The sequence below is a fragment of the Stegostoma tigrinum genome, chromosome 9 (genome assembly GCF_030684315.1).
Source record: "Stegostoma tigrinum isolate sSteTig4 chromosome 9, sSteTig4.hap1, whole genome shotgun sequence".
In the NCBI taxonomy this organism is placed as follows: Eukaryota; Metazoa; Chordata; class Chondrichthyes; order Orectolobiformes; family Stegostomatidae; genus Stegostoma; species Stegostoma tigrinum.
In genome coordinates, this window is record NC_081362.1 from 55,045,774 (window position 1) to 55,117,862 (window position 72,089).

At 40.4% G+C, this 72,089-nt stretch overlaps 1 protein-coding gene across 1 annotated transcript; it reads left to right on the plus strand.

Moving 5' to 3' along the window:
* Positions 1-21,501: 21,501 nt before the first annotated feature.
* On the plus strand, positions 21,502-45,075 carry atf3 (activating transcription factor 3). The gene is made up of 4 exons (XM_048536410.2): positions 21,502-21,647; positions 41,229-41,467; positions 41,637-41,744; positions 44,254-45,075. The coding sequence occupies exons 2-4, from the start codon at positions 41,237-41,239 to the stop codon at positions 44,449-44,451; spliced, it is 537 nt and encodes a 178-aa protein (XP_048392367.1). The 5' UTR covers positions 21,502-21,647; positions 41,229-41,236; the 3' UTR covers positions 44,452-45,075.
* The last annotated feature ends 27,014 nt before the right edge of the window (positions 45,076-72,089 follow it).

Here is a 72,089-nt window from a genome sequence, read left to right on the forward strand (position 1 = left end):
CGGGTCGACAGAGCCAGTCTGCCTCCAAAGTGTGTACAGAACTCCTAAAGTAGGTCCACTCCTATCTCTTTCCCAATAGTACTTTGGTCAGTAAAAGACGTAGGTATTGAGTTGGGCTTGGGCTGTGAGTAAAAGCGCAGCTTGGACAGGACTGGTCACATAATGGCCTTGGTAGTCAAAAGGCGGCAGACTGTCCAATGCTTCTAACAACTCAGGTAAAATAAGAGACAGGTCAGACTGGGTGGTAAGCAGTGGAAGGCCAAGAGCTACATTTCACGAGCCCCTGCCTTCAGCCCTACTGGTGGGGAAGCTGTATCATTCTACCCATGATTAATTAGATTTTCCTTTGCCCATCACAGGGCAACATTAATAAAAATATTGTGGCTTCCCAGTAGGGCTAATAAGTTTTCCAGTAAGTTACAGAGATGCATGGAATAAGAAGATTCAAGTTTCCATCTTTGTTTTGAGGTAGATGACCAGCTCTTTGGTAGGTACACTGCAATTGTCTTCGATAGGTGCACTGTCTCAGTAGCCCTGAATAATGTAGTTCAAAAGTTGGTTAGGAATTCCTTGCCTGGGGATGTTTTCTGCAATTTATTTATATGTATACAAGGTGGGTAAGTTGGTTCTTGTATTCCAAACAGTCATGTTGGTCACACAGACATTATGGTCATGGTTCAGAAATAATTCTACACTTGGGATAAACTTGAGGTAAGTGTGAAAAAGTTGCCAATAGTATCTGAACAATGGACTACTTTCAAACAGAAGATGGTTTGGGCACTGCAGAGGTATATTTCTTCACAATGCAAAGTTGGGACAAACAGATCCAGAGCTCCCTGGATGACAAAGGCATTTGAAATTAAGTTAAAGAAGAAAAAGTGTACTTAGAACAACTATCAGGTAGTAACGTTGTTGAGAATCATGCTTAATGTGAAGTTTCGGAAGGGAAGTGAATAAGTAAATATGAGAAGCAAAGAAAGATTATGACAAAAGACTGGCAGCCAACATAAAAGGAAATCCCAAAGTGTCTGAAATGCACATTAACAGTAAAAGAGCTTTTTAAAAGGCTGATTGGGGCCAATTAGGAACCAAAAAGGGAATTTATACTTAGAAGCAACAGTAATGGTTCAGGAGTTGAATGAATGCTTCACATCTGTCCTTAACCTTGACACTGAGGTTACCCAAGCCATGGTGACAGAGGAGAGACCTCAGTCACTCAAAGGGCTTAAAATTGAAAAGGAGAAGGTATTGGATAAGCTGTTGGTACTTAAAGTTGTCCAACTCCAGAACAGAATGAGATGCATCTGGGATATTAAAGGAAGTGAGAGTGGAAATTGTGGAGGCACTGACAATTATCTTTCAATCTTCCCCAGACATGGAGGTGCTGCCAGGGGACTGGAGAATTGCAAAACTACACCCTTTTTCAAGAAAAAGATTGTAAAGGTGAGCCCGCCAATTACAGACCAGCCATTTAACTGCAATAGTGGAGTGAGCAAACGTCTGGAAACAATTATTCAGAATTGAATTAATAGTCACATAGAAAAATATAGAAGAGTCAGCATGGATTTGTTAAAGGAAAATTGTGTCTAGCTAATTTGCTAGATATTTTCATGAGGTAACAGAAAGGATTAATGAGGGGAAAGCTCATTTGGACTTTCAAGAAGCATTCAATACAGTGTCATACAACTGATTTGTGAGGAAGATTATGTCGTAGATCAAGAGGAAGGGATCATCATGGACACAATATTAGCTGAGAGATAGGAAGCGCAGAATAATTTTTAATGGGTAATCTTTGGGATGGAGGAACGTTGGAAATGGAGTTGCTGCAGAGGTCAGAATTGGAACCCTTACTTTTCCTCTAATATAGAAATGATTTAGATCTTGGTGTGCAGGGGACATTTTCAAGGTTGGCAAATGACACAAAACCTGAGAGAATTATAAGCTGTAAGGAGGACAGTGTATAACTTCAAAAGAACATTGACAAGTTGCTGGATTGGGCATATTGGTGGCAAATGGGGCTCAATTCGGAGATGTGTGAGGTAATGTACTTTGGTGCAAAGAACACAGACAGAATAAACTAAATGGTGTTATTCTACAGGGTGTGCAGGAGCAGAAGAAACTGGGTGCATGTGAACGTAAGTCACATAAGGTAACAGGACAGATGGAGAGAGCTATTAATAAAACAAATAGGATTCTAAGTTTCACAAATAGGGCTATAGAATACAAGAGCAGGGAGTTTATGATGAACATATATAAGGCACTGTTTATGGCTCAGGTGGAATATTGGGGACACTTCTGGGAAATACATTATGGTCAGGATGTGAATGCATTGGGCAGAGTGCTAAAAAGGTTTACAAGTATAGTTCCAAGGATGGAAAAAGTATTTATGAGGAAATATTGGACAAGTTGGGATGGTTTACCTTGGAGAGAAAAAGGCGAAGAAGAAATTTGAAAGAAGTTCTTAAAATTATGAGAGGACCATACAGAGCAGATAGGGAGAAATTGTTCCCACGCATATACAGATCCAAAGACACAGGGCACAGTTTTAAAATGTTTTTTTCAAAAGAAGCAAACAGCGGGGGGCAAGAAAAATCCTTATTGCACAACAACTGGTTAGAGCCTGGAATACACTACCCAGAAGTATAAGAGGCAGCTTCAACTGAGGCATTCAAGAAGGCATTGAATGATTATTTGAATAGAAACAATGTATGGGGTTGTGGAGAAAATGCAGGAAATTGGCACTAAAGTTGAAATGCTGAGAGCCCAAGTGCAGATATGATGGGCTGAATGGCCTCATTTTGCACATAATAAATTTGCAAATATTTATATTTTGATTTGCTTTAAGTTAGTGCCTTCCCACAAAGTTCAGAACTGAGCATCCTGTTCCCAATGTAATGCCAATTTTCCTTCTCTCATGACAGAGTTAATAACCCGCAGTCCAGATAACTGCTCTTAACTTTTTCCTTCTTCATCAAACCCTTTAGTCATTAAATACATTTTACAGTGGAAGACTTTGTGTGGTGTCTTCGAGAAGTCATTGTACACCTTGTTGAACAAAGGCATTAAAAAGCCAGTTGCTATGAAGTATCAGCTTTAAATTATCTTTTCAGTTAGCCGAAATATCTTTCATGTGTGAGTCTCATTTGCACCAACTGTTGATGTCTTTATGAGTGATGATAGCCAAGAGTGTTGATGTGGTAAACACATGAATCAGCACCAAGGTTTCGGATCGTGCCCACCACTTTGTCCTTCAATCATCATTTTGGACTCTTCAAATAGCAAAGCCCACAAACCACATCTGCAAAATTCACAATTCACTGCACTCCCCAACCCCCACTACCAATCACCCTCTCCTCATCAACTGATTCATCTGGAAGGACTTGATTTTCTTTTAAAAGCGCAGATGAATTTTCTCTTGGTGACTCATTCTCCGAAGTGTCCTGCTTTTGTTAAATGAGGGGAAAGTGGTTGGCAAATGCTTCCTCTTAACAAACTTAATGAAAAGTCATTACTTTTAATTTTTTTATCCCAAAAATTGGATTCCTGCATTTGTTCCAATCCCTATGCTCAATTTAGTACTTGTAGCATAGTTACATAATTATCTCATAGCTAGCAGCACTATCCGAATCAGCAAAAAAACCGACTGTGTGGTTTTTCTGGGTGACTGCTGAAGCTTTCGCAACTGAACAGGAGAACCCTGAGGGCATTCCATCATTCCATAAGTGCCTGTTCATATATCTTTGCGGTCAATGCTAGCAATGAACATGAAGTTCAAGCTCGCCAATGACTCAACGTAAACTAGGCTAAGTCTTGAATTGTCCTGGTTTAACTCAGTTTTAGCACAAACATTTTTGGCTTCAGTGATTCCAGGTTATTGAAGAGAACGTTGGACAAGATTTCCGCACTTGACCATGATCAATGACTAGAAAATCTATATGTCTAGCTGTTGATTGAGTTCAGATATGCTTCAATTGTGGTACATCCTCTGCAGTCCATTAACTTGTTATAACTCATTTGTTAGCACTCACACAGGAGTCCATTTGGGAGAAATACCAGAACTCAATGAACATGTACTTGTAACCTAGCAAGAGATCACCAGCTTCAGGAACAAAGAACAGGAGTAAATCAATTTTTTTTACATTGAATCATCAGAGTGTGGAAACAGGCCATTCAGCCCAACAAGTCCCACAGACTTTCTGAAGAGCATCCCACTCAGACCAATTCCTCTAACCTATCCCTGCAATTCCCATGGCTAATGCACATAACCTACGCGGGTACGGGTACCCTATGAACACAGTCCGCTGATTTCTCAGCAACAAACCCAAACAGACAAAACGTGCCCAGAAACCATAACCGCTCTCCCCTACATCAAAGACATTTCAGAAATGACTGCCCGACTACTCAGACCTCTTGGCATCAGGGTAGCCCACAAACCCACCAACATACTAAAACAGCAGCTAATGAACTTAAAAGACCCTGTGCATACAACAAGCAAAATGAATGTCATCTACAAAATATTTTGCAAGAATTGTGACAAATACTACATTGGACACATCAGGCAGATAGCTAGCCACCAGGATACATGAACATCAACTAGCCACAAAACGACATGACCCACTATCACTAGTATCCTTACATACAGATGAGGAAGGACACCACTTTGATTGGGACAACACATCCATCCTAGGACAAGCCAAACAGAGACACGCACGAGAATTCCTAGAAGCATTGCATTCCAACCGGAACTCCATCAACACAAACATTGATTTGGAGCTCATCTACCATCCTCTGAGAAAAAGAACAGGAAATGACATCACCAACACAGGAAATGACTAGCCAACCCAAGGAAACCTAAACAGATAAATAGAAAGTGGGACACTACACCAGCGCTTCACAGGAGGCTCACTGATGATGTTACCTAGAATGGTGACGAAACGTCTGAAAACGAACCTTCCAGCTCAGCGAGCAAACTTACATCCATAACCTACACATGCCTGGACACTATGGCCATGGGCAATCCACTAACTTGCACATCTTTGAATTGTGGGAGGAAACCAGAGCACCTGGCAGAAACCCACACAAACGTGGGGAGAGCATGCAAACTCCATACAGTCAGCTGAGGCTGGAATTAAACCTGGATCCCTGCCACTGTGAAGCAGCAGTGCCAACCAATGAGCCACCCTTCCGCCCCTAATTCCAGAACAGGAGATCAATAGCTTGTTCCTGATGTAACTTGTTGAACAGAACCTGCAAGCTAACATATTATGGAGATAAAAGTAATCTTGACAGGAGCTCAGAACCATCATTAGTAAATTGTCAGTCTGTTTTCCAACCTGCCCAATTTTCTTTCCCATACTCTACTGTCAATATTTTTAATGCATTCATTGTCTAGGCTAGTATTTATTGCCCATCCCTAATTGCCCAGAGGGCAATTAAGAGTCAGTCACATTGCTGTGGTTCTGGCATCACACATAGGCCAGACCAAGTAGGAATGGCAGCTCCCTTCCCGAAAGAGAAAAAGAAGATGGGTTTTTCCAAATAATCAGCAACGTATTCATGGTCATCTGTAGCCTCTTAATTCCAGATTTTTATTGAATCCACATTCCACCATCTACCTGGCAGGTCCCCAAAACATTGTGGGTTTCTGTCCAGTGATATCATTGGAATTAGAATATCCTTTATTATCACATGAGTGTAGTCAAAAGTTTGTAATGTTGTCTCTGGGCACCATATTAGGTACTGACTACTTAGGTATAGATACTTTAAGTGTTGTTACAGAGTAAAAGAAAAGGTAAGGTTGGGAATAGAGTTTAAAAAGTACAGAATGATAATATCACTGGCCAACCCCAACCCTACATACATTGTGCTTCCTAATTTGCTCTTTATGGTTTTTGGTCATTCAGATGAGTGATGGCAATGTGGGGTGAAAGAACATCTATAGACCAAAACTGGACAACTCTGAATTATAGTACCCAATCTTGCACTTATTGCTTCTGATGCATGGAGCACACAAACTTTGTGCTAGTGACTTACTCTAATAATTGCATATCTCAGCTGGGGGCAACAGGTTTGCTGCAATATTGGTACCTCTTAAACTTAATCTGCTCGGTCTAATGCCAAACTGATCTTCTAAAGGGAAGTAGTTGTCCTCTATCAGATTGATATCGATCATCATCACCACCATTACTAGTGACCTTGTTGTTGCCTGCCAGCCAGCAAGAGCTCAGAGTTACTTGAGGGCATTGGGCAGGTCATCTGCAGTCTCTGCATTGAAACAGCAGCCATGCTACAATCATTGTTTATGAGCACAATGACAAGCAAAAACATCTGCGGGACAGCTATCTGGACTTTACATATATTGTAGTAATAAATTCTCTCTGTATAATGATCCCAGTGGAGGTATACAATGACTTCTTAATTTGTTTGTGGGATCTGAGTGTCATCAGCAAGGCTGACATTTATTGTCCATCCCTAATTGCTTTTGAGAAGGTAAGCTGCCTTCAGGAAGGCATGTGGCTTGGATGGGAAATTGCAGGTTGTAGTGATTCAATGTGTCTGCGTCCCTTGCCTTTTAGATTTTAACGGTGCTGTCGAGGGAACGTGGTTCAGTTGCTGTAGTGCAACTGGCATACCATACTCACTACTGCCACTGTGTGCCAGACGTAGACTGCGTGAATAGAAAACATGGTGGCTGAGATGATGGTCAGGTGGACTGCTTTTACCTGGACAGTGTAAAGTTTCATATGTTAGTAGGATCACAGTCACGCCGACAAGTGAAAAGTACCCCATCATTATCATGTTTTATGCCTTTAAGACAGGGGAAAGACTTTGTAAGTGTCAGGAGGTGACCACAGAATTCCCAGCCTCTGACCTGCTCTTGTAGTCATTGTATTTATGTGGGTAATCCAGTCCAGTTTCTGGCCAATGATAACATTTCTACACAGTTTTTCACAAAAGGTTATCAATCCATAATATTAGGCTCTTTGGATATGATTATACACCGGTATCATTTCCAGTCCCAATTCCGTGCTGACTGTATCGATGTTCACCTTGGATATCTTCCTGGAATTGAAAAATTAAGAGACCACATCCAAGTTTGTTGTCCAATTAAAGATGGTGGGTTAGGTCCTGACATGGCAGGCCTACAACTTTGGAAGGACAGCAACTGCAGTGCCAAAGTGAGAAATGCTACTGCAAGATGGGGACTGCAAGGATGCTTCCAGTTTGACATATTTACTTTGATAAACTAAATGGTGTCCAGAGATTCCACAGATTTGCTGATGTTTGTGCCTCTGATAGGGATAATTTGCCTTCATTGGAGGCTTGGCCTCTTGGCAGTTTTCCCTGCTCTGCCCACAATGGATAGTTACTTATGCAGCAAAAGTGGGAAGTGTCAGAGAAACTCAACAGGTCTGGAAACAAATGTGGAGAAACCAAATTCTCCCTTTGATTCTGGTATGTCTCTCCTTCAGAACAGCTCAATATGCAGATTTCGTATTCACTACTGCGAGGTGGATAGCCTCTGATGGTGGTGGTTTGCGTTTGGGAAGATCACCCACAGAAAGAAACAGCTCAGCCACTGGTCCAATGCTAATATTTCTCATTTCTCTCCCAATCCTACTTTCAAGCTCATCCTAGCAGGAACAGGAAGATTTTGCTCACTAACAGGGTTCATCTCTTGGTAGGTGGTGGCCAACCTGTTGGGTATTTTCAGCCATTTCTGTTTTTGCAACCAATTTCCAGAATTGACAATGTTTTTGTTCTTGTCTCACAATACAGTCCTTTAGAAGGGAGGATTTCTATAGTTGTGTTGATTTATGTTTGGAGTGTTTTGCAGTTGTGTAAGAATCAGAGTTCCAAGGCAGCCTTTTTTTCCTTCCATGTCACTGATTCTTTTTTGAATTACATAATTAATACTTTGCTAGTCACGCTACTACTATTAGTTTTTAATACTTCTGCCACAAATGATTGTATTGTTCTCTATCAGATATCTTATGACTGTTTCCAGCATCAAATATAATGCAAATAGAAATATCCTTCAATTGCAGTTTTTAAATTAAATGGTTATATTTTTACAGAATTCTTCACAGAATGCCAGAAGTGAAATGGCATGACATGTACGCACACTTCCTGTCTCGGGAACCTTCAGGCAATGATACTGTCTGGAACTCTCTCGTATGGAGAAGTTGCAATGAGAAATTAACCATATTTGCTAAACACAGGTTTGACTAGTGTGAGTTGAATTGTATTAAGTCTCTGATTTCTTTGTTGTTACCTCAGTACTAATTCTCCATGTCTCTCTGTGGTCTCCGCAAATGTCAAATTAGAGAAGTATTTCTTCAATTTATAACTGCCTGCAGCCATGCCCATTTTGCTCCTCTGAAGCCTAAAGGTTTATGTGAAAGCAACTTGAAGTTGAGATTTTGGTTCCCCAATTGATCAGGTGTGACACTGAAAAGGCCAAACTAACATCAAATTATTCTATGTAATAAACACTAATGAAACAGGAAATGACACAAATCTGGTGGCTATACATACAATATTAATGTACGAACTGAAATACTGAGCAATCCCTTTATTTTAGAAAAAGAGGTTTGCTGGGTCAGTGACTCACATAAGCAGGCTGAGCATTTCACTTTAATTCACCTTCTCTAATGTTGACTTGTGCAGTAGTGAAACCTGGGGTTGTAATCATGTAACCTGCAAAAGATTTGGATCAGATTTCTTTTGCATTCCTCTGAAAGTGGACCAACACAACATTGAATCAATCAGTCAAGATTTGATTCATGTCATTTATCTGCTTCAGACCACATTGAGGCAAATAAATAAATAAATAAGCAACAACAAAAACAGAAAGTGCTGGAGAAGTTCAGAAGGTCTGACAGCATCTGTTGGAGAAAAACGGAATTAACATTTGAGTCCAGTAACCCTTTGTGCCTTGTGTCCTCACTTTCCACTCCACTAACCTCTGTATCTGAAGGGTTATAAGCTGTTATTTCCACCACCTCCATCAAGATGCCACAACCAGACACATATACCCCCTCCTCTCCCCTCTCTTGTCAGCATGCCATAAAGATCCTTTCCTCTGGCACATCCCACACCTCTTCACACAGACACAGCACCTTCTCATGCAATTACAGAAGATGCAACACTTGCCCACTTACCTCCTCCCTCCTCACTATCCAAGGCCCCAGGCACACCTTCCAGGTGAAGCAGCAATTTACCTGCACTTCACACAATCTACTTATTGTACTCACTGCGTCTCTTCTACACTGGGGAGACAAAATGCAGACTGGGTGATCGCTTTGTCTATCACTTACACTCTGTCCAAAAAGTGCCCCAAGCTTTCAGTTACTTGCTACCTTATCAAATCACCATATTCTCATGTCAATATTTCTGTCTCAGGCCTGCTGTAGTGCTCCAGCAAGTGTTCAATCCAAGCTGGAGGAACAACATCTCGTCTTGTGCCTTGCTATCTTATAGTCTATAGGACTCAACATTGAGTTTCACAATTTCAGAGCATGAACAGCCTCCACTTCGTTCGTTACCCTCCACCACCCCCTAGGCCCTGTGTTGTATGGGTTTCTCCCTGCGCAGCCATAACAATTTCAAACATTTACACTTCTTGTTAGCACCCAGGCCAGTGTTTATGTCTCTTGGCTTATTATTAGTTCTCTCCTTGTTTGTCTATTTCTTTCTCTTCTCCGTCTGTTTCTCTCTCTCTTTCTCTCTCTTCTGCAATCACCATCTGCATGTACTCTGCTCATCTATGCCAACCCATCAGCAGCATAAATACCATCATTTCCTGACTATTTTCAATTCTTACAAAGCATCAATGGATTCAAAACGTTCACTCTGATCTTCTATCTGTAGATGCTGCCATGCTGAGTTTCTCCAGCAATTTCTATACTTGTTTCAGATTTCTGGCATCTGCTGTACTTTGCTTTCATTTTAGTGAATAATTTGTCAAATTAATGTAATTAAAATCAAACAGCTTCAAGTGATCACATGAAATTAATAAAAGTGCTGCACCATACCGCCGTAGTTGCCTGATCTTACTGAGTTTAAATGAATATTCTTTCTCTACCCCAAAGCAGAACTTCCCCTGCAGTTTCCTGCCTTTTCTTTCATTGACTGCATTTTCAGATGTTCTCTTGCAAAAGTTTCTCTTTGCCAAAATATCTGTCTCAATTACTCATGTTGTGAGTGAACAAATTCCCTTGGGTTTAGACTTGTGGCAAAATAACCTCTGATTAGTTTATTCACGAGGTTTAATTTGACTGCTAATTTGGATAGCGTGATTTGATCCTCATAAACAAACCAACAAGAATATATGTTTATGAGGCACCCTTAAAGAAGCATCCCAGTATTCTTCATAGCAAATCATAAAAGGAAGACCAAATATTTGGTCAAAAGGCTGTGTCACAAGCAATTTCTTAAAGGAGGAAAACATAGTAGTGAGGTGGAGAAGGATAGGGACAGAGGACCAAAGCTTGTGGCCAAGGCAGCTGAAGTCACAGCCACTAATCATGGAAGAATTAAAACTATAGATGCACAAAAGGCACAGAATTAAAGTGCTGCAGGAGTATCAGGAAATCGTGGAAATGGAGGAGATTATGGGGGGTGGTGCGGGGGGTAGCGGTGGTGGTGGCGTGAGGTCATGGAAGGATTTCAAATCAAGGGTGAGAATCTTAAAATAAATTTGTTGCTTTACCAAGAGCTAACATTAGTCAGCAAGCAAAAGGGTGAAAGGAAATTGAAACTTGCAAGTTAAGGCCTGCACCAGAGAATTTTGGATGATCTCAGGTTTATAGAGAGTAGAACATGGGAAACCACCTTGGAATCATTTGAATGAGCAATACTATAACTGTTATATTTTACATACCTTTATATTGTAATACTTGGGGGAGATAATGATGTGTTAGTAATTCAGGCCCCTCCACAACAATTCTAGGGACGTGGGTTCAAATTGAACTATGCCAGGTGGTGAAGTTTTAGTTCAGTAGTAGAAAACCATCTAGTTCATTAACGTCTTTGAGAGAAAGAAATCTGTCATCCTTACCTGGTCTGGCTTATATGTAACCCTTAACTGCCCTCTGGGAAATTAGGGTTGGATCATAAATGCTGGCTTTGCCAGAGATGCCCTCATTGCATGAACAAAAAAAACTGATAACATAATTACAGTATTGGGTCTGGGTTTGGGTCTGGTGAGACCTGGTTAGGAGGTGCTGGTTCTGGCAGAAGGACTTGTGTGTGGATCTGACTAGGATGGACGATTTGGGGTTTAGTGTTGAGAGGAGGTGTAAGTTTAATAGCTACCCACAAATTAGAGCAGTTTTAATTCCTCTAAGCTTTTCTGAAGAATTCAATCAGAACTCTCTGACTCTGACTCAGAGTTGGGAACGTTTTTGTGGAGGGTTCCAGGTAATTGTCTATCAGAAGCTTTCAAGGTAATACTTGGGAAGTCAACTGTGTCTAGACTTCAGCATTGTCCCAACATGCAATTCTTGTCTCTGCTACTGCACTAATTATTTTTCTATTGGAAGATCTGAGTCAAACATTATTCTCTAAAATTAATGTAGCTATTCATTTACAAGCTTTAAATGATGTGCAGTAAGAAAGAAGGAAGGCAAATGGAATTTGTTTGCTGTGTAAAAGGAGTAGAGTGCAAAAGTAGGCAAGTGTTGCTGTAATTATACAAGGAATTTGTGAGAACACACCTGTAGTATTGTGCGCATTTTGGTCTCCTTACTTGAGGAGGGATGTAGTTGTACTGGGGTCAGTTTAGAAAAATGTTCACTAGATTGGTTCCAGAGATGAGGGGCTTGTCATCTGAACAGAGATTGAGTAGTTTAGGCCAACGCTCTTTGACATTTAGAAGGATGAGAGGATATCTAATTGAAATGTATAAGATGTGAAAGGGGATTGACAAAGAAGACATAGAAAGAATGTTTTCTCATGTGGGACAATCTAGAATGAGAGGCCATAGTCTTAGGATAAAGGATAGCAGATTTAAACAGAGATGACGAAAAATTACTTCTCTCAAAGGTTTGTGAATCTGTGGAATCCACAACCCCAGAATGTGGTGCATACTGGGACATTGAGTAAATTTAAGGAGGAATAATTAGTAACGGGTTGAAAGGTTATGGAGAGCAGGCAGGAAAGTGGAGTTGAGGCCAAGATGAGATCAATGATGATTATATCAAATGGCAGAGGAGACTCAAGAGGCTGAATTATCTACTCTTGTTCCTTGTTCTTATATTCTTATGTTATGTGCTTATGATTGATATTGGAAGCTTTTTTGAGCATTCTTGATGATACAGGTAACCTTTACAACATAGATGGAGGATGTAACAAGTACAGTTGATAAAGGGGAGCCGGTGGATGTGTTACTTGGACTTTCGGAAGCTATTGATAAGGTGCTACATGAAAGATTAGTGTATAATATTAAGGCACATGAGATTAGCGGCAGTGTTGACATGGATAGACAATTTTTTGACAGATGGGAAACAAAGAAATAGGAATAAAAGGGTCTTTTCCAAATAGTAGGTAGTGACTAGTGGGGTACCACAGGGATCAGTACCAGCTGTTTTTCGTATATATTGATGATTTAGATGAGGCAAATGAATGTAATATCTGCATGTTTGCAGAAGACACAAATTTGGGTGGGAGGGTGAACTGTGAGGAGGATGCAGAGGTGCGGATTGGACAAGTTGAATGAGTGGACAAATGTAGAATGGTAGATGAAGTATGACTAGATTAATGTGAAATTTTTCACTTTGGCAGCAAAATCAGTAAGGCAGATTACTTTCTGAAAAGCATTTGATTGGGAAAGGTGAAGGTGCAACTAATTGTCCCAGGATAGCGATGCTTCAGGCGGGATAGAGAGGGAGGTAAAAGGGGTGGAGGAGTTGCAGTAATGGTCAAAGACGATATCACAGCTGCACTGAAGGAGGGGCCCATGGAGGACTCAAGCAGTGAGGCAATATGGCTAGAACTCAGAAATAGGAAGGATGCAGTAACAATGTTGGGGCTGTACTACAGGCCTCCCAACAGCGAGCGTGAGATAGAGGTACAAATATGTAAACAGATAATGGAAAGGTATAGGAGAAACAGGGTGGTGGTGATGGGAGATTTTAATTTTCCCAACATTGACTGGGATTCACTCAGTGTTAGGGGTCAAGATGGAGCAGAATTTGTAAGATGTGTCCAGGAGGGTTTTCTAGAGCAGTATGTATGTAGTCCAACTCGGGAAGTGGCTATACTGGACCTGGCGTTGGGGAATGAACCCGGCCAGGTGGTTGATATTACAATAGGGCACTACTTTGGAAATAGTGACCACAATTCCATAAGTTTTACAATACTCATGGACCAGGATGGGAGTGGTCCTAAAGGAAGAGTGCTTAACTGGGGTAAGGCCGACTATACCAAGATTCGGCAGGATCTGAGGAATGTAGATTGGGAGAAACTGTTTGAAGGTAAATCCACATTTGATATGTAGGAGGCTTTTAAGGAGAGGTTGATTAGCGTGCAGGAGAGACATGTTCCTGTGAAAATGAGGAATAGAAAAGGCAAGATTGGGGAGCCATGGATGACAGGTGAAATTGTGTGACTAGCCAAGAGGAAAAAGGAAGCATACATGAGGTCTAGGCGACTGAAGACAGACAAAGCTTTGCAGGAATATCGGGAATGTAGAGCGAATCTGAAATGAGGGATTAAGAGGGCTAAGAGAGGACATGAGATATTGCTGGCAAACGTGGTTAAGGAAAATCCAAAGCCTTTTATTCATATATAAAGAGCAAGAGGGTAACTAGAGAAAGGATTGGCCCACTTAAGGACAAAGAAGGAAAGTTATGCGCTGAGTCAGAGAAAATGGGTGACATTCTTAACAAGTACTTTGCATCGGTATTCACCAAGGAGAGGGACATGACAGATGTTGAGGTTAGGGATAGATATTTGCTTACTCTAGGTCAAGTTGACATAAGGAAAGAGGAAGTGTTGGGTATCCTAAAAGGCATTAAGGTGGACAAGTCCCCAGGTCCGGATAGGATCTATCCCAGGTTACTGAGGGACGCGAGAGAGGAAATGGCCCGGGCCTTAACAGATATCTTTGCAGCATCCTTAGACACGGGTGAGGTCCCGGAGGACTGGGGACTTGCTAATGTTGTCCCCTTGTTTAACAAGAGCAGCAAGGATAATCCAGGTAATTATCGACTGGTGAGCCTGATGTCAGTGATAGGGAAGCTGCTGGAGAAAATACTGAGGGATAGGATTTAATCCCATTTGGAAGAAAATGGGCTTATCAGTAATAGGAAACATGGTTTTGTGTAGGGAAGGTCATGTCTTACCAACTTAATAGAATTCTTTGAGGACGTGACAAAGTTGATTGATGAGGGAAAGGCTGTAGATGTCATATACATGGACTTCAGTAAGGCGTTTGATAAGGTTCCCCATGGCAGGCTGATGGAGAAAGTGAAGTCACATGGGTCCAGGGTGTGCTAGCTAGATGGACAAAAAAACTGGCTAGGCAACAGGAGACAGAGAGTAGTAGTAGAAGGGAGTTTCTCAAATTGGAGACCTGTGACCAGTGGTGTTCCACAGGGATCTGTGGTGGGACCACTGTTGTTTGTGATATATGTAAATGATTTGGAGGATGGTGTGGGTGGTCTGATCAGCAAGTTTGCAGATGACACTAAGATTGGTGGAGTAACAGATAGTGAAGAGGACTGTCAGAGATTACAGCAGAATATAGATAGACTGGAGAGTTGGGCAGATAAATGGCAGATGGAGTTCATTCCAGGCAAATGTGAAGTGATGCATTTTGGAATATCAAATTCAAGGGTGAACTAAACAGTAAATGGAAAAGTCCTAGGCAAAATTGATGAACAGAGAGATCTGGGTGTTCAGGTCCATTGTTCCCTGAAGGTGACAACGCAGGTCAATAGGGTGGTCAAGAAGGCATATGGCATGCTTTCCTTCATTGGACAGGGTATTGAGTACAAGAGTTGGCAGGTCATGTTGCAGTTGTGTAGGACTTTGGTTCAGCCACATTTGGAGTACTGTGTACAGTTCTGGTCACCACATTACCAAAAGGATGTGGATGCTTTGGAGATGGTGCAGAGGAGGTTCACCAGGATGTTGTCTGGTGTGGAGGGTGGTAGCTATGAAGAGAGGTTGAGTAGATTAGGATTATTTTCATTAGGAAGATGGAGATTGAGGGGGGACCTGATTGAGGTCTACAAAATCATGAGGGGTATAGACCGGATGGATAGCAAAACGCTTTTTCCCAGAGTGGGGGACTCAATTACTAGGGATCATGAGTTCAAAGTGAGGAGGAAAGTTCAAGGGAGACATGCGTGGAAAGTTCTTTACACAGAGGGTGGTGGGTGCCTGGAACACATTGCCAGCGGAGGTGGTAGACACAGACACGTTAGCGTCTTTTATTATATATTTGGACAGGTACACGGATGGGCAGGGAGCAATGGACACAGACCCTTGGAAGATAGATGACAGGTTAGACAGAGGATCTTGATCGGTGCAGGCTTGGAGGGCCGAAGGGCCTGTTTCTGTGCTGTAATTTTCTTTGTTCTTTGTTCGTTGTAAGACCTGGGTATCCTTGAAGACCATTGCTGAAGGCACATGTGCAGGTGTAACCCCAACCTTTCAGGCTAAACCCTGGCAGTGAAGAAGGCAAATGTGAGTTGACCTTCAAAGTAACAGGATTCAAGCAAAGGAGCAACAATGTCTTGCTGCAGTTGTGCAAGGCATTAGGGAGGCACACCTGGAGTACTGTGTGTAATTTTGTTCTCCTTATCGAAGGTAGGATGTTCTGGCTTAGGAGGCAGTGTAACAAAAGTTTACCAGATTAATTCCAGCGATCGCAGGACTGAAACACAAACAGAGTTTTGATTGGTTGGGAGTTTAGGAGAATAAGGGGCAGTTCTCATAGTAACCTATAAAATTCTAACAGGACTAGACAGGGTAAACACAGGAAGGATATTCCTAATGACTAGGGAGTCCAGAACTAGAGGTCACAGACTAAGGATATGTGATGACATTTAGGACTGAGAAGGGAGAAGTTTTGTCACCCAGACAGTGGAGGCTATCAAATTGTCTGCCACAGAAAGTCATTGAGGCCAAAACATTGAATGTTTTTGTTGAGGAGTTAGATATAGTTATTGGTCTAAGGGATCAAAAGGTATGAGAATGCAGGTACAGGGTACTGAGTTGGATGATCAGCCATGATCATGTTGAATAGCAGAGTAGACTCAAAGGACCAAATGGCGTGCTCCTGCTCCTATTTCCTATGTTTCTGTTATTTATATCAGTCTCTGTTCACGATGTATTACTGCACTGGAGGAAGTTTTGTCATTTTATTTAGCCAAATCTATTCATAGTTAATCAAATTGATAGCCTGACCATATTTTACCTACAGTAAAACAAATACGTACTGTTGGAAAGTCCCTCCCTCACTGACCATTGAATGCTCATGGAACTTTTTTGAAAAATCCCATGGGAAATTTTACTATAGAAATAATATTACAATCTCTGCTGCATCATTAGTTCTAATACATTAGAAAGTATGCAAAACTAAATGCACGCTTTGGGAAAGCTTAGGCATTTCAGGGGAGTGAGTATCAAATAATTAATCTTAATTAATGGAATGAGTTAGTACACTACTCATTCAGTTTGGAACCAGAGATTAAGACTAAGTTATTGGATTGAAAGACTTCTTTATTCATTTATGGAACTGATTCAGTAGAAGATCAATCAGATTTGTAAGCTAGAAATCTTAGTAATGTGAGGATAGGTCCTTTTTCTAAGATGTCTGCTTCTCAAAATTCAAGAATGATTTAAGCTTTTCCAGAACGTCTGTCCTGTAGTTTAAAATGGCCAGTTTTCCCATACTTGTATTCATCACGTCTTCATATGTGAAGTGCTTTCACAGCTTTCCAGACTACCGGGGCTGTAGGCTTCATGCTTTTAATATAGAGAAAGTAGAAAGACTTCCGGCTCCCACCACACAGCAGGTAGATATATGTACGACTGTGGACATCTTTGGAAAATTTGCCTTTATAAAATTTTGACCAGGAAAGTCAGAAGAATAGATGATGAATGAAGTAAAAACTTCACATTCATACAAGTATATCATGGCTTCAGTGTAGGAGCAGAAAAAGATATATCACCTATCTTTAACACTTCTTGGAAAGCTGTGGCAAACATGTCCACAGTTTTATGATAAAAGTGCAATAGGTTACACAGTGGTAGGGTAATTTGCTACTTCTTGGAAAGCTGTGGCAAACATGTCCACGGTTTTATGATAAAAGTGCAATAGGTTACACAGTGGTAGGGTAATTTGCTGAGGTGAGGACACAGAAAATCTAGCCTGTGGGCTCAGCATGGCCCACCCCGCCCCCACCCCACTGCCACACCCCACCAAATCTCTGCACTCTCTTTCTAATGTCTTCACATCTTCGGTAAAGTGTGGTTCTAAGATTAGCAGCAATATTCCAATTGAGGCCAAACCAACATTTTATACAGGTTTATCATAAATTCTTTGCTTCTGAACTCTTTAGCCCTATTTGTAAAGCCGAGGGTCTCATGTATTTTGTAAACTGCTCTCTCAACCTGCTCCATTTGCTTAAATGATTTATACTCAGACACACAGCTCCCTCTGGTCCTGCACCCTCTTCAAAATTATAGCCTTTACTTTATGCTGTTTATTACACAAGCATTTTCAGAGGGAACAGGCTGTTCATAATAGATTCACACTTGCTCTGATGGTTTGAATCCTTCATTCCAAATATCTCCTGGGAAGTGAAGTCTGTGTTGGATAATCCCCAATCAGCAAAAAATCAAGACTGTCATAGCATAATTAAAGTCAGACAAAGCCCATGGAATAGATGGCATTCCAGCAGAGCTCCATAGACAAGGACATAAATCCTTGATACATTTACAGATATGTTTACAGCACGGTTTGGGGAAAGGATGTTGCCTCTTAACCTTGGAGATGCGGTGATTGTCTCCCTCTCCAATGACAAGTGAAACAAAGCTGATCGTTCAATTTACACAGGCATCAGCTTACTGTCCTTTTCAGATAGCTGATCCAAAAGGAATTGCTAAGCATGACCCTCTATATTGTTCAGTTGCTTTCAGCAGGGGAGTTCTTGATAAATCTTCAATAGTGAAAATAGTAATTAGCGGTATTAATGTAACAGCACCCAGAGTACCTTATAGAACACCAGTACTTTTAGAAGAATTGTTAGCTTGTGATGAATCTAAACCTGGACCTCAGATCAAAGGTGCACAAAGGTAACATGATTTCTATGGTTGTTAATGTCTCATTTATTGAAAAAACTACTCAAGGCCACTTTGAATGGTTTGGCTTTAACACGTCTATTCTTGCTTCAATAAATATAATATTATAAAGTAAAAGATATTCCATCACATTGCATCAACAGTTTACCATAAGCAATTGTCCTTTAGTGAACGTGATCTCTCCACAAAATAACATAAAACTTCAAAATGCATAATAATTATTACTTTAAAGTTCTGATAATGTCAGGATAAGGAATTCTATGGATAAATAAAGTAAAATAAATAAAAGTGGGCTCTTTAAACACACCCTGATTGATAATCTATGGACAACTGAAGAATTTTTATAATACTCAACAATCGAGGACTATCAGTCTCATTTCTGGAAGGGGCTTCCCAATAGATGGTACTTAACGATTTAATTTTTGGAGTCATCATGAAATTCTGTCACAACAACATACAATGTGAATACTCTAAAACAACCATATATATTTCTGTAGTGGAAGTCACATATGGAACTTTTTAGAACTGCTTGCACTGGGAATATTGAGAAATTTACAGTCACTAAGATAGATTTTAAAGAGAGGTTCGAAGGCAGAGAGAAATCAAAATAAAGTCTTTTGGGAAGTAATGTTTGAGGAGATGTCAATGTTTTGGCTGAACGTTTGCACTCAAATGGAAAGTAGAAAACGTAGGAAACATAAAATAGAGTCAGAAGAATAGTTGACTATTGCTTGAGAAACCTAACTGATCATTGTGGTAGGCTTTGAAAATTGTGGTGAATACCAAATTATTTTTGAGGGGCAATGACAAGACTGCAAAAGGGGAACAGGACGAGAATTGTACGTGCGCAGCCGTTTGCCTCAAAGAGCATTCAGCACTGAACTCTTAACTGAAACATTCGAAAGGTAGAGATGGGAAGTTACTTGCGTTGCAAAATCTTCTAACTTATATTCCACAAAAATGTCCTAAATGTGTGTTCCCCTTTTTGTTATTATAATTAAAGTTGTGACAACGTTCACTTGATATCTACGTCAAAAGACCTCTATAGCTTGAAAGCAGGGCAACTGTATCTTAATGGATGCAAGGTGCACTCAACAGCAGACTCCCGAATCCAATCTGTTATATATGCTTAGGGGTTGTAGTTTACACTGATTAGAAAACCAACAATGAACTTCTCCAACCCTATATGCAACTGGTTGACAATCAACGAAGAACTTAGCATTCAATAATCGGAGTGCAAATATAAAACAGAAAGTCCAAGTATTCAAAAGTCAGTAAAATAATAATTTAGGATATTGTGTCAAACAAGCAAACAGGAAGATAACAACATTTTACTGTTAGGAAGCACTATTGAGAATATGGTTAATACCTGAGTCTTATATGCTGTGCGTTATTGTTTCTAGTGTTGTCGCTCTGTGTAAAGTTAAACCTCTATTTATAACTATGCTATTTAACGTCAACTTTACACCACGAAATTTGGAACCGCTAGTAAGCAAGGAAAACACTAACAAAAATGTATATCAATAAAGAAGTCCTTAAAATGTCAGAATTGTCGATTACAGATTGAACTGTGAACTGGTACTAAACGTTTGAAGAAGTGAACGTGCAATAGTTCCAAAAGATGAACGTTTCGACTTCCGTTTTTTCCCCAAGCATTCCTTTCGCAACTGCAAGAAGTTAATGACTGGTTTCATCATTTTCGGGTAAATTCCTCAAAAGCTGACATTCAACTAGAGATAATTAAACATTACCTACCTCCGTAAAAGAATCCAGGACATCCAATTCCCTTTTCAAACTTTGTTGATTAGTACAGAAGAGTTGAGTTCTCCTTAGTCCTAAATCAGAGTCTGGTGAATTTATTGTGGGTGTCAGGTCTATTCACTGAATAAATGCGCTAATAAAGAGCAGTGATTGAGGGGATAACGCCGCGGAAACAAATTCCACTAACCATAGTCATAAAAAAAAGTCAATTCAGTGATCACATAATATATTACAGACCATCAGATGCCAGCAATATACAGTCAGTCATCAGTTTTAACATGCGTTTGCATGTTTTTAAGGTATGAATAAGCGGATGGGGAGGTTCGAATCACCGTTAAGGTCAAAACCAGCGGCACTCAGCGATCATCGTTAATTACAGAGTTTGCGAAGTCTAAGTTTCTCCACGAAACACCTAGAAACAGATCCACGTTTACGCTGTTTCAAATGAATTTTATGTTGGAGTCCTAATTATGTACTGAGTTAGTACTGAATTTTATATTGGAGTCCTAATTATGTACTGAGTTAGTACTGAATTTTATATTGGAGTACTAATTATGTACTGAGTTAGTACTGAATTTTATATTGGAGTCCTGATTATTTCAAGTTGGCTGTTTGAAAAGTAATCGAAACAACTTTTCAGATCTCCTGGTCAAAGCTATGTTTTTGTCTGTGTGGTCAAGAATCCGTACTATCTCGACGGGCGCTACACTAATATAAGGGTTTGTTCCAGTGATGTTATAATTATTGTTACGTTTTGTTCGGCTGTTTTTTTGTTCCTCAATTTCAGTTAGAGGTCGTAACTTCTCGAGAATAGATACCAAGGTTACATATCCGGGACCTTTAGCGTTATAAACTAACTTAATTATGTTCGATAACAAAGTGTGAAGCTGGATGAATTATTGTTGAGTTGGTTTCTCCCAATTTGCCAGAGCTTTCAATTCGAGGAAGTGAAATAAAAACTGTGTGCCTTGAATTCCTATTTCTGAAGTGGATCGTCAGGTTTCGATTTTCCCCCGTTCATTATACACAAGAAATGATACTTAAGAAAATGTTTCTATGTAAAAGAAAACCCGCGCAGTCAGCACGAAAGAGTCTATTATTGTTCACAAAATGAGATACATATTTTGGAAAACATTGTCCTGGAAATGTCTTGTCTGTTTTAAATAAGCAGCCTAAAGCTCAGTGTTCAGCTCGTTTCCCCATCAGATGCCTGCTATCTACGGTCATTTCGCTGTTCGGAGCCACATTTCTTCATTACTATGCCATCACTGACTTTAATCAAACTGATGTGATCCTCTTATGGTGCGGGCAGCTCAGTTTCCTTGGATTGGGGCTGGTTGCATCACCAGCGAGAAAGCTTCCCTTCTCTATAAATAGAATGACGTCAGGGAACTGGGCTTGTAAATACCAGAGGCTCACACTCACTGTATATAAAGCCAGTGATGCAACCCCGAGCGGTGTTCCGCAAGTTTTCGAAAAGCTGGAGCGACTCGACTGCTGGACACAGGGACCCCGCCGCCGCTTCTTCCGCAGCTGAGAGCAGCCTCCGTTCTGGGGCAGGGCGTTAGGTAAGTGCCCCCGGTGTGAGCAACTCAAACCACCACCCGCGCCCCCCCCATCTCCCCCATCTCCCCCAGTGCCCGAGGAAAGTCATATCAACCGGGGATTGATCGACAGTGATGGCCACGTTTCCGTACTTTTTAATTGTTTTGGTCCGCCCGACTCGAAGAATAATAATCCATCGCGCCCAGACTGGGACCCATCCTTTCATCCCGGGGAGGTTTTCCTTGCAGTATGTGGGATCAGTCCACCAGCAGGAATCACTAACTCAGGGGCTGGTAGTTAAATCTAGCACTCGAGAGTAAGGAGGCTCTTGTTCTAACCCAGGTCTTTGCTTTTTTTTGGCTGGCGGATTGAATGAGCCTTCACACTGACACATCACTAAGGGCCCGGGTTTTCAGCGGTTTCTTTTTCTTTTCTCTCATTTACTTTCGCACGGGAAAAGAAAAATGTTACAAGACGTAATTTTAATCAATGGCTTCAAGCCGTGGAGTTGTTATTTTAAGGGGTTGTGAGCAGACCCCTCCCCATTATAAAGTAACCCAGAGGCCCCAGATCTGCTTAGTCAGAACACTAACGTCAGTGGTCAGATGATATTGGAGGAGGTTTCCTGTAAAAAGGGCTGAAGTTCCCCAATCGCTTTGTGGCTAGTTAGTTCCGAAGTTCGTACGTTGTACTGCCTGCATGTGCACACACGGTGGAGACATTGAGGATAGCAGATCTGACAACAGTTTTACAATAGACCATTGAAGAGGTTGTAACTGGGCACTTTGTGGGGGGGGGGGGGGGAGGTGGCGTTATCTCAAGGTAACCGGGAATCGTCAGCACGATTTTGTGAACGGGAAGTCACTTTTTTAGTCAAGTTAATTGATTTCTTTGTAGGAGTAACTTGGCCATCTAGTGTTGCAGTGGTACTGTTCCTGCCCTAGACCCAGAGGCCTGGGCTCAAGTCCCACCTGTTCCAGACGCGTGCAGTAACTTGATTAGAACAGCTTGATTAGAAAAATAGGTTCAGTTAAAAACAAATGAAGAAGTAACTTGCGTTGGACATAAAGGAGAGCCTGTAAACATACTGCATTTGGATTTCCAGAAGGCTTCTGACAAGATGCCATAAAGATTATTACATAAGCTAAGTCAACTGGGATGGGAGATTGGCAGGCTAAAAAGAAATGGAATATGCACATTTGGATCTTTTTCTGCTTAGCAGGATGTGATGAGTGGAATCCTGTAGAAGTCTGTGTTGTGGTCTCAGTATTTTACAATTTGTATCAATGACTTGGATGAGGAGAGCAAAGGCATGGTAACTAAAGTTGTAGGTAACACAAAAAATGGGTAGAACATACATCATGAAGAGAACATGCTGTGAAGGTTGCTGTCTGATATCAATAGTTTGAGTTAATGAGTAAAATCTAGCAGCTGGATTTTAACTTAGGAAAATGTGAAATTGTTCATGTGGCAGGAAGGATTAAACAAAGCACAGTGCCTGCAGAAATCCAAGGTGCAGAGAGATCTGGGACAGTACTTCCTGAACATGTCCCTCTGTAACCATGTTTCAAAAGCATGAACATTATCACTGACCTGTAGTGAGAACAGAGAAGGAGAAAGACAACGAGAGTGCCAGGGGCTGGAACAGAGTGGCCATTGCTGCCGTGGAAGTCACTAGCCCAAAACCTAAGCTTTCAATCTCATTTGAGGTCTTGATCCCACTTGTGGATGCCCTAGTCTAGGTCTAGGTTCACTAAGGAGTCCCAAAAGACTAGTATGCAAGTACAGTAAGCGATGAAGAAGGCTAATGGGGCTATCCTTTATTACAAGAGGATTTAAACAGATAACTAAAGATGTTCTGGTTCATTATACAGGGTATTGGTGAGACCTAATCATGAATAATGTGTACAGTTTTGATCTCCTTATTGTGCAAGTGTATAAATGCATTGAAAAACGTGTTGTCCAGTTGTGGTTGCCTGACTGCAGGAAAGATGTGGAAGTGTTGGAAAAGATGCGGAGGAGATTTACCAGGATGTTGCTTGGGGAGGAGGGAAGGTCTTACGAGGAAAGGGTGAGAGAGCTAGGTCTTTTCTCTTTAGAACGAAGGATGAGAGGTGACTTGATAGAGGTGTACAAAATGATCAGGGGTATAGATAGAGTGGACAGTCAGAGACTTTTTCCTAGGGTGGAGGTAGCTATTACGAGAAGGCATAGTTTTAAAGTGAGTGGAGGTAGAAATAGGGGAGATGTCAGAGGTAGGGTCTTTATTGAGAGTGACCGGGACGTGGAATGCATTCCTGGGAAGGGTGGTGGAGTCAGCCTCATTAGGGGCATTTAAGTGGCTATTAGATAGGCGTATGGATGATAGTATAAGGTAGGGGTGGAGATTAGTTAGACCTTAGGTTTAGGGTAAAAGTTCAGTGTAACATCATGGGCCCAAGGGCCTGTACTGTGCTGTATTGTTCTGTTTTCTAGGTTCAGAAGAGGTTTATAAGGTTGGTACCTGGGAAGAACAGGTTGCTTTATAGGATAGGTTAGACAGACTGGTCTTATTTCCACTGTCGTTTTGAAGAGTGAAGGGTGACTTAATTGAGGTATACAAGATCTAGTTTCATCTTGACAAAGTAGTTGTGGATAGAATGTTTTTCTCTTGTGGCTGAGTCCAGAACTAGGGAGTGTTGTTTAATAATTAGTGATTGCCCTCTTAGGGCAGAGATAAGGAGGATTTCTTTCTCCAATGGTTGCTCAACTTTGAAACTCTCTACCTTGGAAGATAGTTGAGATGGGGGCTCGAGAGTAATTTTAAGAAGGTGGGGTAAATAGATACTCATTAGGCCAGGGAATCAAAGGTTATTGTGTGTCGATTTGAATATGTGGAATTCTGAGTAAATCCAGAACTGAATGCTGCCATGAAGAAGAAAGATAATATATCCATGTGAATTTGTCTAGTACATGTGACTGATTTGCTGATGGATACAGAATTCTGACTTGATTATCTGTGAGCATTTCCAAAATATAATGGCAATGTTGCTTTTGACTGATTCAGTTTGTTTTCCACATATTTAGTCATCCTAGTTGTTGGAAACTCCCAAGTAATGACACCATATGTGCTTTGCCACATTTACCAGATAGTCCATAAGTTTCCATGTCAAAGCATAGTGCAATTATAAAAAAGGAAGAGAGACCACCGTTTATATAATTTGTTTCTTACAACACTGGAATGTCCCATATGGGTTTTGGAGACCATGGAGTACTTCTGGAGTGCAATGGGAGATATTGTTTCAAATTGCAAACAACATCTCCTATAAATAGTAAGTGATAATGACCCAAATTTTATTTTTTGATTAATTTGATTGTGGGAATAAGAATCAACAGGAGATTAGACATAATTCCTCTGCACTTCTTCAAGATACTGTGACAGAATCTTTTACATCTGCCCTAGAAGATAGATATGGGTTTAGTTTAGAGTCTGATCCAAAAGATGGCATCTGTCAATGCAACGCTCCCTCTGTAATGCATTCAATTGTCAGCTTGAATTTTGTGCTTAATCCTTGGAGTGGAACTTAAACACACAGCCTTTGACTTAAAGGCAAAAATGCTACCAACCTATATGGTGAAAATATTCTTTCAGTTCTGAGATGAACAGTTAATATAATTAAATGATTTGAAAATGTGATCTTGTTGGGGAATAAGGTTGTACTTTGACAAATGGTTTGGAATGCCAAGTAATATTTTTGCTGAAATGCAGCAAGAATATGCCAGTGTTCAAGATACCAATTTCTACCTCTTTTGTAATGCTCCATATCCTCTGACACAGACATCAGTATTTCTAGCTGATATTTGATTATTGTATCATGTTATATTTTAGTTTTTACACAAGAAGTGGAGGATATCATTACAGCATTAATAATTATACTATGATAATAAGATTTATCACTGTGTGCTTCACAAGGAAAAACTTAATTTACTCAGTTCAATATTACTTTCTATTCTGTGGAAAGTTAAACACTGAATGCAATAATTGTAGTTTTATAATTTTCTAACTTCCCACCTCACTCAAGGTACAAAACCTTGTAATATCATTATTGTATTGTGGTATTGTAGTTGTAGGAATGTTAAAATATCTCCCTTTCTATAGTTCTTTTTGCAACTTCAGAACATTCTCCCTGTGCCGGCGTGGGTTTCCTCCAGGGTGCTCTGGTTTCCTCCCTCAGTTGAAAGATTTGCAGGTTACGTGGATTGGTCATGCTATATTGCCCATTGTATCTAGGGATGTGTAGGCTGAGTGGATTAGCCATGGAACATGCAGGGTTAGGGTAGGGCGTGCATTTCAGTTGGATGCTCTTTGAAGGTTTGGTGTAGACATGGGCCAAATGGCCTGCTTCCGTACTGTAGGGATTCTATGATTTCTATCACAAAGTGCTTTAAAGTCAATGATGTCATTTTAAAGTGTATAAACTGTTATAAGAAACAGGATAGCCAATGTGCTCACAGCAATTGCATACAAACAACAATGTAATGTTTGGATAATCTGTTTTTGTGATATTGATTTAGTGTTAATTATTGGGAGAATGTCAGGAAGAAATTCATGCTGATTTCCAAAATAATCTCGAGTCCACTAGAGTACAGACCGGGTATCAGTTTAAAGTTTCATCTGAGAGATGTACATCCAACAGGGCAGTACTTCCTTAGTACTGTAATGGATACAAGGGCATAAATTTTTGTGCCCAAGTCCCTAAGAGGTTAAACTCCTATTTTGTAAGTGAGGCAAGCATGCAACCAGCATCCCTGGTTGAAACTATGCAGAATTAATGGCTACCATGATCAAATTTCTCACTATATACCATGTAAACTCAAGGAATGCCCTAAGCCTTGTTCTGATAAGCCTGAGTCTACCTCTGATTAACATGGAAGGATAACTTATCTCACATGATTGAGCAACAGATGAAGCTAGCTGTTTCAAGCTGGTACAATGCAATACCAACTCAAGTGGTGTTTGCTACCATCAAGGTATTCTGCCTGTCTCTCAAATAAGCAATGTGGTATATGAATTTCAGTTCTGGCGTGATACGAAGTATGTACTGGCAAGTTGTATCAAACAGCAAATCCCTTCTGCTGTTCTTAACAAGCAAGTTACTGGCCAAGGTACTAGTCAATGAATCCACACTTGCAAAATTCACAGTACCGTAACTAATATTAGCTGTGTTTCTGTAACTGGACAATATTTGCTAGATAATTCTGAATGTGAGAGGAATTATCCTGACCAACAATTTAGGATTGTCAGTCAGGCTCACAATGTTGCACACAAGCATGTACTGGAAGCTACGTATATGTGAATACACAAGTCCCTGTTCTTTGTAGACAGAAAGATAATGTACATGCAATGTGCCTATTTAAAGTCAACAAAGTACGTGACAACCATTCACTGGTTTGTTTTTCAGGGCAAAGCCCTGAGCACTGAGTCAAGCTGCCTGGTTTAAAATTTGGCAAAGCCTGTCCATTAACAGTATATCAGCATTAATGGGTGCAACCTCCCTGGCAATATCTCTGCCAATCAGAACCCACTTGACGACAAATCAGCACACTCCTCTCACACAGTATAAATGTTTGTTTCCTCCTTGAATTTGAAATCTTGTAAAGATTCCTGGAGAGTGCAACTCAAAACTTTGACAAAATCTGTCTGTTTACATCTGGTTGAAGATAAACTCCTAAATCAATAATCCTTGGAGTGACTAGATTGACTAGACTGTGATGTATCAGAATAAACAAACTACAGTGTCATTGTTATTGCAGAATGGTTGCATCACATATTTCAGAGGTATAAACAAGGAATTATCATTTGTCAGTTGTGAGGAATAAGGTAAACTAATGTCTAGGGAATAAAGAACTCTTCTGAGATATTGACCATTAGTTTAAAAAAGTAAAACAAAGCAGGTTATTGTGCATTATTGTGAGTCAACATTAGTATTTGACTCTCCTCAAAGTAGACCCTAGGGTTGATTTCTTCTTGTTAAATATGATCTTAAAAGGGATAAGTATTGGTGCTATTTTGCTATTGCCAATCTTTTAAATTGCTGATGTGTTTGATACAGGAAATTCCATAAACTGTAGTCATTAACATTTTATGTGTAATAGTAGAAGAGGAAAAGTACAATTTACTGAGTCATTATCAATTAGTAATTGAAGGTCACAATGAACTTTGATTGTAATTTAAATTAATTTAATCCAGTGCTTTGTGTTTAATGTGAGGATTAATTAAATCTGCTGTACACATGACAAATCTGTCACACAGGTTAAAGTTTCTATTTCATTTGTGGTTAGACTAAAACTGTCTTAGCTAAAATCACCCTCTTTGCTAAAGTTTTTCCTGACAGCTGACTGAGTAGTATTTGCAACTAGCCATTGTTCTAATCCGCATTCTACGAAGGGTGTTGGAGTTTTTGTTAGTATGCGATAAATGAGAAAAACAAATGTGATTTTTGTAGTCATCGGGAACGTCTGTCTGCGAAAATGGAATAAGCCTATGGTATTACAATTGAAATGGAATCCACAGATACTGGTAACTGTAAATAAAATCATAGAAATGTGCAAAATTTCATTTGTGGTCCCATGGAGACAAATAATTAACTGCTTTTGATAGTACCATTTATGATTCATTGCCTCTTGACTTTGCAATTGAGGAAACTTCCTCTTTGCGTGAGCTGGTACATTCTAGCTGAGGTTTAAAATGAAATTAAGTGTTATAATATAGCACTGAATTTTCTCTTAGGTTTTGGAACCCTGAGGTTGCATTTACTAGTAGCAAGACCAGAGGCCCAGTCATGATCGAGTTGGCGTTCTAATTGATGGCTTGAAGTTTTGGAGCCTCAGTAATTCCACAAGAAGAAGTGGCCATTGCTGAGGCAATCTAAGAATGCTTTCAGGGGATGTGGACATGGGCAGTATTTATTTTCCAGCCCTGATAGCCCTTTGAAAGATAGTCATTTGCAGCAGTTCAGACACTACAAGAGCACTGCAAAATGGTGATGCTGTTGGAGGAGTAGGCACAAGTATTGGGTTGTAGGAATGAGAGCCAGAAGGCCTTGTGAAGCAGAGGGAAAACACCTGTTGTGTAATAGATTGGATTACAGGTGTGACCTTTTCTGCCTGTAATCCTGTCACTGGCGCATGGAACCTCCAGCTTCGATCCCCTGGCCTGCCAAAGGGAAGTTGCCTCCATTGAGCTGGCACACTCCTCAGATGGCAGCAGGCCACTTTACCAATTAGGCTACAGAACGGCCATAAATTAGATCCTTCCAATGTTAATTGGCTGCCTACCTCTGTAGAATGGACAGCCAAACCACATCCCAGCCTGTATCAATGTAAGTTCTGTAGTGGCAGGAATGCATTGTGCAGTCATCCCAATGCAGCTCCCTTTTGTTTTCTTAGCTGATTCTCCCCCAAGCTCACACCATCAGGACTGGAAGTGTCAACCTATTGACTCAGATAATATACTGTAGAGGAATAGAATTGAAGACAATAGTTGCATGTTTAAAAAAATGCAGAGAAAACCTAATAGAAAAATTTACCATAGAGAAATGGCGGATAAAGATAATGTAATAACAAAAGCATGACAGAAACTTTAGGAGTTTTTCTTCTGGAGAGGCAAGACAGTTCAGTGAAATGGACTGAGCATTTCCAAATGGCTTCCAATTTGATTGCATTCACACTGGGTGTTAATAAGAAGGGACCTAGAGCATTGTTGCAAAGAAATGTACCAAGCACATTTGACCCAATAAAAGCGTAATTTCATTTGAACAAAACCTCAGGATTAAAAAATCTTATGTAGAAAAGGTGGAATATTGGGAATATTTTCCCAGGAAAAAAGAAAGCAAAAAGTGATTTCATGGAGTCTTAAAATGTTGTGAACAATTTCAACAAGGGTTATAGAAAGAAATGTTCCTATTGTTGGAAAGTTATTGAGAATGAGAAGAGAGATTATGAGAAATTGCTTAATCAGTTAGTTGTTGGAGCATGGGGTTGTTTTGTTGCAAAGAACTGTTGAAGGAAAAACAGCTCTACAGATTAACAGGTTTTTTTGGAAACAGAACCGAGGAGTAAGAATATCTATAAATTCAACAAAGAGCCAAAGGAAGAGTTTGCAGAAGCACCTTTGCTCGCTTGTAAACCAACATAGTCAAACTACATTGTATATAGTAACAATAACATTGTTTGAGTTCCAGCACTAGCATTAGTAATGATGTGATAATGACAGTATAATGCAATAATGTCACTAGATGATGACATCATTTTGGTAGTGCAGTTGTTTGCTGATGAGCAAGAAAACGAACAGCATGGAGACTTTAAATCCCTGGACGTGTAATCAATTTATGTAATTGCCAGTAATATTACAGTAAAGATTGTAAATAATTTAGAACATTAAAACTATGCCACTTGACTCAATAGGCCAATAACATAAAACAAAGAACTGGTGATGCTGGCAATCTGAAACAAAGAAAAACAGGAATTGCTGAAGAAACCCAGCAGGCTGACAGCATCTGTGCAGACTAAACATAGTTAACATTTCAAGTCCAGTGACCCTTCCTTTTAACTGTTTGAAACGTTAACTCTGCATTCTGTTAGCAGATGCTGCCAGACCTACTGAGTTTCTGCAGCAGTTTCTGTTTTTGTTTGACTTAATATGTCAGTATTTGTGCTCCAAATAATTGGACTTCCACCATACTATTCCACCCTATCAAGATATTGTTCTGTTCCTTTTATCGTATTGACCTATTTCCATCTTTAAATGCATCTATACCCATCATTCAACTACCTTTTTTGTGTTGATAATTTCCATTCTCATTACTTTGCATAAAGAAGTTCCTCCTGAATTTCTATTGGATTTATAGGTGACTATTTTATTTTTTAACTGTGGCCCCAGCTCTGCATCCATTTACCCCCACTGTACCTCAGTGAGTGGAAACCTCTGTATACATTTAAAAATTAGTAGTAGGTTAACCACTTGGCTGTTTGAGCTTGTTCCATGATTCAATATGATCACAACTGATCTGATGTTAAACTCCTTTTCATACTCTTGCTTAGCCCCAATAACCCTTTTGAACCTCCCCACCACGGCTTATCAAAAACTATCTATCTCTGCCTTAAAAATATTCAGACAATCTGTTTCCACCACCTTACAAGAAAAGTCCATAGACTCCCAACCCTCAAATAACAATTCTCCATATTTATATCTGTTTCAAATGGGCAACCCTTATAAATGGCAACCTCTTATTTTTAAGTTCCCCCCCCCCCCCCAGCTCTAGAGTCTCCTACCAGAGAAAACATCCTTTTTCATGTACACCATGTCAAAAATCTTGTATTTCATGTAGTTACCAATAGTTTCTTGCTTTGTATTTAAAACAGAGATAAGTTCTTGATATGTAAGGGGATCAAGGTTATGGGAAGTAGGCAGGAGATTGGGATCCAGGAACCTATCAAAATGGTTGAATGGCATCGCAGAATCAATAGCTGACTGGCCTAATTCTGCTCCTGTATCTTCTAGCCTTGCTTTCTGTCTCTCTTCCTTCTTGAATGAAGGGTAACATAAGCTACTTTAAGCTATCTAATGGAACGTCCCAGATCTAATGATTTTGAAAAATTTAAACCAACACATCAACTATCACAGCAGTCAGTTTTTAAGACCCATGATGAAACTAATCACACCTGGGGGCTTGTTGATTCGTATTTGTACCAAGCATTAATCCTTTGATTGTAATAATCATGGGTTCCTCTCCTTCTATTTCTGATTGACAGCAATTTCTGAGCTGTTACTTCTATCCTCTATAGTGTAAGCCAAATCAAAATGTCTCTTAAACTCAACAAGCATCTGCTTATTGATTCCCAAACTCATTCTATAGGACCAGTGGTCACTTTGTTATCTCTTTTTTAAATGAAAAACTGTTTTTACTCTCACTGTTTCTGTATCTTTACCTAGCCTTCTGTTTTGTTCTAATTTTCCTCTCATTAATTGTTTGTTTTTTTAATTATCTGCCCAATCATCTGACCTGCCACACATCTTAATGCAATTTTACGTTTTCTTTAAGCTCAATGTTACCTTTAAGTACCTTTTAATTTAAACATGGAAAATGGGTTCATTCCTTGGAAATTTTATTTCTTGTTGAATTGCATCAATTCTATGCATTTTGAAATATCTCCTTAAACATCCACCACTGTATTTTTAACTCTATTGACTTAACCTTAGCTTAAATTGCTAGGTCAGTTTCATTAGTTTGGCTTTCATGCCCTCCTAGTTGTTCTTTATCTTAAGTTTAAAGTATTAGTATTAAACATACTTTTCTCTCTTCCAAACAACAATTGTTATGATCAGTGTTGCCTAGGGGTATCTTCAGTATGAGGCAGTTCATTAAAACTATCTTGTTGGTCAGTACTAGCTCTAGTAAAGCCTGCTGTCTTGTTGCATCGGAATATGCTGTTGTAAGAATTACTCTTGAAAATAGTTTATGAATTCCTCATCTAAGCTACCTGTGCCCATCTGATGTATATGTAGACATCTCTATAAGTAGACTAAAATCCACACAGTAATCACTTAATCCTTTCCCTACTTATGCCCTTCATAATTAAAGACTTTATTTCAGATCAGTTCTCAGTTTCCCTTTCTTAGAGACAAGACCTTAGCCTGTTCAATTTCTTCCAAATTATTGTAACTTCTGGCACCATCCTTAAGTCTCTTGTTGCACAGCACATTCTACAGTATTTCAAAATCCATTTCATAATATGGAAACCAAAACCACATGAAGTACTTTCAGCCTGGTTTAGTGATGTTCTTAAACATTTAACATGTAATGTCTATAGATGAAGTAAACTTGGTTACAGGGATGTCAACTCGTTATAGCAAACTTAAGGTTATTAAAGTTCAAAGAATAAACAGTTGACTCATGTTGCTTAGCTAATGTTGTAAATTCTGCAACAGGAAAAAAGATGAATCATGCAATAAGTGGATAATTTAAAAGAAATGTTTGGTTTTTTTCTGGTAATTGATACAATATTTGAACCTAGAAGTTTTACAGGCAGCATTATCGGACAAAAAAGTGGATAGGACTTGCTGCTTAAACTTGAGTCCCAAAAAAAAAATGGTGGTTGCAGCTGCCAGCTCTTCGTTGTGAGAAGGAGCCTCTGGAGATGGCCTGGGGCTGCAACTGTTGTCAAAGTGACTCTGTTAGGGGGAGTCAGCATTGAAAATCTGACCATATCTCAGTGAGGTGCTGGCAATTCCCCTCTAGGTTCCTTCTCAGGATTGCTATAAGTGGGAGGCCTGTCTGCCAGTGCCTTCAGTTTGCTCACATGTGAGCACTTGCATAAGGAAATTAACTGAGGTGGACAACTGTAACCACTTCCACCTTACCCCTTGCATTGGTCAGAGCTAGGAACTCATTAACCCATTGACATTGTGTGCTTCTGATCTCACCATCACATCCAACCTGGCAGAAATTGCAAGGTACCACCCTAAGGGAACTGGATAGTTTCAGAAGTCAGAACTCTTCCTCACAGGAATGATCATTACGTGATGGGTATCCCTTTAGGTAGTGTTTCAAGTTGGCATTAATGTGATTCGATGCATGAACAGGTAGGGAATAGAGGGATATGGACCATGTGCTGGCAGATTGAATTAGTTTAGATTGGTATAGACATTGTGAGCAAAAGGACCTGTTCCTGTGCTGCACTGTTCAGAGTTTTATGTTCATTTCCAAACCATTGTTCACTGTTTGACGGTGTCACTTGAGGCACCAATCAACACCATGATGTGCAGACCCTATAGAAACTGCTTGCAGGTATTTTAAATGTGATCAGCTCTGTAATGCACTTCTGGCTGGTTACTCCTTGTGCTGACATTAATCCCTTTACAAAAATATGATAAACATGAGGTAAACTAGTTTAAGGCTTCTCCTGATCAACTTGGAGGCTCTTTAGCACTAAAAATATTCAGTGAAAACTGCCACAGTATTCTGATGAAGGGTCTAGGCCCAAAACGTCAGCTTTTGTGCTCCTGAGATGCTGCTTGGCCTGCTGTGTTCATCCAGCTCCACACTTTGTTATCTTGGATTCTCCAGCCTCTGCAGTTCCCATTATCACAGTATTCTTTCCACTTGGTATAACACCTTGTTCCATTATATATTGTATTCTTACAACATTGGTGACAGCTCCACCTTCTCTCCCTATTATCTACCCTACCTTTCCAAACAACATATTGAGATTCAGTATGTGACTAGGCACATTCAGTGAGGCTGTTAGCAAAAGGTTTTACACTTGCACTATATCATCTTTGTCAATTTATTTCTAATGCTTCAATATAGAAGCACTTAATAAAATAGCCTGATTTGATGTAAATTTGACCCTTGTTTGAATTCTTTCCTGCTGGGTCCGATGGTGAGCTTCATTGCTTTTAGTTATATTGTTCTTTAATTTTTCTCCCTTGCTAGTCTATTAAGGTAGAGGATGTTCTGAGTGTTTCCTTAGCAATAGAAGTGAAACATTCCACTTGCTCGAGTGAATCCATCCCTATTGAAAGGCTTCAGTCCTTCCACGCACTGACTCCAGTTCCCAGTTTTTTACTTCGGCTTTGTCCTGCTATGTAATGTGGTTTATGAAATAATTAATTCTGCTTTTCTAATAGGTAAAAACATGCCTGGTCAATAGAAGATCTGAAATAATAATAGAACAAAATGCTCAATGATGTTGTTCCATCTTTTCTATGGCTATCACTCGAGCTATTTTCCATTGTACTGTTTGTCCCCACATAGATCTCAACAACAGTCCTCCTAGGTATCCTCTATAATACCTAATCTACTCAAGGTCTATGCCAGTTATCCCAACTCAGGGAAGAATTGCCCAGGAGCATGAAACTATTCCTGCTAAGCCTCTAAATCAAGAGAGCCTCTAACAAATAAAGTGATACCATTTAACATTCACATTCTTGGACTGCCAGCTTTATCTCTCTGTGTGCTTGACTTGGATGTGATTATGTTTGGAACCAAATACTTGTTCCTCCTTCTGGACTGCACCTCCCTAATCCATAATCTTTATCAACTGGAGGAACAAGAGCAACAGATAGCATCACCCTCTGCAAGCTCCCCTCCAAGCCACATCCATCCTGCCCTGGAATTATATTGTCCCTCCTTCACTGTTGCCAAGATGCTATGTTGGAATTCCATTTCAAGCATCGCTGTGGATGTACCTGCACAACAAGGCCTGCAGAAGCTAACCCCTAACACCACCTTTACAGGTGATTGGGGATGGGGAATTAATGCTGGCTTGGCCAATAATGCTTGTATCCTTTGAACAAATTAAAATAAATCCCTATTCCATTAAATGCAACTATGGTTTTCAGCTGTAATTATTATGAAGTTGATACTTACACTTGTTGAAGACTTTTGTATGTTGCCCAGGGAGGTTTACATTAGAGCCAGAGATAGCAACGCTGCTTCACGGCTGTGTGAAGGTGATTGACAGTATTTCTTTGTCCAGGTACCATGTTATTCAGGGTCTTCCTGCCACAATCGTGACAATTACTACTTGCAGTGGGGTTTCTGTAGTGTAAACAAGGCCCATGGTTTGTGTGCACATCACTTTCACTGTAACAGCCATGTTTAAGTCTGTAGTTTGTCATTGACTCCAGCAGAGCAGATTTTTTTAGTTGTGGACGCCACTGGCTGAGTCAGCACCAATTGCTCAGCCCCAACTGCCCAGAGAGCAGTTAAGAGTCAACCATATTGTACTGGATCTGGTGTCAAGGACAGATTTCCTTCCCGAAAAGATATTTGTAAACCACATTGGATTTTATGATGATCAACAGCAGCTACATGGGTGCCTTTAATATTTTTTTACATTCCAGAATTTCTTAATTCAATTCAGCTTTCACCACGTGCCACAATGGGATTCAGATTCATGTCCACAGAACAATAGACTGAAATCCAGTGATATTATCACCACACCACCATTTCCCAAAATGATTCTCAAAAAATGGACTTTAAAACGTTAGAAAGGGGGAGAAACTGCTATCTTGATCTTTCACTGTTTTTACTGTGATTCTGTATGAAGGTGGTGTCCACTATCATCAGAAAATTTCACACTTTGTATGATAAAGTAGCTCAAGCCATCATTTAAACAATACAGCACTATCTCCACAATAGTTTGGAAACTTGGTCTTTGCTATCAATATTTTAACCCATTAGACATCTGTTGAAAGTATATGTTGTAGCCATCATTTGTACAGAAGAGGCATCGATCTATAGTGTTGTAGACTGCTGGAGGGCTCATTTATGTTGATGTTGATTCTGAATGCAAAGTGCAATGTACAACAGCAGTCTTGCAAATGAATAGCTGTTGATTTCACAGCTATTTACTGGCAGACATATCAATTAACTGTCATTCATGTCTGCATGCTGGTGTTATGTCACCTTCCTGTTGTTGGATTCTGCATAGTGCTGCAGGATGTAGTCATGTTGATTTATTGCCATGAGTGCTTATGGGTAAAATTAATAGTACTGTTTGCAAATGGATTCTTCCAGTAAGTTGATCTGAGTTGTTTGAAAATAATCACAGATATAATTATGTGCTGGGACATCGTACTGCACCTGAAGAATATTTGGTACAATGTGAAGGTTTGCAGTGTTTTATTTCTCTGTCCATTTTTACTGAAGGTTAGTGAATTAGTTTAGATAAACTGTCACTGACAGAGTGTGATCCTGTCGGTAATCTGTTACTGTATGTACTTAACTATCTACAGATGTGGCCTCTGCTTACAGGATGGCAATGCCACTCTTAAAGAGGAGTGGACATTTGGAATTTTGTTGTGATGAAGGGTCTAGCCCCTAAACGTCAGCTTTTGTGCTCCTGAGATGCTTCTTGGACTGCTGTGTTCATCCAGCTCCACACTTTGTTATCTTGGAATTTTGTTGTGTTTGGTGGTCCTGACCCAGTCACGGCCCTTATACATTTCAAATCTGTTTCCATTTTTGCTATTGGGATCTCTTGATTCAGCTTCACTGAAAGACAGCACCTTTTTAAAAACGCAGCAGTTCTGAATACTGTTTTTAAAATATTGCCTAAATTATGCGCTCCAGTTTCTCTAGTGAGGCTCGGCCCCCACAACTTGTAAATCTGAATTCTGCTACTAAGCCAAAGTTCACTTTGTATACAAAGGCTGAGAATTGCCTTTGAACTCTTGAGGTTGCTGGAATAATGGCAGAAACTCTGCATCGACAAGTAACTGCTGCTTTTGCTAATCTTTTGAAAGTATGAAGACTGAGGAAGTTGTGGCAAGAGATATGCATCTCTGAAGACAAGACGTTATACATATTGGTCACAATCTTAAAATTAGTTGAGGTACTTGATTAACCCTGACTGGAGCCTTGATTTTTAACTCTGATCAGGATTGGGGTTAGAATAGGTGTGAAACCCACATGTTAAAGCCTGGAGAGATTTTATCTCCTTGATCATTGAAAATGAATCATTTTTAACTTTTAGGATCTGACTCCTGACTACATCCTGGAAGAACCACTATTTGACCAGAGGGGAGAGTGGGAGTTCAGGCAGTTGAATTCATTGGGCACTCAGGTTTGGGACTTCCAGCGCACTTAGCTCAAGCACGTGTATAAATCTTTACTGTTCCAAATTGCTTATGATCACAACATTGATCAGATCTCTGCTCTTAATTATTGTTTTACAAAAGAGAAAGGGAGTTAGTGACTGGTGATTAGTCAGATAGAAAAGATTTCAGATTTCCATTTTGAATATAACACTTCTGCCACCATAACTAACATTTGCTGTCATGAGAATTTTTTTAAAACTAGTTAGAATAATACGGTGCAAAGGTGTTTGTTTGTTTATCTGTTTATTTATTCCTTTGTTAGGGGACTACCTGTTCCTACGAGGTGGGTTTGAGCTCGGCCACACCAGTTAGTTCACAGTCTGTTAACTTCTGCAGTCAGGTTGAGGTAGTTGACTAGGAGCAAAGGGAGGGGAGTATGAAGTGAGACAGGATCTCTGAGAACTGGTGAATGTGTAAACTGTTAAGTGAGAGGAAAATAGTACTAATGCCTTCTGTGAAGGGAACAAGGAAAAATCTTTGTAGTGGAAATGGGTGGAAAAGCTCACCCCAAATGAACTTCAGTGGTTCAAACAGATGACTCAACACCTTTGCTTGAGGACAAATTGTGATTGGCAGTAAATGCTGGTCATACTTGTGATGCCGACATCCATGAAATTTTAATAAATTCTCCCCTCCCTCATTTCATGGAATTTTCTTCCGTTTCAGTTTCTCAGAGCTCCCCCCTCCTTCAAAGTGGCAACATTTTTGGCAACAGTATTGAGTTTGTATAAGTGTGTATATATGGTGTGTAAATTATTGAACTGCACTGCTACCTCTGATTAAACAGCAAGCAAACACATAAAGACACCTGAAGGATGATGTTATTTTGTCCTGTGTTGTACCCGGTTCCATTTACTCTTTACCTTAGCATGATGTTAAGCGAGGTGATGAGTTATGCATATGGAGATCAATGAGACATGCTTATAATGGTTTCAAACCTATAAATGCCTTTGCAACACTGCCCTAACAGTTTTTAAAAAAAAATCCTAATTGTGGCAACGATTAGGAATGGAAACGGAAGTGCTATGTACAGACTGCAACCCTAAGATCTGACCAAAAACATTCCTAGTTGATTATGTAACAGAATGAATGATTAATCACTGAGGCGTTGACGGCACAACATTTTGAGCAAGCATTTATACTAAGCAGTCAAAGAACAGCTGCCTTCAAATCTCAAGCTATAACAGATCTTCATAAAACAATGCAACGTCACACCTTCGTTGACATCTCCCTGTTGCCTGGATATACACAATATTTTCAAATTGGCCTTGAGTTGATCCTGGGTAATTTTATCTTGTGCCACTCCCAGATTAATTCTTAGTTACAACACTTCAAGAGCAGGACGTTCATTCCTGAGTCTACAAAGACTACTGGCTACTCTGCCAGCATTTACATGACTTTACAATGCAGAGTATTTCAGTAAGTTTCTCAACAGCAGCAAAATCAGTGGAAAAATTGCATGATACAGGCATTCATACACTTGCATTATTTTATTTTGAGAAGCTGAGACTGAGTTCAGTCAAGATGCACTGAAAAGCCTTTTGAAGAGGAGGAAGACCATAGTACAGAGCCAAATGACAAAATGAAAATCATTTCATTGATTTGCTTCCGTCTTTTCGCTAGTTTTACTGTTTTAGTTTCAGTGTACTGTTTGAGATTGTCATGTTGAATTAGCAGCAGAGTCACTAAGATTAGGTTAGGTCGCATGGGATCCAGGGAGAGCTGGCTAACTGGATTCCAAATTGGCTCGATGGTAGGAAGTAGAGAGTGATGGTTGAAGGTTGTTTCTCGGACTGGAGGCTTGTGACTTGCGGTGTGCCACGGGTTGGTGCTGGGGCCATTTTTACTAGTTTACATAAATGATCTAAATGTGAATGTGTGTAAGGCATGATTAGTAAGTTTGCAGATGGTACAAAATTAGGAGCTATCATTGATAATGAGGACGGTTATCAAAAACTTCAGAGGGATCTTGATCAGATGGGGAAGTGGGCTGAGGATTGGCAAATTAATTCAATACAGAAGAAGTGTGAGGTGTTGCACATTGGAAAGTCAAACCAATGTAAGACTAAAACAGTAAATGGCATGATCCAGAGGAGTGTTGTGGAACACAGGGACCTAGGAGTACAAGTACATAGTTCATTGAAAGTAGCGTCACAGGTGGACAGAGTGGTGAAGAAGGCATTTAGCATGCTGGCCTTCATCATTCAAGGCATACAGTATAGGAGTTGGAACGTTATGTTACAGTTTTATAAGTCATTGAGGCTGCACTTGGAGTATTGTGTGTAGTTTTAGTCACCCCTGTTGTAGGAAATACATAGTTAGACTGGATAGTGTGCAAAGAAGATTTGAGGATGTTGCCAGAGCTAGTAGGCCTGAGTTACAGAGGTTGGTCAGGATAGGATTTTCCTCCTTGGAACAAAGGAGAATGAGGAGTGATTATGTTTTTATTGAGGCTGTGTAGATAAGATGAATGCATAGTCTTTTTCCCAGGGATGGCAGATTGAAAACTAGAGGGCATAAGTTAAGGTGAGAGGGGAACAATTTAAGAACCTGCGGCAACTTCCTCCAAGTAGAGAGTAGTGCATATATGGAATGGGCTGCCATAGAAAGTGGTTGAGGCAGATACAATAGCATCATTTAAAAACATTTTGATAGGCACATGGATGGGAAGGGTTGAGGGGGATATGGACCAAATGTGGGCAATTGGAATTAGCTGAGTGGGCACCATGGTCAGCATGGATCAGTTTGGGCCGATTGGGCCTGTTTCCTTGTTGTATTACTCTGACTCTAAGATTAGTCTTCTGCACAGTCCAAAATCTGCTGACTCCACACGGACTGTAAAAGAAGTGGTACAATTAGCCTAGGTTACAACAGTCATGCACTGAGACTTGCTGCCTTGCCTTGCCCCATGCATGTGCAGCGCTGCCCCTCAAGCTATATGGAACCAATTCTTTCCATCTAATCAAGAGGGATACTATGGATCCTTGTGGTCTATGGCTAATTACTTAAAAGATGAGTGACCTTCACACTTAAGGACCACTTTGACAAAAGTCAGTTCAGAAAATAAAGAATAGGAGTGCATATCTTTTTCAGAACCAACCAAGGGCTAATTTTAACGCTGTGTTGCCTGATGGCAGATAAATCACCCAAACACCAAACCGGTTTTGCTCAAATTTTTTTTAGTTATATGCACAACTTTAAATGCTTTTTTTTTACACATGAACAATTCATAAGTATGCACTTCTGGTGGGGAGCCTCACTCAATGAAAATACAAGCCTGGAAATTATACAACTCTGTTTGTTTTAATGGGTAGGAAGTCAGTTCCTTCGGCAGTGGATGACAATGCCTGCCAAAAATACACGAGCAGAATTTTACATTCCCAGGAGCAGGTTTACAGGTAAGTGGGAGGGAAAAGTTGAGAGTTGTGCCTTTCATGCTGCCTAGAACTCTGTTGCAATTTTCCCTGAGCCAAGTTTGAAACCTCCCCAGGTCCCACTCTTTGACCTGTTGTTGAAGAACGAAGGAAGAATGGTAATTCTCCTCTTCACCCCAGGTCCAACAACATCCCTCAATCCCCCATCCCTCAATCACTTATTTTAGAAATAGTTATGCAAGCTGTATGTAGTAACAATAAGAGCTTTTTTATTTTAGAAAAAGCATAGTACTGTAACACATGGAGTGGAATCTAAGTTCATGATCTGGTCTGAGATTTTTCATTTCACCTGGGGATTTGGGCTGGATAGAGACAAGGCATTTCTCCATAGGGAGAGGGAGAGGGAGAGGGACCATCAGTTTTGGGCTACATGCGAATACTTCTGAATGGCATATTCTAGGTTGAGGTAGGCATATGGTGAAGTGAAGAGAGACGTAAGCAAGAAAAATCATAAACCAACATCTGGAAATTTGATTTTAATCCAATTTCCTTGAATAATTTCATGTTCGTTTTTTTTTGAACAGCCAGTACCATGATGCTTCAACACATAGGACAATCATCAGCATCAGATGTCAGTACAGCAGCAGTAGTTCCTTGTATTTCGCCTTCAATGTCTTTGGTATTTGATGAGTTTACAAACATTACCCCTTTGGTCAAAGAAGAGCTGCGATTTGCTATTCAAAGCAAACGGATATCAAATGGAGCCTCAAGTATGGATTATTTAACAGCAACTGAGAGCTCAAATGAAGCCGTAGAAAGAAAGGTATGTCATTTAGATATATACCTTGTAAATACTAAAATTGTACCATAATGTGAGCACTAAACATTACAACAGTGTGAGGAAAATACTGATCTTATTTCATTTTGGGTTTTGAGGCATTGCCATCACTTTTCAAATTCAAGAAAGTGAATTTAGATATTTATTCTTTTAGGTGACGCCACAAGAAGATGAACGAAGAAGGCGGAGAAGGGAAAGAAATAAAATAGCAGCAGCTAAATGTCGAAATAAGAAGAAGGAAAGGACGGACATATTACAAAAAGTAAGTACACTTGGGTGCATAATTCCTTTTGGCCAGACATACAGCTGCTTATGGAAATGGCATTGCACTGTTTTGACACGTATTACCTACGTGGCCGCAGCCTGGGAAAATTGTCTCCTTTTTTAAAAAAATACTGCACTGGTCACATTTTTTTTGTTTCCAAAACACTAATATTTGACTAGCCAGGAAGATGTTATTCCTTACGTAGATTGACCTTGTTCCCACAGTTGCAGTCTTTCTACATCAAGCGTAGCATGCAAATTATTTGGTATTGTCTTCTGCAATGTGGTCTCGGGTTACAGCTGACTGAGGTAGAATTGAGGAAATGTGTAATTAGTTACTCATGGGTGCACCTATAAGGAAAATGAACCTGAAAAATTTTAAAAGGAGAAAGACCTTTGAGATTCACAGGTGTTAATAATGGAGTATAATGTCTAAATAAGGCCCTGTCTGAAGACACACTTCATTTTTGTTATTTAGAGGTTACTAATTCTAATAATAATTAACTCTAACTCTAATTGCGGTGCTACTTTCTGGACAGCTACAATGTACATATGCAAAGAACGCACTAGAACTAATTCCTACTGAATGAGCTGAGTACAATTGTAGAAAACTTGCTCTTTGTGTACGTAGTATGACAGAGGCTTAAACATGGCCAGTAATTTTTTTTTAGTTACCTCCTGATTAAGTTAATACAGTTCAGGGAAGCTGTTCTTATCATGTTCTGTCAGAATATTATTGATCGCTATTACTATCCACAATGGCGATTCCTGCCAAACTCAGTGCTATCCAGCTGTTATAATTGGAGATTTCCCTGCTTAGTTATGGGAGCGTTCCTTATTCAACTTGGAATAAAAGTAAGAGATTGGATGCAGATGGAGAAGGAGCTCAATAGGGATAACCATACAAATGTAAAACACTATTTTGAATAAAACAACTTACTTATCCCAACACACAGCTTACATCCAAAAGGAACTATTTGAAATATTTTCCTAATGGTGAAAGATTAGAAACAGTGGAAAAACAGAGGCTTTGGTGAATATGTATGCAAATCATTAAAAGCTAGATGTCAAGTACAAAACATTTTTCAAAAAAACTAAAGACAAGGAAATAAAATACAGTCAACAGTCAAAACTCTTGACTCTGTCTTTTATCTTGTGATTCTGCCAACAAGCACACTGGGGAGTCCAAAACTCGGGCATAGGTCTAAGGTGAGAGGGGGAAAAACGTAGAATAGACTTAAGGGGCAACTTTTCATAGAGAGGATGGTTGTGTATGAAATAAGTTGCCGGAGGAAGTGGAGGCTTTTACTATCACAACATTTTAAAAGGCATCTGGATAAGTACATAGGAAGCGTTTAGAGGAATATGGGCCAGATGCTGGCAAATGGGACTAGATTGATTTAGGATATCTGGTCGTCAGAGGCAAATTGGGCCTGTAGTACCTGTAGATATGCTGAGTGTTGATCAAATGCCAACCAACAATGTCTATTGGTGATAATGGGAACTGCAGATGCTGGAGAATCCAAGACAATAAAGTGTGAAGCTGGATGAACACAGCAGGCCAAGCAGCATCTCAGGAGCACAAAAGCTTTTGTGCTCCTGAGATGCTGCTTGGCCTGCTGTGTTCATGCAGCTTCACACTTTATTATCAACAATGTCTATTCTTCATTTTCGACCTACTTTTAAATTATTCTCATCTGAATGCCTAAGTAGATACATGTGGCTATGGTTGCTAACTTATTACACAAACATAGCTACAACGGAAGTTCTAGTCAGCATATCTACAGTACTTAGAATCAGAGTCGTACAGCATAGAATATATCAAAAATATCTTGCTGATTTCTCAATCCAAATAGTGCAAGGGCTGTTTCTTTCTGTTTGACTTTTATTGCCAGGTGTCCCTAAGTACAGTGAAAACCCTTGTTTGTGAGCAGTACAGGCAGATCATAATAAGCAAGGATATACAAATTAAAGTGTATAACAGCTATATGCAATGTTAAAGTTAGATGTAGGGAGCTTGCAAGGAGTCGCCCGGTGTTAGCATCATCTTGAATCTTACCTTCCACAAAAAGCTTTGTACCTACATTGAACATCCCATTTTTTGTCAATCTGAGGCCTTTGCTATGGGAACAATGTATGTTTGTAAGCATGTCATATCCACCCATCAGGAAATCAATCTAAATGGACCCTGAAATGGTACAATATAATTGGGAATACAGCACTTGGATAGTTTGAGTCTTTTGGACTACATTACTTGAGGGGTTAACACAATCAAATAGATAATATTATTCTAATAAATTTCCCCAAATCAAATTTTGTTTAAATTTTTGTATGTCAGTTTGATCTCTTATGTAAAATTTCAAAGTAATCAATTTAGAGGTAATGAATGCTAACATAAAAAGGGGAGGAATATGTTTTGCAGTACTTTGCAGTACTCAGTGTGTAATTTTTAAAAAATCAACAGATTACTTAATTGACAATTACTGAATATGATCTCTTGCCCCTAGGAGTCAGAAAAACTGGAATCTCTGAATGCAGAATTAAAAGCACAAATAGAAGAATTGAAAAACGAGAAACAGCAGCTGATTTACATGCTGAACCTGCATAGGCCAACATGTATAGTCCGGGCTCAGAATGGGAGGACTCCAGAAGATGAGAAAAATCTTTTCATCCAACAGATCAAAGAAGGAACACTACAGAATTAAGTCATAAAGGAAATGAATCTTGGATCCACAGAGTCCGTCTCCTTGGAGGCACCAAGAACAGAAGTAGCTCCATGTTAGTATGTTACTAACTTTGTTAGGGAAAGACTGTTCATTTTGTCAGAAGAGTTTGCACTTTCAGCATAATGGATATCTTCTGTTTCACCTTTTGACTGTCATACCTGGAAAAGTGCTGCATTACAAATTGCATGCAAACAGGAGAAAATGTATATTTACTCTCTGCCTTAACATTAGGCTGCACACAATTATTTTTTATTATTGACGCAGGCGTCGTGCCTTTTTTTGTCTTTAATTGCTCTTGACCTGTTGATGTACCAGCATGCCAGCCGTGTTTATGGTAGTTACTTTGGGTCAGTGTGACACACTTACATCTTGGAAGCTTTTATTCAGCTCTGTAGCATTTATGCCAGTTGTCTAGGATGTTATTGCAAGCGTGTTACATGAGTTTCAGAAAGGAAAGCAAAGTTACCCCAAAATCTAAGCATGTATATTCAAGTACTCAAGAGATTTTATTGGAGTGCTCTAACTTTTTTCTACACTGTGATAGTTGAAGTGTGCATTTGATACATTTAGTAATAAAAACATTGTCGTAACATTTAGTTTGGTCAGTTTTATAGCCGGGATTTCTTGGTTTTTTTTTAGTTCGCAGATTTAATAGTTGTAATTATGATTGCATACTCACTTGTGATCTACAAGATTGTTTGCTGATAATCTCATAACTTTACTAGGTCCACTGTCAAACTATGTAAAGTAACAACAGACATTTAGGTCAAACTCTCACTTCAGTCATTCTGTATTTAATCTTTCATTTTCCTGTCAATAATAGGCTCCTGTTTTTTTTGGAAACATACTGCAAATCAACCTACAAAGTACATTTCTTTGGGGTAAATGAATGGAGTTAGTCCTTTAGAACATAGGAGTGTGAGCTGGAATAGGCCAGTTAGCTCTTTGAACCTGTATTGCCATTCACTAAGATCATGACTGAGTTGTGATCTCATTCCCATTGTGCATTCCCATAAACCTCAATTAGAATGTTCATCAAAATCCATCTAACTTTTCCTTAAGTTCCATAATCGACTGCTTTCTGCAGGAAAATACAACATAACAACCCCTTGAGAGGAAAGATGTTCTCGTCATCTCCATTTTTGAAGAGAGACTTCTTTATTCTGAAACTGTGTTCTCTAGTTCTGGTGTTCTGCACTGGAGGAAGTATCCTCCTGGTATCCATTCCATAAGTCCTAACAACATCTTTATGTTTCAATAAATTCAACACCCATTCTTCTAAGTACCAGTAAAGTGTACTGTGAATTGCCTGGGAGCTTGTAACTGAATTGTGTTAATTTTTTCAATTGCAGCTGAAACCCCAAACCAGACCTTGTATGGCCAAGAAAATGGCATTAACCCTTACCCAGTGCATCACAGTTCTTTTCAGGGTGAAACTGGGGAGATCAGTGACGTCTCCCAGCTATCTCACTACTGCTGCATGAGACAGAGCGTGAACCACATCTGATTTCCTGTGGGTGAATTGAAACAGCATATAAGAGCAGCAGGCTTTGCACACATTGAAGCTTTCTTTTAAGTGTGTAGGTATCACCAAATGGAGGCTGGCACCTAATGTGAACAGAAATTTAATACTCGCATTTCGACATCCAGGGAGACGCACAATTGCAAACAGCTGATTTAATGCAGCTCTCCCAGTTTCCTGGCAACGGTTATGATGCCTTCATCGTGCATCAGTCCTGTTCTCTAGTCAGCTACTTGGCAATGAGTGATGCCCCTCAACACTTGGCTAATGACTGCCATCAGGTGCAGACATTGAATGGGCCCACGTTGTAAACCATGGCACCTCCAGATGTGTTTGCTGCAGCTTATAGATTTCCATCTAGACAGGTTGCCCCATATTACCACATGCGCAGGAAGAAATGGAGCAGGAGGAAGCACAGAACAACTTATACCAGCAGCCAGGAATCTCAGACAGCCAACAGAGTAACACTTCAGTTGAATCATTCCCACAACACCATCTCACCACACATGTTTCCAGACTCATTACATACACGATCTGAGTCCCATGTACTGTCCAAAATCAGGAGCCTTACCATTGCATTAAAAAAAAATGAATTGTATTTATCTAAAAAGAAAGTTAACATAATTCAGTACTCTTCACCGGAGAATCAATAATATTGAATATGTGCAAACATAATCTTTGTAAACAACTCCACTGCCTATCTTATATGTTTGTTTAACTATTCTATTCCTCTATGACGTAAAACCCCAATAGCTACAGCCTGGAAGGTTTTAGGCTACTGAGGTTCCATTCAGCGTGTATGTCATCTTAACTTGTTCTACCGTTTTGGCAAAATCCAGTATCTTGGCATGAGATAAGGAGTCGTTCTTCCTTGAAACTCCTTGACAAGAACTCCAACGCTGCAACTGTTGTATTGAGGAATCTTGCTTCTGGAGCTCACCCAGCCATTTTTAAACTTGCAGAGAATTTTCTGTTTGTCCCTCCAAACAGGCAAGCAGCCATGTTGGTAATGCTCATGGTTATATAACTGTTTTTGTAAAAATGAGATAGGTGCACCAATATTGTGTGCCCTCATCCATGTAAATAAGCTATACTACCTTGCTGTATGCCTGTATTTATAGTCAAAGTTTCCTGTCATCCTCCTCATACACTTTGCCTGTCACTCAACATGCTTGAAGGTACAATGGACTTTTCAAACTTGTTACTCAGTCAGTTTTACAAATGTTGTGGACCCCACAGCTGGTTTATTGATCTTTTTACTTTTAACAAACGGCAGATGACTCGTTTTAAAATTTCTTAATCTAATAGCCAATTTCAGATCACCTGAAATAATTATTTTGTCATATCTCTCCAGTAAACAAGATTTTGTGTTTATGAAATACATTTATCCATTAGTTTAAACTTCTACATAAATGTTGAAAAAGATATTAAAACTTTTTATATAAAGTGAAAAACTTACCATTCTAGGATTAATATGTATTGTGCATCATATCATGAAATTCAAAAACTTTTTTTAATACTTGTCAAATTCACATTACTGATAAAAAAAATAACTATTTGAAGAAAAAGCATAGTTTACATGTAACAGTCCTTCTTCTTTTCTATTTAACAGTCTAAATGTATGTTGTTTCCCTACTCATCAAGCAGATTTATCTATGGATTATGATGTGGTTATCAAAGAAGCCCACATTCTCAGTCTTTAGTAAACAGAATAATCAGGCCAGACCACCAGCTTTAATGCTACAATCTGGCTAGAGGCCAATGATATTCATTGTGAAAGCAGGGAATTTACTAAGAGAATAAAGCCACAAGATTCCATGATTTTGATCAAACATCAATAAACTTTAGGATGTTAGAGCAGTAATATACTCTACAATGCAAGTACAATGTATACGCTAATGTTCAGAATTAATATTGGAAATAGGTGGTGATTAAAACACACGTTAAATAACGACTGCAATCAGGACAGATTTCTTGAAATTCTCAGCAGCTACCCCCTGACTTTAATGAAAAATGTGTCATCAAATCTCATAAAGCTTCTCAAGATATCCAATTAGTCACGCTTGCTGATCTGGCCTTGAAACTCCCTCTCAAGAACTTCTTAATCATGGACTGCCTGAACAACTATTCCCATTCTTCTCGATTACCCTCCTTTCTTGGATCTGTGCTTCCCTGGACTCCAAAGCTGAATTTCAGTATTAGTTCACAAGCAGAACTCCAGCTGATCACCAACAGCTGGCATCAGTGAGTCAGTCCTGCATATAGTGTGAAATACCGTACAGGAGCCAGTATCCTATCACCAAGTGACCCATTATTTACTTATGCACAGAGTCAGTCCTCTGAACTAACGGTATTCTAAATGCCCTGTTTATATTGGTCAGTCAGGGCTTCCTGATTGGCTCAGGTTCACAACCCCATTCAAGGACCACACAGTCAACAAGGTCCAGCTGGTTCCAATCTCCACATAGTGTTTGTTCAACAATTCTGCTCCTCATATGACATAGAACCTCAATAGCTATAAAAGAGCCACCAGTCCCCATTACAACCCTGTCCAGTTCTAAACTTGTCTAATTGCATCAGGGAAGCACTGTTTCCGAGTTTCTAAACCCTTATTTGCTCAGCTTCACTAAAACTTTACTGTTCATATGTTTCCACAGACCTAGAAATGTTCTTTCTCAGCTTGACAAATCTTCCTCTGCTTTCTGACTCTAACACTTAGTTACAAACTAATTCCTAGAACTACTTCCAAGAGACCAATCGAGTTTCCCTTGATTCCTCATCGAGTCTGGGTAGTTCGATCACCTTTCCAGCATTACAGCTATCTGCAGCACTTCTAGCGCAGAGACTACATTGCACCCTGTCTATATCTTTCTCTTTGCCCCCTACACACTGGCTGTAACCTTTGAATTCCTCTTTAGTGACTCCCAAACTGTCCTGAGTGATCTTTCTAAAACTTTACAGTAAACCCTTCCCCTCCCACAGGGCAGATTTTTAATTTACCACCTAGCAACTCTAGGAACTATTGATAGGTTACCTGTCATAGATTGCTGGCTTGCTCATACTAAACTAAAATGAGACAAACAGGCTTTAATCACAGTTGAATAATTTAGATGGGTCTGAGGAAATGAGTTCAAAAAGTACATTCACTAGATGGTGCTATAAATCTATGTAACTTAAAAATGGTGCAAGGCCTTTTTATATGACAACAAATGATGAAGGCAAGATGAATTTTAAAGCAAATACTCAAAATGCATGCATTTTATCCTGCTGAAAATATAGCTAGTGTTGAGGCTTTGCATCACTTGCAAAACTTCAAAGCTGTTAATGCCTTGTATCAAAGTTTCTGAGGTAATTTAGATGTCATTGACTCATGCAGGCTCAGATTTCAGTAACCTGATCATTGAATCATAGAGTCCCTACAGTGCGGAAGGAGGCCATTTGGCCCAATTAGACCACACTGACCTTCTGAAGAGGATCCCAATTCCCCGCTATATCCTTTAACCCACAACTACCTTGGCTAATCCACTTGGTCTACATGTCCCTTTTCGCCAGGGACCATTTAGCATAGTCAATCCACCTAACCTGCACATCTTTGGACTGTGGGACGATCCAGAGGAAACCCATACAGACATGGGGAGAATGTGCAAACTCCATACATACGGTTGCCAAAGGCTGGAATTGAACCTTGGCCCCTGGCACTGTGAGGCTGCAGTGCTAAGCAGATGCGCTAGTTTAGTTGCGTAAGACTCAATAGTATAGTATCTTTTGGCTGAACTGGAATTTTGCGGAGTTACCCTGAAACTTTCTCACTGCGTGGCTTTGTATGATTTATTGCTGATTCCTACCAAACTCAGCTGATTATCTATGAACCCTACCAATGCTACCTTGCTCTTTCAATTCTAGCCCAACATACCTGCCAGGCTCAGAGCAACTCACTACTCATTGGATATTCCTTTGATAGGCTGGCATCCCTGGTGCCTTCACCATTTTTCAAAGGCTGTTGTGCCAGTGCACAAGAATCACCATTCCAGCGTTGGTCTTCACTGGTGCTGTAATGACATGCTGCTCATTGCATGTAGAATGCCTGACTCTCCTTCACACATAAAACCCCAAACTCCCATCTTTGTCGCTGTTAAACCATCAGGCCACAAAATGACATGTTCTAAGCCACAGCTCATCTAAATCCACACCTATGTCGATGCTGCATTGTCCCCAATGCCAACTATAAGCCTGCATTGTCCAGTAGGGTTTTCACATCTAGAAAAGTATTTGGGCAATCCCAAAGATAAGCTTTTATTGCAGTCATCTAAAGTGAAGAAAACAAATAGAGTATGCAATTTATCCCCACAATGCCAATGTTTGCATGATGACCAATTACTATTGACAGTCCACGACTGCTTGCCACACCCAGACGAGTATCGGATGTCAATCAGATCCTTCCTAGCTTGTACAGCTGATGCAGCTGAGCCCAGTCATGCACAAGGAAACCTTCTGTATCGTTAGGCTGACACAGGTTCTTTAAGTTCCGATTGAAATGAATACAAGAAGGCACATGTGCTTTGTTATCAAGCATATTTATTAGCTTAATCTATTTAATATATACATGTACAAACTAATGAGTGAATCTGCAAACAAAACAGAAATTGCTGGAAAAGCTCAGCAGGTCTGGCAGCATCTGTGAAGGAAAAAACAGAGTTAACATTTCGGGTCTGGTGATCCTTCCTGAGAACTGATGGTGTCTAGGAAACGTCAGATTATATGCCGAATAAAGGGAGAGGGGGGTGGGTTAGGGAGTAAATTATAGGATAGAGCTTAAAGAGAGGGAAGAGTAGTTGGACAGGCAAAGAGTTGATAATTATCAGGCTGGGAGGGTGAATAGTTGTTAATGGGGACTGTTAGTGACTAATAACAGGTAGTGTGTAATGGCAGGCTTTGTGGTAACAGGGCCTGATGTGTGGGGTAGGGAGCTGAGACATGGGAGAGTAGTTCAGGATCTTTTTTGCCAGCAGAATGTGATGTCCGAAGCAGTCACCTAGTCTACACTTTGTTTCCCCAGTGTAGAGGACACCACATTGTGAGCAGTGGATGCAGTAGACCAGATTCTGGGAAGTGCAGGTGAAGCGTTGCTTCACCTGGAAGGTATGTTTGGGCCCTTGGATACTGGGGAGGGAGGAGGTAAATGGGAAGGTGTCGCACTTTCACTGGTTACAGGGGAAGGTGCCGTAGGACTGTGGGGAGTGTTGGGGGTGAAGTAAGTGTGGACCAGATTGTCCTAGAGGGAACAGTCCTGTGGAAGAGGACAAGGGAGGGGAGGGGAATATATGTTTGGTGATGGCATCTTGCTGGAGGTGGCGGAAATGGCACCTGTTGATCTTCTGGATGTGGATGCTGGTGGGATGATAGGTACGGACAAGGGAAGCCCTGTCGCTGTTGCGGGAGGGAAGTGGGTAGGGTGGAAGTGCAGGAGATGGGTTGTATCTGGTTGAGTACCCTGTCAGCCACAGAGCTGGGAAATCCTCGTTTGAGGAAGAAGGTGGACATTTCAGAGGTTCCGTTGTCAAAGTTGGCCTCATCCGAACATATATGACAGAGACAGAGGAACTGAGGGAATGGGATGGTGTCTTTACAGGAAGTGGGATGTGAGGGTGTATTGTCCAGGTTGCTGTGGGAGCTGGTGGATTTGTAATGGATATTAGTGACCAGTCTATCCCCAGAAATGGAAACAGAAATATAGAGGAACAGAATGGAGGAGTCAGAGATGGACCAAGTGAAAGTGAGGCAGGGTGGAAATTGGAGGCGAAATTGATGAAGTTTTCCAATTCCAGACGAGAGCGGGAAGCAGCACTGATGATATCATCGATGCATTGGTGAAACAGTTGTGGGTGGTGGCCAGAATATGACTGGAACAAGGAATGTTCCACGTACCCCAAGAAGAGACAGGCATAACTAGGGCCCATGTGGATAACCATGGCAACCCCTCTTACCTGAAAAAATTGAGAGGAGTTAAAAACGAAGTTGTTGAGGTTGAGGATGAGCTTGGCCAAGCAGAGGGTGATTGTGGGTGGGAATGGTTCAGGTCTTTGTTCCAGGAAGATGCAGAGAGGCCTAAGACCCTCCTGGTGGAGAATGGACGTGTAAAGGGATTTGCACATCCACGATAAAGAGGAGGTGACTGTAACCGGCATACCGGAAGTTTTGCAACCGGCGTAAGGCATCGGAGGAATCATGGATATATGTGGGTAGGGATTGGACCGGAGCGGGGGAGAAGACTGAGTCAATGTAGGAAGAGATGAGTTCTTTGGGGCAGAGGCAAGCTGAAATAATGGGTCTGCCCAGACAGTCCTGCTTGTAGATTTTTGGGAGGAGGTAGCAATGAGCTGTGTGGGGCTGGGGGACTATCAGCTTGGAAGCGGACTCGGGGAGATCACAGGATGAAATGAGAAATGAGTGAATCTGTAAGCTTAAACTACGTAATATAGGCTCAACAAGTTAAATTATCTTGGTTAGCACATTTAATAACAACAAATATATAATGACGAGTCTCACTGCCTTCCCCCCCACTGGTGGTGTGGACAACTCGGGGTTTCTGCCACCATTCACAATCCTAGTCCAAGGTGATGACCAATGCATGTGACAGAGTCCCTGATATTAATGCTATTCTGGTTACATGCTGTATCACCATTTCCTAGTACTTTCAGTGCTTTTCCAGGCATTCCACTGTACAGACAATAAGTTGAAAGCATTATCCAAGTGGCTGTGTCAATTACATAAAAGGATGGTTCTCATAGACAATCAAGGTTATGCAGTTGCCCAACAGTCAAAATAACCTATTTTCTGCACTAGGCCAGTGATCTTCCACTTGTCTCCAATTGCTCATTGCCATATCTAACTAACCCTTAACAATGAACCCTTAATGATCTGGTTTGAAGTCATCATTTTTTTGAGCCTATCACTACAGCTTCCTCTTCCTCACTGTTTTCATCCAGCTCCTCTGAAGACTGCTGCCGATCTCCCAGTACCTCTGTATCCAGTACATTGTCTTATTGCCTGCTCCATTTGTGCAGAGCACAACACACCAGAATGATGCAACACACTTTCTGGGGTATAATTTCAGCTGCCCCCACCCTCCAATAAAACATGTCCAAGCAGTAGAACCACATATTCAACAGCCCTTTTGTGTGCTCCATCATGACACTGGTCAAAGAATGGACAGCACTGCATCTGGAGTCTGCATCAATCAGATTTGCACAATAGTGTCATGAGCCATGGTTACAAAGGGTTGTCCCCTCTTCGCAGTAACCACAACCTTTGTAGGGCCCCAGTCCCTCAAATGCACCACATACATGAGTGTGCTATCGCACCTAGATTTAAGGTAAGGAACAGGAAGTGTAGAGGAGATTTGAGAATATTTTTCAGCCAGAAATGTGGCAGGTTTCTGAAACCCACTGCCTGAAGGGGTGATATGAATAAGACACATTATAACATTTAAGAAGTATTTAGATGATTTTGTGAAACACCTGAGTATCCAAGGCTATCGGTCAATGCTTGATGACTGGCACAGACATAATGGGCTGAATGGCCTCTTTCCATGCTGTAATTTTCTATGACTCAGTGACAGCAGTCTTGCTGGAAATGACCAATGTTGGGTACACAAGAAGCAAAACAGGTTTTTACCCTAAGAACAGTCAGTGAATAGCATGTTCTGCAGATGTGGGCTACACATGCTCCTCCACACAATGAGATATGCAGCACCCCACAATAAGGGCCATATCTCCATCATTCATTCAGCTTCAGCCTCAGTGTGTGCACTGACACATTACATCAAAAGGGATTCCCTACTGGGCTTCAATCCTTTTTCTAGACCAGACCCACATCAACCATCAAACTTGTCACTGCATCTGTAGAACCCACCATTAAACTTACAAAACGGATGAAGCAATTGGCTTCCCCCGCTCCCCCCCCACCAACAGCACCCCCCCAAGTTTCACAAGTTATAGGTCTCTTTTGACCAGTACTTCACTCTTTTTAAATTATTGACACCTCTTTGATAAAGAAGTTAGTGACAATGTCCAATTTGCAGCAGCCTGACAAACAGTGCCCTCCCACCCTTCACATTTGACAGAGGAATACGCCTCACATACTTTCTGAGATGGCCATTTAATTGTATGAATATATTGGCAGTGCCGGCAGCTAACACGTGCTGATGATGTTAGATTAAAGTCTCGCTGTGCTGCTCAACAAGATGTTTCCCTCACTGCATTCTGAACTAATCCATACCGATGAACTTGACAAGCACTCTGCCTGTGTGTCTATACAAAACAGCAAATCAATACAGAGTGCCTTTAGGCTCTAGGATGAAGTGCCAATTTTCTCACAGAGATCTTGGCAAAGTATAGATGGTACAAGCATGCAGGAAGGCCCTAAGCACTGATAGAGCAAGCAAATATACCAGGCGTGCTGCCTGGTCCAATGTCTGAGATAACATGGTGTGAAGCTAGGCCTGCTGTGTTCATCCAGCTTCACACCATGTTATCTCAGACATTGGACCAGGCAGCACATCTGGTATATTTGCTTGCTCTATCAGTGCTTAGGGCCTTCCTGCATGCTTGCACCATCTATACTTTGCCAAGATCTCTGTGAGAAAATCGGCACTTCATCCTAGAGCCTAAAGGCACTCTGTATTGATTTGCTGTTTTGTATAGACACACAGGCAGAGTGCTTGTCATGCTCATCGGTATGGATTAGTTCAGAATGCAATGAGGGAAACATCTTGTTGCACAGCGGGCCTAGCAGCATCAGAGGAACAGGAAATTAAGCACTGCCTAGCAGGGATCTTACCTTGCCAGCCAGAATGTAGTGAAAAGAGTCAGTGAGTTGTTCGTGACATTGAGATAGGCCTTGTCTGACTTCTAGTATGATTCTACCAAATTTCCTGCCATATTCATTCAGTCCCCCTTAAGATTCCACTTAGAGCCATGCCATGGCTATGTACATCACTTTTTTTGTGATAGTTGCATTAGGATATTTCAGTTCTTCAAATATCTTAACAATTTAATCTCATAATCTGTTTCTCAATTGACAAACACTTACAGAAGCCTTTTCATTTGAAGGCCTATTGTCCGTGTAAATCAAATTCTATGGGTTTAGTACGTTGCATTTTATGTTTTTCCCTTTAAAGAGCCATTTAAGTAACATATATCATTGTGATAGTCACAGAAAATCTTGTATCTCACCCCGACATTATCAAGAGATAGAACTGAGACTTGAATAACATGAAAACTGAAAGAACTGCAGATGCTGGGACTCAGAAGTAAACACAGGAATTGCTGGAAAAACTCTCCAGGTCTGGCAGCATCTGTGGAGAGAAATCAGAGTTAACGTTTTGGGTCCTGTGACCCTTGCTCAGAACTTGAAATAACACAACCTCTTTGAAACATAAGGCAAGAAGGCAAAAGTATCACTTAATTCAGTCATTCTACTGTTTAAATGCAGATACAGGACCTGCTCAGATATCCATGTATCTTAACGGAACCTGGATGACTTCATTATTCTGGCTTTCTTGGCAGAATTTAATGCCACTCCTGTTGGCAGCAAGTTCAGACATGAGGGAAAAGGGAAGTGACTGTTTTGGAGCGAAAGGAGGTCGGGGACTCTGCCAATTCTTTTCCCGAATTAAGACCGGGTTTGGAAAGGCCAGGGATTGCTTTCCTGCCTGGATTCAAAGATGCACTAACGGCTGCTTTGGCAACTTTGGCTAGAGGGTTTATATGTTATGGGGTGGTGTCCCAACCTCTGAGCCAGGAGACCTGCATTCAAGTCCCATCTGCTCCAGACATGTGCAATAATATCTTTGAGCAGGTTGATTGGTAAGTATGTAACCTTAAGGGTTCCTGTCGTGCAGTGGTAGTACCCCAACCTCTGGGCCAGAAGGTCTGGATTTAAGTCCCATCTACAGAGATGTATCATATTTGAGCAGGTTAATTAAAAATAAAAGATGACTGCCTAAATATTGAATTTAAAGTAAATATAGATATTTGGAGCTCTTGTGGCACAGCAGTAGTGTCCTTACCTCCAAGCCAGGAGGTGTGAGGTCAAGTTCCACCCGCCACAGAGGTGTGCAATAATACCTTTGAACAGGTTGATTAGAAAATATCAGAAAATCTCCCATGCAGGATTTCTGCCCGACTGGGGCAAGTTCTGCAATTGATTGACCCAGTGGGTTGTGGATACTCAGTGACTCAGGATGGCAAAAATTCCATGAGCTTTGGTAGTCAACATTGGAGCCCAGTGCTGTCCTCAATAAATTCTGCCCTGTTTCATCTGCCGTTATTCACTGTTAGAAAGGAGTTAGATCCTTCTCAACACAATAGATGTAAAATGGTTATTGCTTGCTGAGACTGGCTAGAATATTGCTACTTAACTGGCCAATGCATTTTAGGCTCTTGTCTCTAGGGAGTATAGTTGATTTGCAAAGCTTGTGTGAATGCATATTACTTTAAAACAAAAAGAAAATTCCTCATATACTCCCTAATTCAGGTAAAATAAGGGTAGGGGTGCCTGTGTTTACATTTCTCTTGCGGCATGCTTGACTCCAGAAGAGAATTGACTGGTATCTAGAAATGGTGCTGTTCTTTCTCTTGTGATATTGTTAATTTGCAGCCAAGATCTTATTCGGGGGTAGCAAATACACTTTAAAAGTTAATGGAGCGGACTATTGTGCCTGATGCTTGCAAGCTCCCAGAATGTAATGTGCTGGATGACAGAGGCACAGAAGGGAGAAGACCTCAAATATGGTACAAGCTAATTCCCAGTTTATTAATAGCAGTGTCCACATCCATGTAGTCAACGTGTTAGAATATAAAATCTTGTCTTCAATGTTTAACCTCAAATTGATATTGATAACTTTTTGAGTATGTACATTAACAAGTAAAATAAAACAAATCATTTGTAGTAAGGAATCAACAAGATGTTTTTATATTTTAAATATTTTGCTGAGTAAAAAAATGCTTTGTTAAAGTTTTTCGTTTTTGCACTCACCAAAAGATTTTCAAGAATACCAATGTAAAAGGGAACAACATTTTATACTGTATGAAAAGAACATGCTGATTAATCGGCAAGTGGAATCTGATTAGAGAAGGCATTGCCATAGAGAATCACCAGTTAGATGATGATTGGCAATTAACTGTCATGATTTGTTTACATTTAAACCAGGCAATTTGACACTGATTGGTCGAGGCATTGTCCTGAGAAAAACAAAATATGTGACTAAAACAGAATGGATTAATAATCATTAAAAAATCAGAAAAAGAAAAAAAAAACAAGGAAAACCAGATAAAGCTGAAACATGCAGAGAATATGGGGACAGAGATTGCAGTCTGAAATTATTAAAAGCGGTGTTGAGTCAAGAAAGCCATAGAACACTTGATGGTGAGATTTTTTTCTTTAACGGAAATGTGCATTAAACTTCACTGCAAAATTAAAGTAGGCCAAGGACACAGAGATCAGCCATAGATGAGTTGTGCAGAATGAAAATGGCAGATTGCACCGAGTTGTTCCGAAAGATTTGCATTTGGGATGCACAATGGAGAAGGTACTGCAATGTGTATACAGTAAGCTAAATTGGAAAAAACACATAGAAACAGTGTTTCACTTGGAGAGAGTGTTTATGCTGTTAGACAATGAGGAGAGATGTAAAAGGGTCGGTATTGCATCTGGTGTGCTTACAGAGATAAAACATCTTGGAACGTTAACCTGGTGTTAAGATTGACAGAGGATTGTACAGAGCGTTGCTGAGAAAATGGCCTGCTTGCAATGCTGAATTCAGAGGAGAGGCGAAGACATTGTGTCATCAGGCCAGAAATGGCAGAGGAAGATCCAATGAATCTGGAAGCTGGTGGGCTTATGCCCTATCATGGATCCAGGAGAGAGCAGGGAGGTTCCACATTAAACTGTGGAAGATAAATCAAGCAAGTATAAAAATATTGTCAACCACTGTTGATGAGGGGATCTGAATGAATTTTCAGTTGGGGAAGAAAGAAAGACATGTCAGAAATGCTGGTGTGGGAGTTTGCATCATCAAAATAGATGCAACAGGGCCAGAGAGAGTAGAAGACTGGGATCCTAATGTAGGGGTATCAGAATTGGCAGGTAGTTTGTGGCACAGCAGCTTAAGTTCAAATTTCACTCAGGCCACCACTCAGGCTATTAAGGAAAGCAAAAGAAAGAGGTGCACAGAGATGGAAGTTTTAAGGATTATAGGTTAGCAGCATTTTTAATAGAGAGTACCATAAAATTGGTGGATGTGGAAGAGAGCGCTGAATGGAAGGTATAAATCTTGGTTATAAGTAAATATCCTGTGTAATTTCAGTGATAGGTTAAATACTTCACAGTAGTGGCTCAATTTTACAGTAACACACCACTGAATGTATAATACAAAAAAAAATCCTGAGAAGCAAAATTCTTCCAACATGAAGGGACTCAAATAGAATACTCACGTTTACTTCATTCTTTTGTTGATTTTCTGACATTTCACGCATTTGCAATAGCAGAACGGTAAGGATCAGGGCAGGAGAAAGTAGCTTCAATCAAAGTAGAACATACTAGTGTGCAGGTCATCAAGTGCAGAAAGTGAAGTTAATTGAAAAATGTTTCCGAAGCACAGCAGATGTAAATATAAATTCGTCCATTCCGACATCATTCATTTTTACAAAATTCAGGTTGATAACTTCTATCTTATATGAAGGTCAAAATGTAATTGTCAAAAACTTCTAAACCTAAAAGGGAAATAGAAACAGCAATAAGTTAGTTTTACAGAACTAATTGCTTGTCTTTATCAGTCAGTACTTTTCTGTTTCAGTTGTCGTCTTGGACTTTTATTTTTAACTCATGGAAAACCACGTTACTAATACCACAAAGCTTGCTGTGGTTTCAGTACAGATTTTAAAGCTGAAAAAATTGCATAGATAGGAAGATCTGAACATTTAAAACTCTGTAGAGTCATAGATAGTGTGTAGACAATTTTGCCAATACAGCTCTTTATAAAAATGTCATCCAGATACTCTATATTAACCTGTATTTAGATTTTTATTATTCTCGTTTTACTCCATGCAGGTAGTGGAGGTGAGAATTTGTGTTGTTTTGTGACTGAAGTCTTAGGATCAAGCTGGTGTCATAACCCAAAACATCGATTTTCCCACTCCTCTGGTGCTGCCTGACTTGCTGCGTTTCTGCAGCTCCAGGCTGTGTTGTCTCTGGCTCCAGCACCTGCAGTCTTTGTTATCTCTGATTCACTTAATTTTTTACTGTTTTCATCTTAACTTTGTTTCATTTCACTTGAGCCTATTGCATTCAGTGAAATATTGGTCAGAAATGGATAAATCAGAACTTGGGAATCAACTGAAGTGGGGAAAGCAAGAGGAGCAAAATCATAATGAGATGTAAGTCAAGGAATGTTAACAAAAAACAACTCAAAGAAATGTCAGAACTGAAGCTTGTCATAGCAGTGCAGAGGTACAATATGGTGTGAATATTAGAGACTTGGTTTCAATGAGAGGCTAGAAATGAATGTATCATTCAGATGTTTGGCATGTTTGGTAAGAAAAAAGCATGCAGCAGCTAAAACTCATTCAAACTTATTTTGTAGGCACATAAACAATATAGAAACTGGTAGAAATGAAGCAGCTATAGGAAAGTGAGGCCTGATTCTCAGCTTCATTAACAATATCTAAACATATATCTTTAATTGACACTTGGGGACCTGAAATTTCTTTTTGACAGAAAAAGGACATTGCATTCTCTTTATTAGAACTCCCAATAACAAAATTGCTGATTGTATTATTTTGAGAAGTGGGACTTTTCAGGTTCAATTTTGTGAACAGTCATTCCTGCCATTAAAAGCAAACATTTTCTCATTTTATGCTGGCAAAAGTTCTGAAAACATAGGTCAATGTTGCACAAGCAGTTAGTACCTGAAAGGATTGACTAATATTCTGAGATAAGCTCCACTCATTAGGATCAAAGAACAGTGTTCCAGCATTGCAGTTTCGGTTGTTCTAATGCTAATTCCATGTGTACTGGTGGTAATGAGCTCTTGCTCTTATATTGAGCCTGATATCTCTGGAGACACAATCATAAATCTCAGATGCAATATAATTAAGCTATTAAGTACTATGCAATAAATTTTCACTGTTTATTAAAATTGTGCTTAACTTCTGCTGAAGGCGTCTTGTTGGCATTCTTCCCCATTTAGTATCAGTAAATGAGACTGAAGCATAGAAGGATTGGTGACAGTGAACCTACCCAAGTTTCAGGTGGTTCCAGAAAACATGACTAAAAAGCATTCTACAAATCAACTAAAATGGCAACTGGCACAGAAGCTCCAATTTCAAGATCTTTACTGTGCAGTCCAGAAGACAATCTTTACTGCATCCCTCAGCACATAGCCCTGGACCTTGGAATGTGCAAGTATGCACCACTCAGTCAAAACCAACCCATTGCTCTACAAGACCAATGAGTTTCAGGCAGACCAATGATTGTCTTTCAGTGAGTTAAGTGGTCTTCCAGGGGCAATCGATATTTGTCTCAGTGCGCATCCCAGGGAACCGATTGTAGAGCACAGTCGTGTGTCACAGAGCTGCTCTGGACGAACTTGGACAAAAACCACTGCATCTTTCTCCTGATCTTCTTTGCATCTTCTTTGCAAAGGTACATTCCTTTGCAAAGAATCCCTAGCCCCGTACCAACTCCCACTCGAAAGCCGCTTTGAGGGCTGCATGCGATAATGCACAGAGTCTGGGGATACATGAAGGATCTCACAGGTAGTACCCTTCTCACCACCAGCAAAGTGATGTCATGGTGCTTGTTGGAATGTTCTGGCAAAGAGGCATTCTGCTAAATGCCTTTGATGGTCTGCTCAGAGGGCAACCAAACAGGATCAGCCCTCTCCTTTCCTGCACGATCTTGAGGACACTACATGCTGACCACTTCCTGAAGGATTTATGGTCAAAAGGTTTTTCCACGATGTAAAGAAAAGATTTCCCTTTCTATTGGCCCACAGCAGATATACATTACACTAGAGGAATGTCATAGGACAATGGCTGTCAGGATCAGACCATTTTTTACTAAGTATGGTACAAACTTGTAAAAAGCTTTTGAACTTTAAAAATGCTTGATTTGCCTCAAATTATTTGTCTCAAAATTTGAAGAACAACAAATTAAGAAAGCCAATTCAGAGATCGTCAAGTCAGCGTGGATGCTGGAGGAACACAGCAGATCAGGCAGCATCAGAGGAACAGGAAAGTCAGCATTTCGAGTCAGGATCCTTCATCAGGACTGGGGAGGGATAAGGGAGCTGGGAAATAAATGGAGGGAGAAGGAGTGGGAATGGGGGAACATGGATGCAGGTAGGGGCTTGTGGGAATTGGTCAGTTGGAAGCATGGGGCTGATAGGTGGGAAATAGGATGGACAGGTTGTGTCAGGTCAAGGAGGCGGGGATGAGAGGGAAGGTCGGACATGGGATGAAGCCACAGTTGGAAGAACATAGAACATAGATTATAAATGTGAGATTTGAAACTGGTGAATTCTACGTTGAGCCCACCATGCTGTAGGCTCCTGAGGTGGAATACAAGGTGTTATACCTCAAGTTTGCATGTGGCATCATTGCATCACTGGAGGAGCCCCAGGATGGACAAATCACCAAGGGAGTGGGAGATGGAGTTAAAATAGTTCGCAACCAGGAAATATTGTTGATTATAGCATACAGAGCACAGATGCTGTGTGAATTGGTCAACAAGCCTGTGCTTGGTCTCACCAATGTAGAGAGGCCACATCGGGAGCAACGGATACAGTAAACCAGGTTAGAGAATGTACACATGAACCCCTGTCGGATTTGGAAAGTTTGTCTTGGGCCTTGGTGAGGTGAGGAGGTGTGTGGGCATCTGAAGCATCTCCTGCTGTTATAGGGAAAGGTGCCAAGAGTGATGGGGTTGGTGGGAGTGTGAAGCAGACAAGGGAGTTGCAGTGTGAGTGGTCCCAACAAAAGGCAGATAGGGGTGGGGACGGAAATATCTCTTTGGGTGTGGGTTTGGATTTCAGATGGTGGAAGTGGTGGAGAATGATGCACTGGATGTGAAGATTAGTGCGATGGTATGTGATGACCAGGGGGATTCTATCTTTATTTTTTTTGAGGGGACAGACTTTGAAGGCACATGTGTGGGAAATGCAAGAGATGTAGTTGGGGGCAGTGTGGATTAATGGATGGAGGTAGTTGCGGTCCTTGAAGTCGGAAGACATCCGGGATGTTTGGGAGTGGAACACTCCGTCTTGGGAGCAGATGCAACGGAGGTGGAGGAATTGGGAGTATGGGATCTCATTCTTGCAGGAGGGTGAGTGAGAGGAGGTGTAGTCAAGATAGCTGTGGGAGTAAGTAAGTTTGAAATAGATGTCGGCACTGAGACAGTTGCCAGAGATTTCAGCCTGCTACCAAATTGAGTACCAATGCAAATGGTATTTTCCACTAACAGGAAGCTGTCGACAGTCCTAAAAGACATTGGTCCTTTTTAAACCTTATTTTTGAACTAGATTGGACGAAAAAAGTGTTCATTGTGTGCACTTCTGGGTCAGGAGCCTTTTCAACTGAAGGAGCTTAGTCCAGGGCAATAATCCATGCAGTAAGTAGTGAAACAAACTAACAATGAAAATACAGCTCCTTTGTTCGGTACAAACTGTCGTATTCAAGTGTTCAAAATGAGCTGAAAGCAGCTTGCCAAATGCTGAGAAAAGGCAAGTGTGTAAAGTAAGTAGGAGAGAAACTAGAGTGCCAGCTAGATGTGGTCTAGGGTAGGATAGAAGGGAATGCGGGCGGGAAACAGTAGAGTAGGATGGCAGGTTGGCAAGGATTAGGTGGCAGGTGACTGTGTTTAAGGTAACTGCTAAGTGAATGAAATCTGCAGGGGTCAAGGTGTGGATGGGTCGTCCTGTTTGGGTTAGGTCTGGTCTGGTGAGAGACAAGTGATGGAGTTGGGTTTGATCTGGTCTTGGGCAGCAAGGGGATGGGAGGTTCGAGGTCAGGGCAGGTCATGTCTGGAGTGGGAGTGCTGAGGAAGGGGTGTTTGGATCACGCCTGAGCAGGTAGTTGGGTTGTGTTGGGTCTGGTCTGGTCTAGGGCGAGATGATTGTTTGTGGGGACAGGAAATGTGAATGTTTGGGTGGTCAGTTCCACAGTCAACCAGGATTGCACAAAAAAAATGTCTTTAGTCCTTGCTGGCTACCTCTTCAGATAAGTAAGATGGAACCCTCTGATAACAAGGTGTAGAGCTGGACGAACACAGCCGGCCAAGCAGCATCAGAGGACCAGGAAGGCTGACATTTCGGGCCTAGACTCTTCATCAGAAATACCATTTCTGATTAAGGTTCGAGGCCTGAAACGTCAGCCTTCCTGCTCCTCTGATGCTGCTTGGCCGGCTGTGTTCGTCCAGCTCTACACCTTGTTATCTCGGATTCTCCAGCATCTGCAGTTCCTATTATCTCTGGAACCCTCTGATGTTACCTATGCTACCACAGAGGTAGGAACTTAAATGGAGGTTTTTATACACCAAGTAATTGCCCATTGTAAGTTTCAGCTTCAGGGAAATTACTCAATATTCAGAACTTTGGATTTCCAAATGGTCATGTTGTGCATCTTCTATGTCCAATCTCTGGCTATTCAGTGATAGAAAGATTTGGGAAATTCTGCCCATCACAGAACTGAACACCATCATGTATGAATTTCAGTGTCACTGTGATGCCAGAACAGCAAACAGCACTTTGCTCTGATTGTTTGCAATTTACAGCACACAGGCTGCACTTAACTACCCCACACTGTAAACACCTAAAGCAAAATGCTCCGATGAAGGGTCTAGGCCCGAAACATCAGCTTTTGTGCTCCTGAGATGCTGCTTGGCCTGCTGTGTTCATCCAGCTTCACACTTTATTATCTTGCCTACAGTTAGATGTGATTCTGTGATTGGGCAGCACTTTCAGAACATTCCCAGGTATGCCAATAGCTACATCAACAAATAATTTAAGATAATCCTTTGAGCTTGTAACATGGCTTGTACACAGGATGCAACTCATAAACAAGTCCCAAAGCTCTGCAAATGAAAGGAAAGTATTAAGTTTGTGCCTTCTTTAAATTATCCTGAAGTTTAGAGAGCCTCTGATTCCACATTGCTATCTCCACAATAACACTTCAATCAATCAGAACCAATCGTCACTTTTTATCCTGTCATAGACATTGTCTATTGAGTATTGCTGAAAAAAGATATACTTTGTTGATGTCTTCAATCTTGCATCCATCAAATTCCTACTGTGTGGAAACAGGCATTTGGCCCAAAAAGTCCATACCAACTCTTCGAACAGCATCCCACGCAAACTCATTCCCCTAAACTATCCCTGTATTTCCCATGGTTAATCCACTTAGCCTACACATCCCTGCACACTATGGACAACTTAGCATGGCCTGCTCATCTTTAGACTGTGGGAGGAAACTCGTGCAGACATGGTGAGAATGTGCAAACTCCCTATAGACAATCACCTGAGGCTGGAATTGAGCCTCGGTCCCTGGCGCCGTGAGGTAGCAGAACTAACTACTGAGCCGCCATGCCAACCCAAAGGACAATTTGCAACAATATCAATTTAAGGAAAACCAACATTTATACTGTACACGAAGAGAATGGAGATAGATGGCCAAGCATGCATTGGCCATCCTAAGCCACCCTGTGCTCAGAAAATTTGCAACATTAGGCATTGTCCGCAATTGGACAGTAATTGCTAAATGACCCTGGTGTGCAAAGAATTGCTTTGACAACCATTTAAGGTTCTCAGTTGGGCTTGCAGTGTGGTGCACTTGTATATAGCTTCCAGTGCAGAAATTAATACATAGGGCTCTGTTCTCTGTAATCAGAAAATATATGTACAGGTACTGTGCTTATTTCAACTCACAGAATTTGTGTTAACTATTCACTGGCTCATTTCTCAGAGCAAAGTCTTAAGTTGGGGATCTAAATTGATTAATCTCTATGATGAGACCAGGAAGTGGTCAGTCAGTCAGTGATCAATCTACCAGATAAAGAGTTATTGAAGGGAGTTGAGTGAGGGCTGGAACAAGAAATATTTCACATGTGCCAGAAAAACCCAAGCACAACTGGGGCACAGGAGGATAACTTTGGCCGTACTATGTATTGGAGACAATGAGATAAATTAAAAGGAGAAATTATTCAATGAAAGAACAATCTCACTCTGGCAGAGATGGTGGATGGGACAGGTCAAATCTCCATTCAAAGAAGAAACAGAAAGCCACACACTTTCCCATTGGAGGATGCAGCTATAAAGAGATTGGGCATCCATATTGATGAGGAATTGACTCAAGGTCATTTATTAGAACTGAGGAATGGAATGCTCCAACTTTGAATGACAGCTCAAATTATTACACAAATTATGTAATCAATAAAATAATAATGGATTAGACTCTATTCAGGAGTTGAGCTCCTGACGCTGATGTGAAAATTCAACCAGCAGTAATAACTCATACAATGTCAGTAGCTAAATCATAGTGTTTTTCAAATTTTCTAACCCATGACCGTTAATGATCACCCAAACAATCAAAAAAACATATTTAAACAGGGCTGAACTGGGATTATTATGTCTGGAGAAGATTAGTCTGTATTAAATTCAAAACTTTGCCTTGTCCTCTGGATGTTCCAAAGGAACATGTTTCCAAACAATGGATTTATTTTGAAGCCACGACTGTTATGTAATTAATGTAATCATCTGAGCTGCTATTTAAACATAAAACATTCCATTTCCCAGTCCTCCCAACACCATAAGAAATAGGAACAGGAGTAGGCTATTAGGTTCCTCGAGCCTGCTCTGCCACTCAATAGGATCATGGCTGACCCAAAATTCCTCTTGTTCATTTCCCTGCCCTTTCCCCATAAACCCTTGATCCCCCAACTCATCAAGAATCTATCTAAATCAGCCTTAAGTATATACAAGAAATCTGCCCTCACAAGTCTGTGGAAAGAAGTTCCAAAATTCACAATCCTCTGAGAGAAGAAATTCCTCCTCATCTCAGTCTTAAGTTGATGCCTAGACTTTCTATGAAGGGAAAAATCCTCTCAGCATTGGAAAATTCAGTGTTGTCAAAACATTCTGGTTAAACAACAATATGGGTCTTGTTGATCTTTTAAACATCTAATTTTAACACCGCAATAATGAAAATATGTTCTTCCTTGAATTGGTCGTTATTGCAAAATATATTTGAGTTTCTCGCTCTTCTTATAACTCCTCCTCTAGAACTTCTAAAAAATCAACAGCAGCCTTAAGGTGCCTAATAGTTTCAGGAAAAAGAATTTTGATTGTTAAGACTATCCCTTGAACTGTCATGTGTCATTTTTGTAATTTCTAAGAACACTGACTGATAATTGTAGAGATTAGATGAGTTTCATTGATCCATGTCTGTATTCCCAAAAGGAATCTTTTATAACACAGAACTGATCTATAAAGGTGAAGACTTCAAAATAATGGAGAGTTACAAATTCCTTTTTTGGGTTCATAGTTCAGATTGTGATAAGTTATCTTTCACTTTCCGAAGCACTCCCAAAGTAAATGCTCTGCAAAAAAAAATGCTTACACTTGGCCACAACTTGTTACAGTTCCCCTTATTCTTGGTCAGATCATTGTTGAAATTAACATTGAAAATGCAATATTCAAGATCTAACTCATTCCACATTGGCTCCATTACTGAAAGCTCTCAGGGAACTTGCACAATATTTCTTTGAAAAATTAATAATAAAATAAATAGTAAATTGAGAATTGCTGTAAAATATCCTGATACTGGTTTTCCAGATGGCTTAGTGGGTTAATCCAATTAGTAATTAAGTTATATAGGGTGGATGACTTCCAATTCAATCCCTGATCGAAAGCAGATTAGCTGATCTCAGTCAAGGAAATGATCCCAAGGAAATGATAAGAAATATCTATAAAGTTTAACTCACTGTTCAAAACACCCTTCTAGATGTAAATCGCCTAGATTTTATGCACTTTTGAGAGAGTTCCAAGGATAATTGGGGACGACACGGCTGAGGCTTTGTGCTAATTCTTTGTTACTTTTGAAGGTTGCTGTTATTTCCTCCTTTTCTTCCTAATATGTTGTTCCACAGAGTCTGCCAAATTACAAATATAATCAAAATGCAACACTCAACATTTTATTTCCTGCCCTTCTCCCAGTCCTGCCCAGCAAACAGAGACAGTGATACAACAAGAGAACAAACAGAAATAACCTGTATTTAAGTGCACATTTTATGATGTTGGGAGAGCCATAGCACCTTGCAACTATGAAATAATTTTTGCGAGATGGTCATTGTTATAATGCATTGGGTATTGCAAGAAAATGGAAGAACAACAAGTACAGAATGGCTCAAACAGAAGAGTAGTCAACTTACATTTTGGATCCTTGACTGCAGTCCTTTTCTAGAAGATAACCTTTTCCTGTTTGCTTAGATTTGGGAAGGAACAGAAGGCTATATTGATGAGAAAACATTTTAACTATTTGATGTGTAATTGGCATGCAATGACAAATGCATCACTGTAGCGTCAAATATCAACTACCCAAGAGGCTCAAACAATTTATACACCTGACTTTATGAGAATTAAGAATCCTAGATTCATAGGCACAGGCTAGGGCTCTGGTAAGTTGTCCGTGGCAATACTACCCTCTGTGGCTTATGGTCCTGCAAAAGAAACTGGAAATCTCACAGCAGTACCACAGTACAACAATAATGAATGTACCGCAGAGCTGGTATCAAACAGACCATTGATGAGTAATTATATGGATCCTACAATAGCCATGCAGGGTGTTTAGGATTGTTGGGTGCCTAGGATTGTTGTGGTTGGTTACATAGCCTACTCTTTAACAACAGAGAAGGAGAAAATGAGAGAGACAATCCTAAACAATGAAGTAGGCAGTCTGATGAGGCCCAGCTCATAGAGGGGTAGGAATGAAGAGAGAAACCTTTGCCAACTATCTCCGAGATACATCCCAACTGATGGCACACAATTTCAGATAAAGGGATCTCTTTCCATTGAATCCTCAGTACAGTCATTAGGATATCTCATCTTGTTTTCTTGGTAATCCCCTAATACAAAATGTATCTGCAACAAGTGTTTTGGCTCCTTTGCAACACGTCAACTGAAATCAGAATGTTCAGGTTCAAATAATATTTACTCAACGTTACAATGTGAATATTCTTTTCCAGTAACATCTTCTCTCTTCATGAATTTGTGCCCATAGTTTTCTTGATCCTGGCTTAACAAAAGGAGGCTCAGATGCAGATAATTAGTATGTATTTCCAGTGGTCTCTTAATCAGAATAGCTGAGGGTCTGTTGTAAACTGTTGTATTATTTTCAGGTGGAATAATGTAGACAGAACTTAATTGCTCTGAACCATGCATTTGCTGGAATCTAGGTTTCAGGCTGTGCCAAGGTTAGAAATAGAAGTGATGGGAAGCTAAAGCAGTGGAATCAGCCAGTCTGCTGGTTATCCAAACACATTCCTGTCATTCCCCGGTTCCTGTTTCCTGTCCTTAAAGCAAAGATTCAACTCCTAATCTTTGCCTGTTGCCTCATCCTTACTAACACGGTCTAACTCCAGGTAAAAGTAATTGAGTTGGCGCTGGGGTTGAGTAGAGAAACTTGAAGCAAGAATCACAGATGGACTTCAGTCAGGTTTCAACTCTCTCTTAGATTTCCTTCTTGTCAATATAGATCATAAAAAGACAGCGGTGTCCACGTTTCTCCTTGCTTCCTTCCTTTGCAACTTTCTCCTGTTGTGCCAATGCAAAGCTTATGCTTGTAAGCTTCTTTCCATGGAAGTGGAGGGGTCAGTGTGGGCATTCAAATCCTAAATGGAATAAGCCCATGCTCAGTATGGTCTTGTTTTGTACAGCTGTGGTGTTCAGGGCATGCCCTCCAGTGGCCTACCTCTGGTAGGTGTTATGACTTAATACTTTTGCAAAAAGATTAGGTGAAAGATCGGAGAATGTGGGACAGAAAGCTGAAGTAAGAGATGTGGAGATGCCAGCCTGTTAAAGTCGAGGACGGTGTTTAGAGTTGTGTGAATAATTCATTATTATCAGGGAGAATATTTTTATTTTTATGTAATACTTTGATAAGCTCAAACCCCTGTGCCCAGAGAACTGTTATCCTTGAAAGGCTTCACATCACTTGCAGGTGGAACCTACTTCTTGGACAAGAAAAACACACTGATTCCATCAACTGTGAGTGTGGTGGCAGCCATTTTTCATTTACATTGTGTATTTGTAGTTAAGATGAGGATGGAAGTCAACACAAGTTGTGCCTTGTGGAATGAGTCACAGTCTCACCCTGTTAATCTAACTGAACATTCAAAGCTTCATGTTCCTTTCTTCCTTGCAGTATCTATTAACATGTTTCTCCACATCTATTTTTATGTAAGTCTTCACCTCCCAACATTACTCCCTGAACACCAGGCTTACTGCTTAGCTATATCAACTGTGGTACTAAACTGTCACCCGAGGAAGCCAATGTGGTGGTGACCATCAATGATCAACCCTCTCACATTAACCGTGTCCTTCAAAACACCATTGTCTCCCACACTTAAGTATTGAGTTGCCCCCTTAATTATTATCCCCTCCACATCTAATCCTCACAATTCATTTCTTCAACTTGTCTCCCACAACAGTGGCCCCTGATAACCTAGCTTGACTTTCAGTGAGCAGACATCTAGGACTGTCGTTGGCCCACCCCAATACATAACTTGGGAGGACAGCACCAGCTAATGAGTGACTGAGTCCTTGATGGATCTTTGTGCATCTCCCCAACTGACATACTACTAATCCCTGGTCTGGTTGCACTGGACCTGGATGTCTGACCATGTCCTACTCGCTGGGCTTAATGATACCACTGACTGCCCTGGCTGGCCATGACTAGTCGCTGGACTGGGATCAGATGCTGCCCTTCTCTTACAGTGGGTTGAACCCCCTGACTGACCACAGGCTCCATTGACTTGATTGAGAATCATTCTTCTTCACCTTTGCAACATGGCCATTTGGTTGAAGCACATTAAGTGTGTTTACTGCATAATCCTCTAACACATGCTGGCAGTGTGACATTGATGTAGCATGGTGCCTTGCAGCAACATGTCAACTCCTTGACTGACCATATCTTGATGAATAGAACAAGCTGCCTGTCTTTGTATCTCTGCCAAAAGGCAAGGCATGGCAGACGTGTTGTGAGCCTGCAGGATCTGAATGAATTGACAAAATGTAAAAGTCAAGTCTGTAAGTGTGCAAGTAGGTGAAAAGTGAGCGATCGCTTTGACAGCTAATGAAGATGGATTCAGTTCTATTCCTTGAGATGGGTTTTTGTCCCTACTCACAAAGGATCCAGAAATCACATTACAATTAAAAGTGCCAATGCACTCTGCAGCACTGAGGTGGAGAACTGTATTCTAAGTGAATCAGAGATGTGCTATGATGATGTGCCATGTGAGGCTGGTGCATGTCTGATGCCAACCTCCATGGGTAGGAGGAACTGCAGACAGTCACTGCCCATGGACCATTCCCAGAGTTTTTGGGAATGTTGGCTAAGATGGAGGCTCAAAGGAGAATGTGGTGAGCTGGAGCCTCGAGATACCTGCCTTGACTTGTATCAGATGTTGTCACTGTCTAGTGTTTCTCCACTGCATGGCAGAACAGAAAACTGCACATAAGTGAGGTCAGCGTTGGTAATTCTAAGATGTAAATGCATGCAAATAAGTCCATTGCCACTCATTAGTGCAAGACTCACAACTTTTTATTTAAACATTGGGTGAAAAATTGGACTTTGACTTATCAATTTCAAGAATTGTAATTTTCTAATCTCGCCACATTTTGCCAAGTGGTTTGCCACGTAGCCACGCGGTTCAGAGACTGGGACTCAGTTCTGCCAAGTGAGTCTAACACAGCTCCTTCCTTGCTTCCTGCAGCCCCAAAATTCTGCACAGAGTCTTCAGCCAGAGCTACATGCTTAAATGTTCTGATTGTCATAGATTTAGCAGAATACATCATACAGGATAGGAATTATGCTGAACATTACTCCAAAGATAGACAAATGAGTAGATCCAGGAAACCTGTCTATAAATAGCTTCCTAGACCATCAACAAATGCAAGTCCAATTCTGTTAGTTTAAAGGTAACGCTGCTCATTACAGAGAAACTTGCCCCTGCTTTCCTTGGTCAGTGAGAAGGAGACAAGAATGGTTCTAGGCTGAGTAATTATGATCACACTCACTTTGGATCCACTTACAAAAGCAACCAAAGCATGTCATTTTGTAATAAGTATACGGTTAATTAAGAATCGTCTGTGAGCTCTGCACACCATCATTTTTGGATAGAGGTGATATCAATGATGGTAAAACAATTGCGTGCACAAGATGGTTCTCAAGCACAAGAAAATTCCCCCAACGTAAGAAAGTATAACTCTCAAAGGAAATGCCAGTGCCTCTCAAATACTGGAAGCTGCATGTTACAAAAGAAAATGAAAAAGGAACCTACAAATCCCCTTAAGTAGCCCGTCTACTCAGATTTGAAAATGAAAAATGCTAACACTGAAGCACCATCCTTAACTCTTTGCGTACTGAGTATCATCTTCATACTTTTCACTTGCACTGGAAACCTCCCAGCCCTTGAACAAAATGGGCATTAATGAGGAAGTTGAGAAAACTGGGTGAAATTGGCAGTGATGATTCAAGGCTGAATTTGCAGTGATGAGATTCTTGAGATTAAGAACAAAGAAAGTTCTATTCTCCAGCCAAGTGTTGAACAGTGAAATGAGAATCTCACCAGACAGTAGAGGTTTCCCATCCTTCTACGATCAGATAGAAACAAGACAGCAACAGATTGCAACATGAAAGTCAGAGGAGATACCTGGTGACTTGAACTGGCAGCTTGCTCCCACTAGCAGTCACCAATGGCTCACAGCATATTCCATGGGCAACTTCCCTGACCATAGACATTATCATTAGACACAGGCTTGTGACAA

Excerpts from the sequence above, each read along its gene's own strand:
- atf3 (XM_048536410.2), top strand. The coding sequence starts at position 41,237 with ATGATGCTTCAACACATAGGACAATCATCAGCATCAGATGTCAGTACA. Across the intron at positions 41,468-41,636 it reads ATGAAGCCGTAGAAAGAAAG|GTGACGCCACAAGAAGATGA; the intron begins GTATGTCATTTA and ends TTATTCTTTTAG. Across the intron at positions 41,745-44,253 it reads GGACGGACATATTACAAAAA|GAGTCAGAAAAACTGGAATC; the intron begins GTAAGTACACTT and ends TCTTGCCCCTAG.